The sequence below is a fragment of the Lycium barbarum genome, chromosome 9 (genome assembly GCF_019175385.1).
Source record: "Lycium barbarum isolate Lr01 chromosome 9, ASM1917538v2, whole genome shotgun sequence".
Lineage (NCBI taxonomy): Eukaryota > Viridiplantae > Streptophyta > Magnoliopsida > Solanales > Solanaceae > Lycium > Lycium barbarum.
This window is the reverse complement of record NC_083345.1, coordinates 112,854,661-112,926,749: the sequence shown is the minus strand read 5'-3', so window position 1 is coordinate 112,926,749 and position 72,089 is coordinate 112,854,661. Positions and strand designations below refer to the sequence as shown.

Here is a 72,089-nt window from a genome sequence, read left to right as displayed (position 1 = left end):
GCCTCCAAGTTTAGATGTCTTCTTTCCTTTGCATATCACTTATTCGATAAATGTTCTATTCGAACTTTAAAAGAAAATATTTATGTGTATTTGATCTCTTTAATCTTAGCAAGTTTCTCCAAAAAGAAAAATTATCTTAGCAAGCTAATTAATTTACTTACATCTCCTGAATAGCTACGTCTACATTTGAAGATAATGTACTCATGGCCTGAATAGACTAATAAAGATGAATATGCTGGAGATTTCTTGAATGGATTTAGTTTTTGTTTATCGTGTTCAATTGGTTTGGTGAGTTTTTATGATTTAAGCTTTTGCTGTGAAAGTTTTCTAAAGTAGATTAGCTTTAATCTTCTAGAATTGGAATCACGCGATATTTACATAATTGCTAGATTGACTTCTCGTGTCTTTTCAAATTACTGCTCCTTTTAGTGCGAAGAGATGAAAAACGTGCCCTGATTGGATGAGCTGTCTCAACAATCTACTTCATATTTAGGTAGAATTTATTATTATGGATAGAATTTATGGAACGTGTTTAGTATCTTCCGTTATACTTCTCTGATGTAAAGTTGACTTGAGGGGAATGGCCCGTAACATGAAGGAGATCTCAAGGATATACCTTCAACTCTATTTGCTAAAACTTGAGTATTGTAAAATCAAATAGATTTTTCTGAAATTGATACCAATGTAGCTCATTATCTGAAGCAAGTTATCGCAGTGAAATTTATACCATCTTGAACTGAACTTTATCACTTTTTGATTTGATGCACTCAAATATCCAATGCAAAACTGGAAAAATACAAATATTTCATCATGATAGTTGGCCTCAGCACTAAACCATAACACAATTATCTTCCATCTTCCCATATATCCAGAAGTATTTGCAATGTACGGAGTAGAATCAATAGAGGTGATAAATTAAGCAACAATCTAACCAACAACTTGCAATTGAACAACTATTTAATTATGTTTTGAAGAGATAACGGTGGATGTCTGAAAAAAAAGTATTGCTATTGAACAATTGAGAGGAGGCAACTTCATCTGTAAAAAGCCTTTGAAATTTTACTATTTGAATATATTGCCCTAAGTATTTCACTGATCTACAAAACATTGATGAGACAGGTTATGTTTACCTGTAGCTCAATATCAAGCAATAGACTGAGAGAATCAGAAAAGTCATGTTTCTTGATAATCTAAGCGAGCATATATATAATAATCCTTTGTTCACAACTTTACAACCTCCAGTCCTCTTTGTGGGGAATATTTAAGGAAAGAAAGCTAATGCATAAATAAGTAGAGGTTCCAACTGAGAAATATATAAGAAGTGTATTGGTGCATACTAAAAATGTTCCATAAATACTATCCTTAACAATAAATCGTACCTAGATATAAAGTAGATTGTTGAGGCATCTCATCGACACTATCTAAACAACAATTTATCATAGACCTCATTACTTGCGTAACCATACATACATATTCTCTATGGATTCAAACATTTCCCTTTTTAACTGTTTAGGCTTCTATGATGTACAAAAAAATAGCATCAAAACTGTAATGACCCGTTCGGTCGTTATTGCAATTTTGATCATTTTGCCCCGTTGACCCGTCCCGAGCCTTATTAGTACTTCCTCCGTTTCAATTTATGTGAACCCATTTGACTGGACACGACATTTAAGAAAGAGTGAAGACTTTTGAAACTTGTGGTTCAAAATAAGTCTTGAATATTTGTGTGGATGTCAATAATTTCATAAAGTGAATTTGTTTCCAAATTAGGAAAGAGGTCATTCATTTTGGCACGGACTAAAAAGAAAATAGATTCACATAAATTGAAACAGAGGGAGTATTATTTTGACCTGCGGGAAAGGAGGCACAGTTTCTTAGGCATTGGAGTGAGTTTTGATGTGACTTTTGGAAAATTTAGTTTTTAAGTGAAAACAGTTTGACTCATAGTTGACTTTTGGGTAAACGGACCTTTTTCGGATATCCGTCGATTCCGAGAGGTCCGAATAGTCGTTTAGAACTTGTGTGTATCTTCGGTTCGGTTCTCAATGCACTCGGGTGCATTTTGAGACTTGGGTTGAAAAGTTAGCTTTGAGGTATCGGGGGTTGACTCGGTCAACGAGACCTCCATTGGGAATTTTGAGGTCATGAGTGCGTTCGTAGCGCGTTTTTATGTATATCGACATATTTGGTTTGTGTCCGGGAGATTTCGGAATGGTTCCGAGTGTCGACTCCAAGTTTGGAAGACACTAGAAAAATTGTCTAGTGACCACAAAAGCGGTCGGCTGGCCGCAAAAGTAGCCGTGTGACTGCCAAAGTGGTTGGCCAAAAAAGCGGCCGGGTGGCCGCAAAAGCGGTCGAGCAACCGCCAAAACGACCAGGTGGCTGCCAAAGCGGCCGACGGGCAGTGACTGGGGTATTTAATGATATAAAACCCCAAGTCTTTTCATTAATTTATTATTCCGAGAGTGGTTCATCTTGGGAGCTTTTCTAGAGGTTTCTTAGGGAAAACTCTTAAGAGGTAAACTCATCCACCTCCTCTACCTAATCTTGATTCATTATCTCACCTATTTATCATTAATCCATGCAAGAATCTTCCTAAAGTTATGAGAACTAAGTGGGTTTTGGGTTATCTTCCTCTAATGAACTTGTGAGTATAAAACCTTATATTGTTAATGAATTTAGCATGGGTTAGCATGGAATTGATGGGTATTAGCTATTGTAACTTCGATCTTCCTTTTTCCAAGGCTTAATTGGTGAATTAAAGGCTAGGAACATACCCAAATTTGGGGGTTTTCTAGATAATCCGAATTTTAAGTAATTGTTAGCTAAATTAGTTGATTATTGATGGGAATTGAACATCTATGTTACACCTCAGAAAAATTTCATGTCGTTGCACAGTGAATAGACTAACGCGGGTAAGAAGTGTATGATGTTTCTACGAGTAAGAAAGGTTACTAAATGGTTCTAATTAAGATTCCAAAGACGTTTGAAGTAAGAGAAGAAAGTTCGTTAAGAAAGACGAAGTATACGTTGTGTTTCAGAAAGGATTTGCAAAGTACCGAGTTAATGTTGACTGAAGGATGTCTTAAAGAAGAGTTGTAACGCCCCTTAGATTGTTAATGAAGTGTTAAACAACTGCCAATAAGGTTCCATAAGGATTGGAGACAAAACGAAACGATGAGGACAAGTTTCAGGAAATTGTGGATTGTACGGTACTTTATACGGACCGTATAATTTATACGGCCCGTATATCAGTCCATAGAACTCTCCCAGAGGAGGATGAGATTCTGGAGGAAATGTACGATCCAATAATACGGACCGTATAATTTATATGGACCGTATAATTTATACAGTCCGTATAATAGGTCGTAGGTTTCGGGTCGGGTCAGATTTTCTTTTTCCATATATGCACGACCCTTCTTCTTATTTCTCATTTCCCACTTCTTCCACACTCTCAAAAGTCCTAGAACCTTCCTCCAAGTATACCAAGACAAATCTAAGGTGAAATCAAAGATCAAACACCAAAAAGTAGTAGAATCAAATGCAAAAATGCTAGCTAAAGTTGATGGAAGCAATGAATCTCTTTGGAATGGAAGCTAGGGTTTTCTTCAAGTGAACCATTTCCACCTAAAACTCGTTCCTACATAATCAAAGGTAAGTTTTATGATCATTTCATGTTATTTAGAATATTGAGGGGTTGAAAGACTTGGATTATGGAAGGAAATAGAATATGGAGCTTAAATGTGAAAATAATGGTATTCTCGAACAGTAGTTGACATGAATCATGACTCTTGATGTATTATGAATATAATCTTGTTGCAAATTATATTAAGAGTGTTGAAGAAGCATTGTGTGTTGATGAATACGATGTAGTGTGGTAATTTTAGTTATGGATGATTTGAAATGGAATTGGGAGAATTGAATAATGTATGATTGATGAAGATTGTTGATTATGATATTGTGATGTTGTTATTGATGTTTGGGAACTGTTATATCATATGGGGGATGTTGTAGAAACAGAGGAGATGTTGCCCAATTTTCGTTAGCTTCAGTTTAAGCCTAAGTATACCTCCGATTATCTAATATTAGTACGAATTCCCTTGAAGATAAAATTGCAAGCTTGAGAGGCACGCAATTAGATGATAGAGTTGAAGAGATACAAAGGTATGTAAGGCTAGTCCCTTCTTTTCTAAGGCATGATTCCTATGATATGACTTCCTTTATCTTTCCATGACCTTCTTACATTCCGGAAAATGTGAGTCATGTTTATAAAGAGCTTCTTACGAGATAGAGATAAGAGATATGTTATGAATATGACAATGATGATGATGAGTCTAAGTCTAGAAATTCCAAAGCGTATGATATGACATTTCTCCGAAGTTAATGATCTTTGTACGATTCTTTGATGTTATCCAGTATTGCTAGACCCACCTTATAATGTTAGTTCTTCAAGGTAAGGTGTGATGATTATGATTACTCCATAATGGAAATCGGGGGTTCTCGACCTTACGTCACCCCGATAGAGTTGTAGTATTTAATTGATTTCTTATGCATACTTTATGAGATGTGTATGATGATGAGACTACACCGTGCCTAGATGGCCGGACATGTCACCACGAAGGCGGGTTGCATACGATTCCACCATGCCTAGATGGCCGGACATGTCACCGCGAGGCGGGCTGCATACGATTTCACTGTGCCTATATGGCCGGACATGTCACCGCGAAGGCGGGCTGCATACGATTCAACCGTGCCTAGATGGCCGGACATGTCATCGCTAATGCGGGCTGCTTATGATTACACCGTGCCCAGATGGCTGAACATGACACCACTAGTGGGCGGCGTGCGATGACTACGCGGACGCGGGTTAACGATGATGGTATATTTGATATGTATAACATGTGTTTTCTTTTAAAAGTTAAGCAAGCATAGTATTCGCCCGAAGAGTCAATTGATGTACAGGTTATATCTACGCCTCATGTTTCTTTACTTCTTTATTATGCTAGTATTATTCATGTCTTACATACTCAGTACATTTTTCGTACTGACGTCCTTTTTCTTTTGGACGCTGTGTTCATACCCACAGGTAGACAGAGAGGTGACCCAGATTCCTAAGAGCTGCTCAGCAGATTTACAGGAGCACTTCACTATTCTGAAGATGATATTATCGGAGAAAGCATGTAAACCTTCAGGTATGAAGTTGGGTTGGATGTTGCCTTAGGGTTTGGTATTGCTTGTGACTAGTTTGATCGGGCTAGTGGCTTGTAGACTTCATAAGACCCTGTTTGGTACGTTATGTATAAATTGGTGGATTGTTTGTGAATTGAGAGTAAATTGGAAGGATGACATTACTTGATATTGATATTGGTACTTAGTGTACGCCTCGTTATTAGTATAGCCATTTTGGGATAGTTGGATCTTATTGTTATGAAAATTGGAGATTCATTATGATTACTGTGTGTATCACTTGTTGACGATATGGGTGCGCTGTGTGTGGCACAACTTGAACTTGATATTATTCATTGTTTGTACTTGCATCGTTCCATATTCATTCATGTCGCTTTGTTATGTTGTGTGACTAGCACTATTGATGGAAACGAGAAGGAACGTTGATGATTAAGGAACATGGTAAGCCATCTCTGAGCTGTGTGCAGAGGAACTGATATGGAACACTGATATTGTGATACTTGTGAAAAATTGGGTCCTCTAAGCTGTTTGAGGAGTGACAGTACATGGACTCCGCGGGTCCCCCATGGGTTGTACTACTGAAACGTCGATACTTCCGTCCGGAGTAAATGTGTACACAGCATTGCATTTGCATTCATACATCATCGCATCACATTGCATTATGGCTTATATTGTGATGATCTGGTGATTTACTTGTGTTATTGGATTCAGATTGGATATATTAAGACTTGGCACAGTTGGGTTTAGATGCTTCAACCTAGGTGATGACGTGCACTTAGTTCTAGCTGATGTCTGACTTATACTTGTTGATATATCTCCTTATCTTGCTTTGTTGTCTGATTTATGTTAGCTATACTTGGTCGGCCTATAATTAGACAACACTAATAGCTACACCTTTGTCGCCCACTAAGCTTTGTATTAATTCTTAAAAAAGAAATAAATTAAATTCCAACATCTGTTAATTGGATGAATATAAGTACAACTTAAAAATATGATTTTCTGAAAATGCTCAAACTTACCATCTCTACATTTGGGGAAGCAAACTCATATTGAAGTTATTAAAGATGGATCAATTAGTTGTTTTACGCAGTTTCTAATGCGATAGTCAATATGTAGTTTAGGAGTGTGAACATGGATTCTGCATTGCTGGAATTTTCTAATATCTTGAACAGAGATTAAATACTTAAGTTACAGAAAAACTAATTAAAATATCATATGTCATTATTTTGGAATTATGGATAAATCACCCAAGGCTGAAAAAATGACAGTAAATATCACAAAATTAAAGAAATAAAGCCCTGAAACGAATTGGTGTTGTGGGCCCCAGAGTTACTACAAGTCAACAGTGGTTAGCCTTAGTAGGCGTTTGGCCATCAATTTTCAAACTATGGTTTTAAACCATCATTTAGACATGCGTTTTCAGTCATGGTTTGAAACCTCAAATCATCCAAAAAGACATGATTTGGGGTTTAAAACTATAGTTTCAACTTTTTTAAATATAAAATTTAACCCATAAATTTATATTTTGTAAAAAAACCCATAAGTTGATAAATATTTTTAACAATTACCCCATTAATCATTTACCAATCTCATTAACTTCCACCAAATTTTATTTCTGTCTACCAACCTTCTAATTTATATATGTCTACCAATTTTATTTATTAAACTAAAATTTGATCAATTGATGTTGTATTTTTAAAAAGGTCTTCTAGTATAAGGTGTAAGACTAAAGTTATAAATGAAAACAAGTCTGTTATGAACATGAATATCAATTTAGTTTAAAAATAGTGTTTCCTTATATGTTGGACTGATATTTTGAAATTTTTTTTGAAGATGAGTTTCAAATTTGAAAAAGTGATTTTGACCAATTTTTGAAATTAATTTGTTTAAAGCTAAATGCATGTAAAAGTACAACTTCAACTATCAAATATCCTTTTTCAAATACAACTTTTTCTTTTTCATATACCATATTTTTTAGGTCCAAACGCCTACCAAATTTTCAGTCTAATACCTACTAACCCTGAATAGAGTGAGGAGTGAGTCAAGAGCTAGCTTTTATGAGGAGCTCTTTTTCAATTAATACTCTCACTATCCTAATGTGTGAAACACTTTTTTAGTCTATTTCAAAGAGAATATTATCTTTTTATAATAAATTATTTTTAACTCTAAAAGTTTTATTTACCTTGGTAAGATGATTTACATATAGTCAAACATATTTATGAGTTGTTTTAGATTAATTAAAAGTATAAAAAAGTACTATTTTTTTTTAAACTTTATACTCAATCAAACAATGTCACATAAAATGAGACAAAGAGTGTAATATTCTCCACGCTCAGGTTGTGAGCTAAATTTCACTAACAACCATTTTTTTCAACTATTACTAGCAGTAGTAGATTGTGTTCTTACCTGAAGTAGAAGCTAAGCAAGCATGACCATGAAACACACAGCTCAAGCATCTCAATTGATGCTTCTTATATAAGAGAAAAATAAATTTCACTTGGTCAAAACTTCGAATTCTAACACATTAATTGTTTTGTAGCTTAATTAGGAGTATTTTTTTTTAATGTTGTTTCCACTTAAAAATATGAATGTCTCAATTAAATTTTAATAGTTTTTTTTTTAAAAAAAATTGTCATACGGTGTCTGGTACCCAGCCACTCATACTAGAGTCTGACTAAATTATGATAGTGTGGTGTAGGACTCATTTTTTGAGGCTCCCAAGAGGATTTTTTCCATTCTCAAGATTCGAACCCGACACATATAGTTAAATATTAACAAGTGAGCTAAAAAAGTTTTTTTGGAGTAAATTCCCTAGATGGTCACTCATGTTTTAGGAAGTCCTTTTTAAAATCACTTTAGGACTAGAATATCACTCAAATATTATTATTTTTCGCAGAATATACTAAACACCACACTACCCTCGTTCTCTCTTAGGTGGCATACCATGACACTAAAACTCTATTTTATAATAATAAACTTATTTAACTTATAAAAATCCATTTAACTCAACCCATGTCACATATTTAGACCCCGGTTAAAAAAAGGGAAAATAACATAGACTACCAACTTAAGACTCTTTATTACAAAATATAACGATACTTTTCCTTATTTACGGAACATAACGACAATTTACGAAACATGACGAATTTGGGCTTTAGTACCGTACCACGTTTTGGGCTTTAGTACCGCACCACGATTTTGGGCTTTGGCAGTTCATCTTAGCCCAACTGTGAATGCAATTTTTCTCTTCCTCCTCTGCAATATTCCCTCTCTACTCTTAACTCACCATCTCATACAAATTTTTTCTCTCTCTCTCTCTCTACTGTGTTTGCAATGTTGATGTAAATGTGTGTGATTCTCCATTCCATTTTCCTCTGTTTCGTTCCATTTTACCATTAGTAAAGGTAATCTAGGGTTTACAATTCCTTTAGTTTTGATCATATATTGTTGTGGTAGTTTCAATTATATAGTTTCAATCATCTATTGTTGTGTTAGTTTCGAATATCTATTGATGTGTTTTTGTCTTCATTTCAATCAATTTCATCTTGTTCAGTCAATTTGGACGGTTTATTTAGGGTTTCTACTTTGTATTTCCAGTTTTTTTGTGTGCGCATGTGTGTGATTCTCCATTCCATTTTCCTCTGTTTCGTTCCATTTCATGATTAGTAAAGGTAATCTAGGGTTCACAATTCCTTTAGTTTCGATCATATATTGTTATGTTAGTTTCAATCATATAGTTTCAATCATCTATTGTTGTGTTAGTTTCGAATATATATTGATGTGTTTCTATCTTCATTTCAATCAATTTCATCTCGTTCAGTTAATTTGAACGGTTTATTTAGGTTTTCTACTTCGTATTTTCCAGGTGTTTTGTGTGCGCATCATTCTGTACCAACTTAAATTGTTGTGATTCCAGTCCCTTTTTTGTGAAAATGAGTAAAAACAATTCTATAAATTCTCCTATGCGCAAAAGCCCTAGATTTTTGGGGCCCCCAACAAGCCCGAAAGTAGGGCCAATTCCAAACTTCAATTTACTCACTCAAACCCCGGTAAAAAAAGGAGGAAGGGAAAAGCAAGATTCTGATGATGAAGGATTATTCCAAAACCCATTACAAAATGAAATTAGGATGAAAGTTCTAAACGATCCTTGTAATGTTGGTCCCACTAATGTTGAAATCAAATCAACCCCCCGGAATGATTCCAAAAGGAAGCGAAAAGAAACGTCAACTAGTAAGTCAAAAAAAGTCACTAACGACTCTGATTTCGAAGAAGAAACTGAGCATCCTGAAGCCAAAAAAAGTAAGGTTGAGAAAGGTGGTGCAGTAAAGAAGACGAAAGTCGAGAAAGGTGAAACATCAAAGAAGAAGAAAGTCAAGAAAGGTGAAACATCAAAGAGGAAGAAAGTCGAGAAATGTGAAACATCAAAGAGGAAGAAAGTCGAGAAAAGTGAAACATCAAAGAGGAAGAAAAACAACCCGACAAAGAAGGTATAAAAAAGCATTTGCACTTTAGTGTTTGAATATTTGGTTAATTGCAAGTGTATGATTTGTGGTATAAAAAGAGTTTGATTGGTCTTTTTATATGCTTTTTTGAGTTCCGGAGGTGTATGGAATATGTATGTAAAGTGGTCTGACTGTATGATTTCTCTTAAACAATTGTGTATAACTTTATTTCTGAATTGGTAGTGTATGAAAAATGTAAGGAAAGTGTTCTGAGTTGGTTTTTCAGTATTGAAAAGAAGTGGCTAATGTCTAATTATTTGTTTTGGATTTAATTAAATTGTTGTATGATAAGTGTCTTTTTGTGGTCTTGCATTGAACCTTGGGCCTCATGATCAGCAATTCCCTTTTTATGTTCTTTGTTCCTAAGTTATCAATTTATCTAGAGAACAAACACTGAATTCTAGATTTGGTGGTGTATGAAATATGTATGAAAAGTGGGCTGACTGTAAGATTTTTGAGTAACATGTTTAGTTATAAAGTTGTAATGCATTTTTGTGGATATAATGTGTCTAGATATGTCATTGGATTCTAGAGTTTTTAGGGTGTATAAAATATGTATGGACTTTGGTATATCTCATATTTAGATTATTTGACTCGCTTTATTGTTATGTATGCTTTCTTTTTTGTAACTATCTCTTATTTAATATATTTAGACACAGACTCATTGGTGTTCTTACACCAACGTGGAAGCCCCACTTGAAGTTAAGGACCGCCTTAACAACGCGCAATTGTAGCTATTTAGGGAGTCCCCTTTTGGGTTATTTCTGGATTTGCCAAAGCTGAATGTTCAGCTAATTCGATGTCTGATGTATGCCGAGACAGAGCATGATAGGGATGATATGTTTATCATCAATTTGAATGGGAAAGAGCTTTATTTCGGCATTAGAGAGTTTTCCATCGTGACTGGTTTAAAATGTGGCATGGACAGCGAATTTGTCTCGGACCTCGATTCCCCCAACAGACTGATGGATATGTACTTTAACGAACTAACCAAAGTGCCGAAAAATGATTTGATTGAGCTTTTTCATGACAAAAAAAAAAAGGAAATTGGGGATGCTGATGCTTTTAAGATAGCAATACTTTATTTTATCAACACATTCTTATTCTCAACTGAGAGTAATAAAGCATTTGTTCCCAAGTTACACTTTGACTTGGTTAAAAGCGGAGAATATATGAATTATCCATGGGGAAATGATTGCTTCAAAGTATTGTTGTCTTCAATCAGTCACAAGTTGGCGAATGATCCAACCTACTATAGGTTTGAGGGTTTTCCCCTGGCCATTCAAGTATGGTTTTATGAATGCTGCTCGAAGGTAGATCCTACGTTTGCGACCCGTATTGGAAACCACTTCCCTCGTATTTTTAATTGGCGAACAACTTGGCAAAGAATCTACTTTGCCCATCTGAAGAAGGGGATGTTCAAAAAGTACAGCAATCAGGTAACAATACAAGCTAACTGGTCACATATGTTTTTCATACATTAATCATACACATTTCATACATTCTTTTTTTTATACATGCTAACTGGTCAGCTTATACATTTTTTTAAATGTTGGTAGCTGGTCTTTACCAACATTCTCCCAACAGATGAGGAGAAGGTAGCTATCAACTTTATGGAGTTTCCAGAAGAGACAGCGGTCAAAGATGTGTTAGAACCATAGGATCCCACACAGTCGAGTCCCTCTGTACGTGGTTCTGAATTTGATGCGTTGAAGAAGGAAGTTGCAAATGTAAGCATGTGTTTTCACTAATTGCATTCATATTTGTTTTTATGAAATAGTTGTATTTGTGGTTAAGACATTCATTAATGTTATTCTACATCTTTCAGGTCCGCAAAGATCTTAAATCATTTGAGAAAAAGGTTGACAAGTTTTATATAATTTTCAAAGTTCATAATTTTATTCTCATTGTAGTATATAGATTAGCTTAGGTTTCTTGTCATATTTTCCTTTTTATCCCAGGTCGGTGAACAGTTTGTTGACATGAAAGACTACATGGACAAGTCAATTATGAATTTACTTAAAGATCTAAAGTCCATGTTTGGCAGGCAAACTGAAACTCCTGAAGCTAAGGTTATTTATCAAAATTTGAGTTAATGTCTTTTGTATTATCCCTTTCTATCTAAATGTGTTTATACATATCTTAGTAAACAGAGGTCTGGCAGTGTTAAGGATGTTACAAAAGAACCAAAGACAAGCAACAAGAAGGATAGACTTCAGCACAACCTATATTTTCATTTTGATGAACCGATAGGTGATTTTGACATTGGTGGGCAGGATGTGGGTGAGCAAATATCCAATCACATGGTAGTAGATGCATCTGCTTTAAAGAATGGGATTAATGCTTCTATTCCAGGTATAGTTTCCTCTATTTTTTACACATTTTAGACCCATGTGAATGTATGCAAAATGTAGAAAAATAAGAAAACTTACGCCTTATGTAAAACATGAAGTTGGTGAGCAAGTTGGAGATGGTGAAGCATGTGATAAATATATAGTTGACCCAGAAGAATTGAAAAGTCATCCTATTGATACTCTGATTTCAGGTAATGGGACCACTCAGTTTTCATTTTTACTATATGCATTAAAAAAATATACATTTTACATGATAAGATCTTAAATGATTTGGTTAAAATTTTGATATGAAATTTAAATGTTCAAATTTTACAGAACATAATCTAGATGATGTGGTTGCTGGCATTGATAAGTTGGGTGCTTTGGGCAATTCTGCCACTAAGATCCCTACCCTTGATGATTTTGAAATGCCTCCATTTACTGAGTCTCAAATAGTAACGATTGAAACCAAAGGTGGTGACATCGTTACACCTGAACAACAAGCAAGAAACAGAAATCCTGGACCGTATGGTAAATCACCATACACTGATTTTAGTTCAGGCGGCAACAACACAATCAATTCTCCTACATACTTTCACATTAAACGCCCATTCACAAATTGCATTGGCTTTGATGTTGACAATGCTCTGATCACCGAATTTAAGGATTGGGTGAAATCGAAAATGTCTACAAGACATGGGAGGTTTGTATTGAACACATCAGCTATTTTGCAGAGAATTATTTATTTAACACATGTTATTCTACAATTTTAAAACATCTGTTTTTTTGCAGGGAATCAGTGTTCTCTAAAAAGGCCAATAAGATTATGAATGCTTTTAATATGGGAGTTGATACAGTCGACAAAATGGAGTGGTTCCACACTATACTGACTACTGGAAAGTGTTGGCAAGACTCGGTACGTTGTCTTGAACCTATAAATTGTCTGACTATGATTTTTGACTTCCACAGTGTATGAAATATGTATTGAAACTAGTCTGAATATATGATTTTTTGTCTGAATTTATGATTTTTAAGTGTCATTCTGCTTTAGGTCGTTCATGTGTATATTTTGTTGGTCCTACGAGCTTTGTATTGTGGTTCATCTCTTATGTGTGGGCTGACACTGTTTGAATAATTTAAATGTGATTCGGCTCTCATAGTTGATTGTTGTTTGTTAAATATTGGTTTCTTCTTATTATGTGTCTTGTGTATGGAATATGGTTTTTACTTTTATGTCATCTAAGACAGTAGACAAACATATGTATGGGATATGTATGGAATGTGGTTTTTACTTTTATGTCATCCAAGACAGTAGACAAACATATGTATGGAATATGCATGTAATATGTATGGAATGTGATTTTTTCCTTTATGTCGTCTAAGACAGTAGACATACATATGTATGGAATGTGTATGAAATGTGGGATCCTAAAATCTGATTCATAGTTTAATTGACATGTTTTCAGCAAGTTGATGTGATTATGTATTACCTGAGGAAAAAGGCCAAGTATGGGCCAAATAATCCAGTCAGATACGTAACGACTGATGTTTTTTTTCAAGTCGTGGGTTGAGTTAATTTACAATCAGTTCAAGGATAACCATAATGATCCTAGTCTGATCACTCCAGAACATGATGTCGCGCAAGTTATCCGTGGGTATAAGTTGCTTGCAAATATCGCTTGGGATAAAGGCGACTATGTGCTCATACCGATTAATGTAGGCCAGAAACATCATTGGGTGCTGTCTGTTTTATCTATACAAAGCAGGTGTCTTTATGTCTATGATTCACTCCCGGGAGGTGCAGCGCACACTCGTGCGGTTAGAGAAATTGTTCAAAAACTGGCAAAAATGATACCACTCTTCTTTAACGGTACTGGATTTTATGGCAAAAGGGATGACGTAGACTGGAAGAATAACATAAAATACATTGAGAAGGGTGTTTCTGATCCTTTGGATTATGTCTTCGTGGAGAATTTGCCAGAACAAGATCCGGAATCAAAGTACGTATATTTATTCTAGGAAATATGGTCTTTTGCAATTTTTAACATCTGTTGGTAGTTTTCATACATAAAAAATTCTTTTCTCATACATTCCATCATCATTTTCTTTTCAGTGATTGTGGAGTCTATGTATGTGCATTTGCTGAATATATCAGCCAAGGCATCTTGGAAATCCCAAAGGACGAGTTCGATCATCATCTTCACCGTAGTAGGTATGGTGCCCTACTGTGGGATTATGCAAGGCAAAAGCAGGATGCTGGAGCTATTAGTGAGTGTGAAGCCACTGGGATTGGTTACCGGTAAATTAGGTGGGCCAAGAATTAACAAGGAACCTGTCCCCCAGTGGAAAATTACCGAGACCTAAACGAAAAGTGAAAAATTAGTTTTTAGAGTTACTAGTTTGTAGTGTTTGATGTAAAAACATAGTTTGTTGGTGACTGGGTATGATACATTTTGTCGGGATCTATCTTAAGTTTTTTGGCTTGTTTTGTTATGCAAATATTGTAACTCATCTTGCTATGAATCTTTGAGTGGTTATGATACATTTTGTTGGGATCCATCTTAAGTTTTTGCCTGTTTTGTTACGCAAATATTGTAACTCATCTTACTATGAATCTTTGAGTTTATTAATCATATTTGATACGTCTTTCATACAATTTGGTTTGAGAGGCGTTTTGAATCGTGTAGCTGCTCTTGCTTCAAGTTCTGCAGATTGTAAGAAATGCCAAATTGAAAATAATGTAATGTGAGCTCTGACATATTTACCACAATACATTAGCCTGTTAAATACATTATTCATACAGTAACCATACATATTGCAGACAAACTATAAGATTTTATTATAGCCAACCAAAACCAAACATGTAATGTTGATAACCAAATTCATATCAACTTTTCAACATTATTATTATTATTATTAAAATTGTACTCAGTTTCTGCTCTTACTAAAAAAAAAACAGAGTTTCTACTGTCATTAAAAAAAAATATCACCGCCATAACATTGTCGACTATTTAATTTCCCTTTGGAATATTGCTACAGGTCTTCTTATTGTGGCCTTTTGTACCACATCTGCTGCATGTCACTGTTGATTTCTTAAATTTTCCCTCGTGGAATGGTTTCATTCGTTTGGTAGCTGGTCTTCCTGGTGGTCTTTTACCATCTGGTGGCAACACAATCTCTTCCTTTACATGCCTCGGTATATCCCATGTACTTTCACATGGAAGAGGCACAACTGGTATTGCATATGTATCGAGAAAATTCTTATTGCTGTAGTAGGCAGAGGTATATTCCGCTCCATGTTGGTGCCTATACACTATAGCATCCATAGCATGCCCGCAAGGTATCTCATCCAGTTGAAATCTTCCACAAGTACACGTCCTAGCTCGAAGACACATTGTGAACCTCCTAACACCATCAATCACTGTATGTAGAAATTCAGTGGAAGCTCGTACCTGCAATCAAAATTACATTTGTACAAGTAATTCAGAAATTATACACTAAACATACAACATATATACACATATTATAGAGTTTTCATACATATGACAGTAAAAAAAAAAGATATAAGTTAACAGAAGGATTATCTTACAGTCATACGATGTGATAATACCCCATTCTTGTTGATAATTTCTTGATACTTTTTAGTAAGATCTGTGAATGTATTCTTTGCTTCTTCATTGTGCGTCGCATTCCATCTTTCAACCAATTCCCTCATGAAATCCAATAATTTTGCCATCGGCAATTCCCTAGCATTCACTGTAGCATTGTTTATAGATTCAGCTATGTTTGAAGTCTGTGTCCATGTTCTTTTTACTGTTGCATGTATCCGTGTCCATTTATGATAACCAATCTCAAACAAGTATCTCCTCAGCTTCCTATCTATTTTGGTCACCCTTCCCATGCATTCGTTAAACTCTTGGAGGGTGTATGCCTTAGCCATTGCATAGTATAATTTCCTCATCTACTCTTTGTTTCGGTGGCATGGCTTAATTAAATTGTTCCACAAATGCCAAATACAGGCATAATGAGGCAGCACTGGGTACACTGCTGCACTCGCATTCCATATACTTTCATGCCTGTCCGACACAAAGCACATGTTCTCCCTCTCACCAAAAGCATCCCTGAACCGCTCAAAGAACCATGTCCAAGATGAATCATTTTCGGAATCAACTATACCATATGCAAGCGGCAGTATACTACCTGTTTCCATACACAAATAATACAATCAGTTATAAACTTAAAAAAAAAAAAAAAAAAAAAAAAAGATAAAAAACAAACCTCCTGGATCCAATGTACAAGCAATTAGCATAGTCCCCTTGTAGATGGGTTCCGTCAACCACCACTATAGGTCTGCAATACTCCCATCCTCTAATACAAGCTTCCAGTGCTACAAAGGTATACAAGAAACGGTCTTCCTCTATTTTTTCCAATCTTACAACAGATCTCGGATATGTCTTCTGTAAAATGTATAAGTAGGCTGGAATTTTACTGTACGAGTCGGTGGGATCCCCTCGTAACATAATCATTGCCTTTTCCTTCGCTCTATAAGCTTGCATGTAGGTTAATGTGACACCATGTTGTTTCCTCATGTCCCTAGATATATCCTTGGGTGTGTATATTGTTTTTGGATCTTCATACTTATCCATTATAATAATGCTGACGACATTGGAAGTTGCTTGACGTTGTTCATAAATTCTATCCTTTAACAAGCATGTGTGCATATCACAGAAATTCCTAATCTTGAAAAGCCTTGACTTATTTAGACTTGAGGCCTTAAAACACCATGAACAATTGTCACCAGGGCATACGAGATGATAGCTATTGATGAAGAAGTACACATCAGAAACATTGAAAATATACATTTTTATACATACATCATACAATATTCATACACCCACCTATATTATATATGTGATTTACATACATACATGCTTCATACATTTTTTTATTTATCGACAATAAACAATAATATTTGTTCGTACCTTTTTATACCAGACCTTTTAACCCGAAATTGAAACTGCTTCATAAAGGCATATTGCCTCATAACTGCATTGAGTGTTTCTTTATCCTTGTAAATCTGTTTTTCCACAACAAATTCATGTCGAGGGTCGCTTATTATTTCAGTTTCACAACTATCCAACAACTCAATATGATCACTTGAAGCCATATCAATCTGTTCAATAATATTTCCCATGTATGAAGATTGAATTTCTCGACCCCTATTTATTGAACTGGAACTACTTTCACCATCATGATGGAATTCAATTCCCTCCATTTCACTATCCTCCAATGTGATACATAAAGGAAACCTACTGAAGAAATCTTTGTACTCTTTTTTTTTTATCTAAATATACCCAAACACCCATGTCGTTGTGTATGATCATTGGTGGGCATCGGTCACTAGCAATGTATTTAATCATTATGGTTTAGACTGTGGTATCTATCCCTAGTTGAGCAGCAATTGTAGAAATCAATCCATTATAGTTCGAATTTGAATCGTACTGGATTCCTTCAATTTTGAATTCTACATATCGACCTGTTACACGAACTTCATATAACTTTAAACCAAAATTCATACATACTAAAATAGACAAATTTTGTCTGAACCAAATCAGTTCCACACTACAGACTCTACCTAGTATACAGAGTTCATACAACTTTCAACAAAAATCCATACATACTCCAATAGATAAATTTTTCCTGAACAAAATCAGTTCCACATACAGAATCTACCTAGTATACGGAGTTCATACAACTTTCAACCAAAATCCATACATACTCCAATAGACAAATTTTTCCTGAACAAAATCAGTTCCACACTATAGAATCTACCTATTATATGAAGTTCATACAACTTTCAACCAAAATTCATACATACTCCAATAGACAAACTTTTCCTGAACAAAATCAATTTCATACTACAAAATCTACTTATTATATGAAGTTCATACAACTTTTCATACAAATTCTTTCATGCACGAGATTACATGCTTTTAATTGACTTCAAAACATAATGTATTTGGAGTTCAAATATATTCACCTGATGCATCCCATCTTCCACTGTGTTGTATCATTATTGACTGCATTGTGCTATCCGCCATTGTTACACTAATAAAGCTTTGATCCGTATGATTTTGATTATGACTTCTGAAATTTCAATCGCGTATAACTGATAATTTGTTTAGATAATTGATGCATCAATCGACTTCTATTAAATCAGATTATATTCTTCCACAAAATATCAACAACAAAAAAAGGAAAATACCTGCTCCTTTTTTTTTTTTTTTTGGAACTCGAATATGTATTACTTCTGATACTTCAATAGTTTTTGATTGAGGAATTGATTGTTTATCAACGTTGCAGTTATTTCTTCAATCACATTCGAATCCTCAATGAAAACTGAAGAGATAGGGCGAAAACATTGAGCGAAATTGGGGGAGAAAAATCGCAGGGAGATATTATGGGAAGAGTAGGAATCAACAGTATTTGCGTGATTCCGTGGGTTTGGCCGTCTAATTGGGTTTTGTATAGGTTTGTAAGTATTCTACTGTTATATCTTGTAAACTGAAAACTGTCGTCGCGTTTTGTAAATATTTACTTTAAAGATGTATATATATGTATTTTGCCCAAAAAAAAACATAGTGATTTTATACCCAATAAAAGAACAAAATACTTTCTGAAATATTGATTCCTATCAATAACGATAAAGCATAAATAAAAGGCCTAAGAACCATTGAACTGTATATATATTTGAGAAAAGAATGCCAACGCCCCCTACACACAAAATAATTACCCTTTGACGCCCTCTTGCTTTCATACCCCAAAAACTAACTATTTACCCTTGCTATCCATTATAGCTTTTGTAGTTACTTGTTACTTTTTTATTCTTTTCTTTTTTATTTCTCTACTTCTCATCTTCTTTTCTTTATTTTCTTCTTTTATTTTTTCTCCTTTTTTGTTTATTTTTTTTCCCAATCATACTATTTTTTTATTTTCTTTTTCACCATAACCCGATTCCATATTTAATTCTTATCCTTTCTTTTCATTTTTTTCTATTTTCTATCTATTTTTTATTTCTTTATTTACTATTCCTTTTTAAATTTTATTTATTACTTATCTTTTTATTCTTTTTTATCTTCATAATTTAATTTCATTCACCTTTTATTGTAATTTTATTTATTCTTTTGTAACGACCCGCTTGGTCGTTATAGTGTTTCCGGCACTTTCGCCCCTTTTCAAGTTTTGTTAGCTCACTTTTGACCCGGGGGCACCGTTGTCACGCTTCCCGAGGTGTCTAGATTTGACTCGGGCGACCTTTTTGTGAATTTGGGCATTAAGTGAAAAAGAGTAAGCTCAAAGTTGACTTTTGGGTAAACGGACCTTTTTCAAAAATTCGTCGATTCCGAGAGGTCCGTATGGTCGTTTAGAACTTATGTGTATTTCTGGTTCGGTTCCCAATGCACTCGGATGCATTTTGGGACTTGGATTGGAAAGTTGGAATTGAGGTATCGGGGGTTGACTTGGTCAACAAGACCTCCGTTGGAAATTCCGAGGCCAGGAGTGCGTTCGTATCATGTTTTTATGTGGGTCTGTGTATGTGGTTTGTGAGCAGATGGCTTCGGGAGTTGGTCGGGATTTTGGTTGAGACTTGGAAAATATTTGGGATTTCTAGTGTCCGCCAGGGCGGCACCAGTTCCGTCCCAGCGGCACCGCCATAGTGGTGGGATGGCCGCTGGGGTGGCCAAGCTCATTTTGTCCTGACCGTCCTGACGGTCTGAGTGGACGTCCAGGCAGTGGCGCCGTGGTGGTCCTGGTGGCGTCGTGGCCATCCCGATGCCGTCGTGACAGTATGTATTAAAAGCCCTTAGTCTATCATTCATTACCATTATGAAAATTGAGCTCTTGGGTACTGTTCTGGAAGGTTCTTGGGGATACCTTTTGGTGGTAAGTCCTGCTAATCTCCTTACTAAGTCATTATGCCTAATCATCTTAGAATCCCTCTGTCCTTGTTAGTTCCTTAGTAATGGAAGATAAAAAGTGGATTTAATGGATATTCTACTTAGGTTTTTAAATGATAAAATTGATTGGGTTTATGCTAGATTATGATGTATTTAAGGTTGTTAATCATATATATTCCATGATTAGTGTTGAATCCTTGAATCTAAGAGTTAGGGATCATACCCAAAATTGAGGATTTTGCTTGGATTTAGAAATTGGATGTATCCTTGAGTTAATACAGAAATTAGTTAATAGGTTTTGATCACCCGGTGTTTAATTGGATATTTTACCCCCGAATTTTTCGTTTTGACCTTTTAGGCCCTGTTTCCCCAAATTCTAGGGTTGGTTTTGACCTAAATTGAATGATAGCAATGTAGGTATCGATCTTCATGATTTCTAATCTATATTTCAAATATGCCTAGACTTTCTTGATCTTAAGGCTCAACGGTAGGGCAAGGCTAAGGAGTGACTGTTGATTGTTGTTCGGCCATCTAGGTAGGTTATAGCTAACCCTTAGTGAGACTTCATGTAGCGAAGCATATATTTAGATGATATTATAGAAGACAACATATAAACCTTCGGGTATGAAGTTGGGTTAGATATTGTCTTAGGTTGGGCCCTATTGTGCGATTCGGATTAGCCACCCCGTTGTGTTGTGACTTGATTGTTCTATCGTTGTTGGCTTGATGCCACGTGTTGATAGTAGATATTGGGGACTGTTGTTCCATCGTGATTGTGGTGTTATAGTACCTTACTTGTTGATGTTGATACGAGGATAGAGTTCTATATGACTTGTGTAGTCTTTCATGATATTGTTGGCGTACCCATGTTTGGTATTTGTGATATTGATTTGATTATTGATGTTGACACATACATGACAAGCATTCTCATCCTTCATGATATACTGTTGATACATTGTTGATACTTGATGAAACACTGTGATAAGCTAGGCTCGGTTTGGGTGAGAGTGATGTGATAGTCCGATATCCGATATTTGTCCTGGAATTGTGGATTGAGTGAGTGCATGGACTCCGCGGGTCCCCCAGGGTGGTGCTGATGAAAATCCTCCATAGGAAAAGATCCGGAGTCTCGTCTGTCTGTTGGGCAAAGATCCGGGACGAGAGGCACTTAGACTTCGCGAGTCACCTTGGGTTGTACTACCGAGACGTGGAGGTATTTCGTTCGGAGTGCATGTGTACACAGCATTGCATTTGCATTCATATATTATTGCATTGCATTGCATCATGGCTTATATTGTGATGATCCGGTGGTTTGCTCGTGATGTTGGTTTCGGATTGGACATACTGAGACTTGGCACATTTGGGTTTAGATGCTCAACCTTGGCGATGACGTGTACTTAGTTCCGATTATGTTTGACTTATACTTGTTGGTTTATCTGCCTATCTTGCTTTATTGTCTGAATTGTGTTAGCCATACTTAGTCGGCCTGTTATACCCCATTTTAAACGGGTCAAAGCGAAGTACAACATATTAGTGATTCCTAATTATTTAATTTAAAGGAGTCGCCACCTAATTATTTTAACAGTGAATTAGGACACCTATTTTACCTAAGTAAATGCCCCAAATAAACTCTAATTTTAAAGGTCTTACTAACCTAATAAATTCTAGGTAAGGGTTCTAAATATCCTAATGGGAGGCATCCATTAGAATCCGTTAATTACGGTTACCGATCAAACTTAGATTAATATTGGAAATCAAGATAAAATAATATTTTGCTATTTTATATGTTATTTGAGAAAAGGTATTCGAGCTAATATTTAAGTAATTAGATAGAAAAATGTTTAATTCTGGTAACGGAGTGGATTTATTATCAATCACTTCAAATCTTAAAAAGAATAAAATAAAAAAATTGTAACCAAATTTCAAACGGTGGCAACCAAAATCATAAAAAATTCTTTTGACTCATTTTTTTTTTAAAAGGAACTCATTAGAAATCTCACCGTCTTATACGAAGTTAACGATTTGAATTTAAAGTGATTGATTTTAATAAAAGAAAAGTTGAACAGAATCTGAAATCTGCTTTTAAAAAAATATTATAGAAAAGGATGTAAGCTTAAAACGAAAGATGATCTAGTGAGGCCAAAAGCATAGTATTTCTTTTGATTAGCTTTCTTTCCTCTAAAAGCTCAAATTCGAATCATGATTAAAAAAAAAAAAACTATACCTTCATATTAAACTTCTTAATTGTTTGTTAAAAGGAAAAAAGAGTTCAACCGACACGCATGTTATCGATTAACATTTCAAAACCATGTTCATGTAGAAAATCAATCTTTAATATCTCAAAAGAAGTTGTCCATGTTCGAAAAAAATCAATTTGCAATAAACTTGAGAATAAATCACGTCTTCTTCTTCTATGCAATGCTACCCGTGAAATAAAAAAAAATAAAAAAAAAAAGACTACAAATACATACCTAAATTCTCAGAATGTTTTAAAAAAATATTCTAAGTACGGAAAAGGGGTCAAATATACACCTGTCCTATCGATTTCCCCTTATTTCGACTACCCTTTCAAAATTAATACTAGCGCTGGTCCTATTCCTCTATCAAGATAATCAAAATAAAAAGGCCAACAAGTTACCAAAAAAGCAGAAAGAAGTCAAAGAGAAAGAAAGCTAAAAATAGAAGTAACCCCTTCGCTCTCATTTCAACATTCGGATAGGAGAGAGAGCGAAGGCAATGACTAATGAGAGATAGAAGCGTCATCTCGCCCCTCTTTCTTTTTACTCAAATATATAGCGGAAGGGCGGGATATGCTTGATGGGACGAAATGCAAGTTTCCTTGATCTAATAAAGATATCGAGTCTCGTTTGAGACTCCTTGCAACTCCGGATGTCATGCAAAAGAAGAAAAAGAAAAAAAGAATTAGAGCGGTGACATGATTCTATAATATACAAGATTTTATAATCGACAACCAACATAATAGAGCAATTTCAACATTCAGGACAAACAAGTGATTTATGTATACATTATGTATATTTAAGTATACTTTGTGTATACACATTCATAAGGATGCTTAGAAGGTTAATATTGGAAAGCTTTTGCCCCCGTCTTCCCGACATTGCACAAGTTCCAAGGGATTTCTGTGAATCCCAGGCATGGCTAACATCGGGGAGGGTTCAAGCTTAATCCATAATGACCAACTAATCTCCCCATAAATGTACTAACTAAAGCATACTCTAGATATACACATATAAAAATAATCAAAACACAGTATACTTGCGATGCATAAACATATAACAATTTAAACAGGCACAGAATCGCAACACAACATTCATGAAATTTCCTATAGCATGCTAATGGAGTGAAAATAGATTTTAATTATAGACTTTAGACTATATACTTCAACCAACAGAAACAGTTTGAAATATCTCGCAAATATGTCCAGGCAGCCACTTATTTTTTTAGCAAGAAGTTTTAGATTTAAAGATCAGTCACACAGAATAGAAAACAACAAGAAAACACATCACGGCCTTTAACCTTTGGAGTTCCACTTGGACTCAGTCAAACAGAAGCAAAGAGGAAGGGTAATATACAAGGGAAGACCAGACAGCATGCATGATATACCCAGATTTCTACTTGTTTGTTAACACTTAGGGGGTTCTAGGCAATTCAGCACCTAATTTAAGCTCAACAAGACAAGCAATAGGACCTAAGTGAGATAAACACTCAATGTTAGCATATTTCATATATTCAGAGCTTCAAACACTCATTACAAATTTCAATGGAAACACCAACACAGTATTAAAGGAGCAGAACTGAGTTTAAAGAAAATTTCAATGGTTTAAAAGACCACAAATGTTCATTTGATGTCTGATTGGTCCATTTGATGTGAATGAATATGATATCAAAAACTATCTTATTCCTACTTCAAATCAAGAACACATAACAAGATGAAGACATGTAACTCCATCTTTTCTCAGGTAAAACCAACATTTTAGATGAAGTCAATAATCATAAAGGAAAGCATGTTGAACCATCCAGAGAGCAGTCAAGAGAAAACTGAAAAATCCCATAATTCGAACAGAAAGTTGTTTTCATAAATTTTGTACACCAACTGGTTGAATATGCAAGACAGACAAGCATTGAAATTGAATTATTTCAGGTTTAAATAAAAAGTTGAGAAAAACACATAATGAACTGAAGATACAACCAAAACTACAACAGATCTCAATTCTTCCTAACATGCTTCTAAAATGGCGAACTGTATGAAAATCAGGAAGGATTCTCAATAACTTGGGAAATAGAGGTGACTAATGATTGGTAAACTAATTTATCTCAAGGTCCTTACTAAGTTTTATAAGCAAACAATCCATTGATCATCTCAACTATTCGGCCATCCCAGTTCTTAAATTAGAAACACAAAGAAAGGGAAAGGGAACTGCCACCAGACCAATATCAACTCAAAAAAAGGGACACTTAATCACGACAAGGCTATTCTTAGTAGAAAGAATCAGATTCTAATTTTACTAAAATGCTAAAAGACTATACTAAAACAGAAACTAAAAGAAAGCTTAAAAGAAAACAAGCAAAGGAGGAGAGAGTCTTTGAAAATATGATTCACAGATTCTACAGGTTGTACTTTAAAATCCATTAAGTCCTTCCACACAAATTCTGAGACTTTAGAATGCCAAACCAAATCAGACTGAACTCATATCATGGGCTTTATGATCTGAAACAGAACCATTGGGGAACATACGATAGTCTTGGTCACTTTCAACACAAGCAAATGCCATTTTAGTCTTAGCAAACATCATTTTTAATTTCATGGGCTTACGGGTTATACTTATCATTAATAGAACAATATGAAGGCAGTCTTGAACTCAAACAACACACCATAGAGGAAATAGCCACATTATATCCGGATAGAGATCATAAGTGATTTTAAACTCCGATACTTGAACAAATATATAGGCATGCTTCAAATATCACATAAGTTTGACAAAATCAAACTTAACCAAACTGACACAACATACTTAGTTAAAACGTATTAGGCTAAGCTAACCTATCAGGCATATTCAACTAAAAATTAAACCGAACTAAGACTGATATATGCGCATGTCTTACTACATTGAACTGCTAAACATACTTATTGAAACAAATTAAACCCAACTTAACACAGGAACATGCTTAACTACTTAGATTAATTAAATTAATACATAACGTGCTTAATTAATGCTAAAATTAATATCAACACATAGGCACAGATAATTTAAACCAAAAAAAAAAGATACCAGAAAATGCAAGCGAAATAAAAGGACTGGGAAATTACGGACCTTCTTCGGGTGTGGCGAAGTGGGGCTTTAAGTCTCGGATATACACTCGAACACTACAAACTCCGAGCTTGCATGCGCTCAGATTCGAAATAGTAGCAGGGGCAGAAGAGAATAAAATGATTTAGTATTTCAATTGAATACCCAGAGATATTGAAGATGATTAATATTTTCAAGGGGGATCGAGGCGGCTCAAGAAAGTCTCCCTTTTTAAGGTTCCAAAAGTTTTGTATTTATAGATCCAAATTAGGGTTTGCTAGGATTCGAAGTTTTTTGGGCGGGATTTCCATCGTCTAGCGTTTTTTTCAAAACGAGTCAAAATGGAACCGTTTAAATCTGAGTGTTGAAGGTGTTTTCGAACAAATTTTCACGTGGTATGACTTGGATATTACCTGAAAATGGTTCGACCACTTATGGTCATTGAGGATCATCGCGCGTCTTGAAGCAAGAATGGGAAAACCTTTCCCTTTCAATCGACAGAACACGCAGGTAAGCAGATGTAGAGACAAGTTTTTTTGTATGAAAATGGGATAGACAAACTGTCTATGGCTTAAGAAAGGATAGGGTTTAGCCACAAATGGAGAGAGGAGAGGAAGAGGTGGAGGCGGCTGAAGCGTTTGGGTATCAAGAATTAGGTTAGGGCAACTGAATGTGTATTTGTTTCGTGGGTCGGGTCATTTAACAGGTAATGGGCTAGTTTCATATGATTTAGGTCTTAGCCCAAGTAATTTTAGGACTAATTATGGGCTGAATTAACATAATCATGTGGGGAATGTGATATAATAACTTTGTCAGACTGATGCGATATTTGAAGCATGCCTATATATTTGTTCAAGTATCGGAGTTTAAAATCACTTATGATCTCTATCCGGATATAATGTGGTTATTTCCTCTATGGTGTGTTGTTTGAGTTCAAGACTGCCTTCATATTGTTCTATTAATGATAAGTATAACCCGTAAGCCCATGAAATTAAAAATGATGTTTGCTAAGACTAAAATGGCATTTGCTTGTGTTGAAAGTGACCAAGACTATCGTATGTTCCCCAATGGTTCTGTTTCAGATCATAAAGCCCATGATATGAGTTCAGTCTGATTTGGTTTGGCATTCTAAAGTCTCAGAATTTGTGTGGAAGGACTTAATGGATTTTAAAGTACAACTTGTAGAATCTGTGAATCATATTTTCAAAGACTCTCTCCTCCTTTGCTTGTTTTCTTTTAAGTTTTCTTTTAGTTTCTGTTTTAGTATAGTCTTTTAGCATTTTAGTAAAATTAGAATCTGATTCTTTCTACTAAGAATAGCCTTGTCGTGATTAAGTGTCCCTTTTTTTGAGTTGATATTGGTCTGGTGGCAGTCCCCTTTCCCTTTCTTTGTGTTTCTAATTTAAGAACTGGGATGGCCGGATAGTTGAGATGATCAATGGATTGTTTGCTTATAAAACTTAGTAAGGACCTTGAGATAAATTAGTTTACCAATCATTAGTCACCTCTATTTCCCAAGTTATTGAGAATCCTTCGTGATTTTCATACAGTTCGCCATTTTAGAAGCATGTTAGGAAGAATTGAGATCTGTTGTAGTTTTGGTTGTATCTTCAGTTCATTATGTGTTTTTCTCAACCTTTTGTTTAAACCTGAAATAATTCAATTTCAATGCTTGACTTGCATATTCAACCAGTTGGTGTACAAAATTTATGAAAACAGCTTTCTGTGCGAATTATGGGATTTTCCAATTTTCTCTTGACTGCTCTCTGAATGGTTCAGCATGCTTTCCTTTATGATTATTGACTTCATCTAAAATGTTGGTTTTACCTGAGAAAAGATGGAGTTACATGTCTTCATCTTGTTATGTGTTCTTGATTTGAAGTAGGAATAAGATAGTTTTTGATATCATATTCATTCACATCAAATGGACCAATCAGACATCAAATGAACATTTGTGGTCTTATAAACCATTGAAATTTTCTTTAAACTCAGTTCTGCTCCTTTAATACTGTGTTGGTGTTTCCATTGAAATTTGTAATGAGTGTTTGAAGCTCTGAATATATGAAATATGCTAACATTGAGTGTTTAGCTCACTTAGGTCCTATTGCTTGTCTTGTTGAGCTTAAATTAGGTGCTGAATTGCCTAGAACCCCCTAAGTGTTAACAAACAAGTAGAAATCTGGGTATATCATGCATGCTGTCTGGTCTTCCCTTGTATATTACCCTTCCTCTTTGCTTCTGTTTGACTGAGTCCAAGTGGAACTCCAAAGGTTAAAGGTCGTGATGTGTTTTCTTGTTGTTTTCTATTCTGTGTGACTGATCTTTAAATCTAAAAATTCTTGCTAAAAAAATAAGTGGCTGCCTGGACATATTTGCGAGATATTTCAAACTGTTTCTGTTGGTTGAAGTATATAGTCTAAAGTCTATAACTAAAATCTATTTTCACTCCATTAGCATGCTATAGGAAATTTCATGAATGTTGTGTTGCGATTCTGTGCCTGTTTAAATTGTTATATGTTTATGCATCGCAAGTATACTGTGTTTTGATTATTTTTATATGTGTATATCTAGAGTATGCTTTAGTTAGTACATTTATGGGGAGATTAGTTGGTCATTATGGATTAAGCTTGAACCCTCCCCGATGTTAGCCATGCTTGGGATTCACAAAAATCCCTTGGAACTTGTGCAATGTCGGGAAGACGGGGGCACAAGCTTTCCAATATTAACCTTCTAAGCATCCTTATGAATGTGTATACACAAAGTATACTTAAATATACATAATGTATACATAAATCACTTGTTTGTCCTGAATGTTGAAATTGCTCTATTATGTTGGTTGTCGATTATAAAATCTTGTATATTATAGAATCATGTCACCGCTCTAATTCTTTTTTTTTCTTTTTCTTCTTTTGCATGACATCCAGAGTTGCAAGGAGTCTCAAACGAGACTCGATATCTTTATTAGATCAAGGAAGCTTGCATTTTGTCCCGTCAAGCATATCCCGACCTTCCGCTATATATTTGAGTAAAAAGAAAGAGGGGCAAGATGACGCTTCTATCTCTCATTAGTCATTGCCTTCACTCTCTCTCCTATCCGAATGTTGAAATGAGAGCGAAGGGGTTACTTCTATTTTTAGCTTTCTTTCTCTTTGACTTCTTTCTGCTTTGTTGGTAACTTGTTGACCCTTTTATTTTGATTATCTTGATAGAGGAATAGGACCAGCGCTAGTATTAATTTAGAAAGGGTAGTCGAAATAAGGGGAAGTCGATAGGACATGTGTATATTTGACCCTTTTTCCGTACTTACAATATTTTTTTTAAACATTCTGAGAATTTAGGTATGTATTTGTAGTTTTTTTTTATTTCACGGGTAGCATTGCATAGAAGAAGAAGACGTGATTTATTCTCAAGTTTATTGCAAACTGATTTTTTTCGAACTTGGACAACTTCTTTTGAGATATTAAAGATTGATTTTCTACATGAACATGGTTTTGAAATATTAATCGATAACATGCGTGTCGGTTGAACTCTTTTTTCCTTTTAACAAACAATTAAGAAGTTTAATATGAAGGTATAGCTTTTTTTTTTTTTAATCATGATTCGAATTTGAGCTTTTAGAGGAAAGAAAGCTAATCAAAAGAAATACTCTGCTTTTGGCCTCACTAGATCATCTTTCTTTTTAAGCTTACATCCGTTTCTATAATATTTTTTTAAAAGCAGATTTCAGATTCTGTTCAACTTTTCTTTTATTAAAATCAATCACTTTAAGTTCAAATCGTTAACTTCGAATAAGACGGTGAGATTTCTAATGAGTTCCTTTTAAAAAAAATGAGGCAAAAGAATTTTTTTACGATTTTGGTTGCCACCGTTTGAAATTTGGTTACAGTTTTTTTATTTTATTCCTTTTAAGATTTGAAGTGATTGATAATAAATCCACTCCGTTACCAGAAGTAAACATTTTTCTATCTAATTACTTAAATATTTAGCTATGAATACCTTTTCTCAAATAACATATAAAATAGCAAAATATTATTTTATCTTGATTTCCAATATTAACCTAAGTTTGATCGGTAACCGTAATTAACGGATTCTAATGGATGCCTAATACCTTCCCATTAGGATATTTAGAACTCTTACCTAGAATTTATTAGGTTAGTAAGACCTTTAAAATTAGAGTTTATTTGGGGCATTTACTTAGGTAAAATAGGTGTACTAATTCACCGTTAAAATAATTAGGTGGCGACTCCTTTAAATTAAATAATTAGGAATCACCAATATGTTGTACTCCGCTTTGACCCGTTTAAAATGGGGTATAACACGGCCTATGATACCTACCAGTACAGTGATTTTGTACTGACCTGCACTTGTCGCATTCTTTTATGAGTGCAGAGTTCCAGGTTAGGTCTTTTTTCTTCTCCCGTGGCTGATAGTCGTTATTAGAACCGCTTTGAGTCTACAGGGTGAGCACGAGATGCCCACTGCCTTGAAGACTCCCCCTTATTTATGTCTTACTTTTCCATTCTGAGACATATACAAATTCGATTTATTATTATATTTCCGGACTTGTATATTTCAAATTCTAGATGACCAGACCCTAGGTGTATTTCCTTATTTCCGTAGTTTTTCTATTTATTATCGTAAGACTTACGTTATTTATTCTCTTCCGCTTAATTGATTTATTTACTTGTGCCTTTATTATCGTTGGGTTGAGGGTTCACTTACCGAGGTAGGAAAGGGAAGTGCCTGCACAACCTCGCCAAATTGGGTCGTGACATCTTCTTTTTAATTTCTAATGATTTTCGTTTACTTTTTTTCTCCTTTTCTAATTTCATTTTTGTCATGTTTTTTTTTTTAGTTTCCTTTTTTTTTCCTCATAATGTAATTCTCCAAATGTTTTGGCTCCTTTATTTTTATGTTTTTTTTCCGCTTATATCATTAAAAAGGATAACTGATATATTATCTTCTTTTTAAAAAAATAATAATTTATTCTAGAATATAATATATCAAATCAATAGCAGTTGAAGTATACTATTGCAGTATACTATGGTACCTACATGGTATATATCATATACTGACAGGGTATCATACAGTGATGATTCATTTCTTCAAGAAAACATTTTGTCCTCTATGATACCAACCTGGTGTATATCATATATTTACAGCTTATCATAGAGGACTGATTCATCCCTTCAAGAAAAATATAACTCAATCATCTGTGATACTCACAAGGTATATATGATATACTGATAGGGTATCATAGAAGATTGATCCATTCCTTCAAAAAATAGTACTCATTCTTCTCTGATACCAACATGGTATATCATATATTGTCATAGTATCATAGAGGACTGGCAGTTCATTATTTCAAGAAAAACACCCGTTCCTCTATGATACCATTCTGATATACATATAATATATTGATAGAAAAAGACTCAGTCCTCTATGATACCATTTTGGTATATATCATATACTGAAAGAATATCATAGATGATAGATTCATTACAATATTACTGAGTCCTCTATGATGCCCACATAGTATATATCATATACTGATAGGGTATCATAGAGAACTAGTTCGTTTCTTCAAGAAAAACACCCCTAATCCTCTACGATGCCCACATGGATCATATACTATATACTGACAAAGTATCATAGAAGATTGATTTATTCTTTCAAGAAAAACACAACTCAATCCTATATGATACCCACATGGTATATATCATGTATTGACAGGGTATCATACAGGATTGAGGCTTCATTTCTTGAAGAAAAACATTTAGTCCTCTATGATATCAACTTGGTATATATCATATACTGACAGGGTATCATAGATCACAGATCCAATCCTTAAAAAAAAAAAAACTACTCAGTCTTCTATGATGCTCACATGATATATTTCATATATTAATAGGGGATCATAAAGGATTGGTTCATTCATTCAAGAAAAACACAACTCATCCTCTATGATACCCACATGATATATCATATACTAATAGAGTATCATAGAGGATCGATTCATTCTTTCAAAAGAGTCTAGTCGTCTATGATACCAATCTGGTATATATCATATACTGCCAGATTATCATAGAGGACTGGTTCATTCCTTCAAATAAACACTAGCTAGATCTCTATGATATCCACATGGTATATATCATATACTGACATGGCATCATAGATGATGGTTCATTCCTTCAAAATATATATATATATATATATATATATATATATATATTTAGTCCTTAGTCCTTTATGATACCCATATGACATATATCATATACTGACATGGTATCATAGAGGATGATTCATTCCTTCAAGAAAAATATTCCTCAGTCCTTTATGATACCCACATGGTATATATCACATACTGACAGAGTATCCTAAATGAGTGGTTCATTCCTTAAAAAAGAGCTCAGTCCTCTATGATATCAACCTGGTATATATCATATACTACTAAAGTATCAAGAGGGTTGGTTCATTCCTTCAAGAAATACTCCTCAGTTCTCTATGATACTCAGATGATATATATCATATACTGTTAGATTATCATAAAGGCCTGTTTCATTCATTCAAAGAAAAGTTCAACTCGTTAAAGACCAGCAAGTGAAGGACCTATCCTTTTGTGCCAATATTGCTGCGAGACTGGTACTTGGCGACTCATGAGCAACATATAGACTAAGGTTGCACATCACTCCCTCGCTCTTTTTTTAAGGCCTTTCAATAAAAATTATATTTTAAAAAATAGACTTTAAGCTTTATTTTGATATTTTAGTTTTTTATATCAGTTTAGTAAATTTTACTTCTGAAAAAAGTATTAAAAATAAGGTCATATTTTAGGAATAATTTTTGTTTTCATCTGCAAAAGATTTTTTCTTGATATAAAAATATGTTTCTATTAATTTAAACTTTAATAAATAAACTAGAGATTTTAATAATTTTTCTTAATTACTATATGTTGTAGTCTACTTCTTTATTTTTTTCGTATTTTATTAATCTAAAAATAGTTAGCTATTATATTTTATTTTTATCTTAAAATACAAAATAAAAAAGGAAAAAGACAAAAATAGAATACTACAAAAAAAGTCAAATGAAAAGAAAAAACTAACACTTACACGTCACTCTGTAGTGCCACAACTGAAGTTGCAGGGAAGATGTGCACTCCGGGTAAATATTTAGCATCTTGTGGGTAGTTCATGTTATTTAAATGTATGGGGTAAGTACGGGTAAATATTTTAACACAAATGGCACTTTATGTATTTTTCCCTATATATTTAACATATTTTGGTGTACAATTACACATGTGTATATACCTTCCCCCTCCCCCCCCAAAAAAAAAAATTGAAGGAAAAGAGCTAAACTTTGATATTAGCATCAAATGAAGGCAAATGAGAGTTCAAGCTATAGTAGATAAAATTATTTAATTTGCCCCTTTCATTATTTAATTAAACATAAAGTTCAATAGTACTGAACGATTACAACTCTTATTAGACCAAGTCAATAGAATATTATGCCTTTATATTTTGGAGACTTGAAGTATGGCGGACAACTTTTTTATTTTTATTTTAGTTCAATATTTAGATGTTTAGCTTCTAGGTTTTTGGAAGCTACGATTGTCCTAACAATGTTTTTTTTTGTTTTTTCAAAAGTTGGGCAAATATTAACTATAAATTTGCTATTTGTTCTAGCTAGTTTGGTTGTTGAAGTTTGCCATAATTTTCAGAGAAGTTGCGGAAACCTCTGCTCACTGTCTAAAATTTCCAACCACACCAAAAATAACGGGCACAAGATCGGGTATAAAACCTTTGTGGCTCCTATGGCTCCATCAAGTATAAAAGAGATATGAAATCGCATTTTTAGATATTTTTTAACCGGGTCTAAATTGGATATAAGACACAGATTGAGTTGGATTAAATGAGCTTCTATGAATAAATAAGTTTATTATTAAGAAAAATAGAGTTTTAATGCGACATGACGTGCCACTTAGAAGAGAAGAAGTGTTTTGTATAAATTGGATATAAGACCAACACATTTAAATTTAAAAGCCTCTCAAAATTTCCGCTGCTTAAAGCCCTCCAATTATTAACCCAAATTGATTAAAGTGTCACCTCCCCTCATGTTTTGTCTCGTTTCACTGATGTCCCCTTACGTGTTGCCTCGTTTCACTGACCTCCCCTCACGTTTGCAATATTACAACTATCTCCTTTATTTTAACTTTTTTTGTAACAACTCTTTTATTCTATTTATTACTAATGAAAAAATAAAATTCATGGACTGATTTGCCCTCCCTAAGATCATGCTCTTTGGATTAATTATTATTTTATTAATATCTCATTTCCGAATAAATTGAAAACAAAATATGCCGAAGGTCAATCTTCTTAACAAGGGTTCTCTTTTCCTATTCCTCTTCAATCCTTGTTCTCATTAGATTTTCTGCAAAAAAATAATTATTTTTACTGAGTGTGTCTTCAACAAATAAAGGTAATTTACTTGTAATCTTTTTTTTTTGTAAGTAAGTATGTCGAGTGCTTGTCATGTTTTTGTTTCTAGGAATTAAATAGTATTCTGATTGACTGGATTTGACGAATTGAGTTTAAGAGGTAAAGGTCTCTATACTGCCTCATCATTTTAAAGACGTTTGTTTTTATTAAAAATTTGTCTAGCACATGTTGTTGGATTTTGCTTGCAATAAGACATTTATATTTTTAATATAAAATTTAATTTCAGAATTTTCTATATCTTCTTAATTAATCACAGAATAGTTGGCAAGATACTTTCTCTAAAAAGTTATAACACGAAGAACCAAAAAGCTCAAACGTTGGGAACGTACGGGTGAACAACCCATAAGAACAATTCCTAGGAAATAACTTTTTAAAGGAGAAATCATAAAATAATAATTAATTAGAAAACATGATCTCGGGGAGGAAAAACCAGTCCACATATGTTATTTTTTCATTAATAATAAATAGAATAAACAGGGTTGTTACATAAAAAGCTAAAATAAGGGAGGTAGTCGTGATATTGTAAACGTGAGGGAGGGTAGTGAAACGAAGTAAAACTTGAGAAAGTTAATGAAATAAAGTAAAATGTGATGAGTAGTCTTTGAAATTTTCCCAACAATTAGAATTTTAATATAAGACCAACGCATTTAAATTTATAAGCTTCTCAAAATTTCGGGTGCTTAAAGCCCTCCAATTATTAACCCAAATTGATTAAAGTATCACGATCCCCATACTTGTGACCTCCAAATTTCTCTCCAGCGAACTTCTCCATCGAGTTGTAAGTTCTCCTATTTTTCTCTCCAGTTATTTCCCGAATTAACCTTTTGTATGGTAGACAACTTTATGTTCAATTTCTCTGATTCCCTATTCATTTTTTTCCAATTGCCACCACTTATTAGAGGTTGAATTGTAGATTACAGATTGTTTAGGTTACCCTAATCATCTCTCTCTCTCTCTTTTTATTTTTATTTTTTTTGTATATGAAGCACTAATAGTCCTAATGGTTTGCCAAACTGGTGCATTTGTAATAATATGTGTCACTTTTCGTTTCCGGGGAGGTAATTTGACTAATTTTTCGAAGTTAGATTGAATTAGATTAATTCAATATTTTAGAATTAAACTAAGATTTATATATTCGAAAACCATACGAAAAGTGTTACTCGCTCACTTTCATTTTACTTGGCCCATGTTGACTTTACACTCTCTGATACCCTAATCATTTTTCGAATTTTTATGCCAGTTATTTGAGGATGAACTGTAGATTACAGATTGTTTTGATTTAAGAATAGTCCCAAAGTAGTCACTTATCTTTGGGTTTAAACCTATGTTACTCAGACTCTTCAAAAATGGACACGGGTGCGTGTCGGATCCTCCAAGAGTAGGGCATTTTTGAAGGATCCGACACGGGTCGGGCATCATTTTTGGTGAGTCCGAGCAACATAGGTTTAAAGTCAAAATCTTGCCTCTTTTTTTAGCTAGCGTTTGGCCATAGATTTAGTGAAACTTGAAAAAAAAAAAAAAAAAGGGTTCTTGATGTTGGTGTTGAAAAATAGTTTTTGGAAATTAAGTTGTGTTTGGACATCCATTTTACCCGAAAAAAATTTGAACTTTTGTCAGGGAAAGAAAAATTTCACCCAAAAGCTGGTCCAACCCAGTTTTTGAAACTTGAAATTTTTTCTTCAAATTCAAAAACTGATAAAATTCCATGGACAAACAATGATTTCAATGTTTTTTTGAAAAAAAGTTTTCAAAATCTATGGCCAAACGGGAGCTTAAATGAAGCACTAATTTTATGCCAAACTGGTGCACTTGTAATCCCTCTCCAAGTAACTGTCACTCCCTCAGTTCCAAAATATGTGTCGATATTCGTTTCTCGTGAGTTAATTTGACTAATTTTCGAAGCTAGACTGGAATAGATTAATTGAATATTTTAAAAATAAGATTTATATTTCGAAAGTTGTACTAAAATTACTATAAGTTGTAATTTTTCTCATATTAATATGGTGAAGAAATTACATGTTACAATGTTGGTAAAGTTCGTGTTGTTTGAATCTCGAGAAGCAAAAAGTGACACATATTTTGGTATAGAGGGAGCACCATGATTCGTCACTCTGTTGTCTATATGAACTTAATTCGCTTATGTCATCTCCTAAAGTTTCGATAATGCTGTTTTCTGATAGCCTTTGCAGTTCTACAGTTTCATTTCTTGGGGATTATCCGACTAGGCCGGCCGATATTTGAAATGTTTGCTCTAAGTTGTGCTCAATTTCCAATATATTTTCACTCTACTCATCATTTATGATAATGACTTGGGAGGGTCTAGTGTTTATGCATGATTAGTAAAATCAGTTTTTTTTTTTTTTTTTTGTTGTTGTTGTTGCTATTTTTGGAGTTTCTTTTGATTATAAAAACTGGGATCTCTCTTTACATTATCTGACGTTAGCTGTTCTGCTGTTTGAGTATATGATTCCGAATTTAATGCCCATCGGGTATCATAAAAATCTCATCTTTTTCTGTTCATACTGCCCATCAAATGTCTTTAGCACTTACAGTTACAGGGTAAGACTGGCTGATATTGGAAATTCTTGTTAAGTTATGCGCAATTTGCAATATTATTTCTCTGAACTCATCATTCAGGATTGTCACTTGGGAGGGTCTAGTGTGTATTCCTTTGTTAGTAAAATCAATTGATTTTTGTTATTTTGTTGAGGTTCTTTTGATTTTAAAGACTTGGGGTCTCTCTTTAGATTCTCTTGTGTTAGCTACTGTCAGAGAATACGTACTATGGTTCCCAATTTAATGCCTATCGGTTATCATAAAAATCTCATCTTTTTCTAATCACGCTACACATAAATGTCTTTAGCACTTTCGGGTTAGGTAACAAATGCAAACGAGTAGTCTATTCTAAGTCTTAAGCAAATTGAGGATTCTGGACATACCAGAAACTTCATCTGCTACTTCATATATACCAAATTCAAGTTGGATAATGCAACAGTGCAAGAGACCAGTTGAACTTTGCTGGTCTTGTCTATTGCTCTTTGTTCTTTTAAAGAAAATAAATATTGAACTTTGCTGGTAGTAATTGCATAATACTCCCTCCGTTTCAATTTATGTGAACCTATTTCCTTATGAGTCCGTGCCAAAAAGAATGACTTCTTTCTATAATTGGGAACCATTTACCTTTATGCGATGATTTATTGCCACACAAAATATATGTGAATCATCTAACACCACAAGTTTAAAAGTCTTCTCTACTTTCTTAAACTCCATGCCCAGTCAAATGGATTCAGATAAATTGAAACAGAGGGAGTATTTAATTTCAGCTGAGACTTTTTTTTTTTCCTTCGGAGATGAAATCATGCTCGCTTCATTAAAAACTAACGGTTTGTTTGGAGGAGGGTCAAAAGTGCACTAGTTTGACAAACAATAAGGACTACTAGCGCTCCAAGTCAAAGAAGAGGGATGGGTTTGAGTTTAAGTCCAAAACTATGTTGGAACTTTAATTTGATACTGTTTGCATAGATGTGGATTGTCCTGTCTAAGTTTCTCTCATCTAACTAGAGATTTCATCTTTGAAACGGAAAGGTGTATAGAGAAAACAAAGTATGGCAGAGCGAATCCTCAGCTTGGGAATTCTCATAGATGTTGTGGATGAAGAATGGATGCGAGATACTCTGCCCGCTGATGGTACTATCCTCTTTCAATTATTATTATGTATCTATCAGTCAACTATGCTTCAATCACAAATTAGTTGGAATGGACTACACCAGTCTTATCAAATGCTTACCCTTGGCGTGCTCAAGCTCTGAAACTTGGTGCAAGATAGGATGAGTGTGTTGTCTCAATTAGGCAGCGCTTCAGTTCGCCAGCAAGACGCAAAGTCAGGCATCACACGTGGGCTCTATCTTGAAGAGAGCAGTATAAACAATAAATATTTCACTTAATTATATATATATATATATATATATATATATATAAGATTACCTTGTTCATATAATATTTGACTGTATTTATGGTTATTATTCTTGAATTTCATTTTTTTCTTAATTTGCGCTTTTTTCCATCAAATTCTGCAGAGAGTGAACTCTTTTTTTTTTCCCTTTCTGTTTTGGCTTTTCGCCTTTTAATGTGAATCATCTTTCCGCTCTATTAGGGACCATTCATTCCAATACTAAATAATTCTCGTTGAGGCAAAAGTGAATTTTCTAAAGCTAGAGTTTTCTAAATCACACACTTATCACAGCTCAGGCATATAGTTATTGTTTTTGTACTTTTATAATTTTCTGTCTCATTTGTTTTTCATTTTGCTTTTGTGTATTTCACTGAACTAGTTTAAAATTGAGGTATAGTACGATTTATGTTGCTTTTAATTCACTATTTCTACAGATCTCCCATTACCACCAGTACTACTTCCAAAGACTGATGACAACGAAGACTCAAGTAAGTATTACTTATATTCATACACTTGGAAAATATGAATGTAGGAATGCGTTATCACTTAATAATTGGTTTGGGTATGAAATGCGAGATCAAAATATGAAACCTTACGACTTAAATTATTTGTTGCGACGGACTGTTGGAACAAAATGTTTGTAAACTAGCTATTATATGGATTCTAGCTCTTTGCTCCTTTTTTACAAGGGTTGCACATGCAGTGCCCTAGATAGGAGTACTTTTCAACACATAAGTTCCTTGGTTAAATCCTGTAAGCACTTCATATTATGTTGGTTTTGAATAGGAAGCTGAAATTTAAAGTCATCTTCCAGATTTCTTTAGTAGGCTCTGTAAGCCTGCAATGCCAATCATGCCCTAGCGTTTAATCTAGCCTCTTTCATCCACGATTGATGAGTACTGAAGGGCTTTCCTTACTCGTTTTCTGTGATGTTGAACTCCTTACAGCAGACATCATTTCCAACAGTATCATGTTGCTTTTGCTTATATGCATTTCATGAAATTTTAATTAAGAATAACTTTAAGAGTTGTAGTTGGGTTATTTCTAAAATGGTTTTGGCATAAATGTTTCCTGGTTCGCTCACATTTTGTTAGTTTTGATATCAGTATCCTACATTCAATGAGTTACATGAATAGATCAGTTTGTTGGTTATTTTCATGTTGACTATTTTCCATCAATTCTTATCTTTGGATGATTGAATTGTATACGAGTGCAGATCAAGAGGCTCCGCAAGTTGACGGAGATACATGGCATGACCTTGCTTTGGAAAATCACTGACATTAATGATCAAGCTCATCATTCGATTTTCAACCATTATCATCATTTGTATTGTTGGACATGTGCTTGATTAGTGTACGGAAACTAGTTTCAACTGTTCTTTCTCTTGATATGTTGGTCAGTAGTCTGCTAGTCGCAGCATGTGATGTGTGGATTTGGCACACTTCATGGGGTTTGAACCTTGCCAGTACATATGGTATTTAAGTGGAGTAAGGCTAGAGGGACGGATCCATTATCAACCGAGTTATGAATCTTGGGTCACTGGCTATTGTTGGTCAGTGGTCATCTTAGAAGTGGTCCACTTAGATGTCTTGGCAATATGTTCTCTCTAATGGAACAGATCTAGGGAATATTGGCGGACGTTAAGGTCATTCCTCACAGTTTGTACCAAATTGAGTGTCTTGTTTTATTAGTTGTTTTACTTTATATTTGGTATAAGGTCTACAATTTGAGAATTTATAATTTTGAACTAAAACTCAAATGTACAAGAACTGCATAAATAAAAGATACTATAAAAATATGCATTCTTTTGCTTTTAAGGCGGATCACAACTATCCTAATTTGTGTTTTTGTCAAATATGATGAGATTGACTCTTATTTGCCGAATTCAACAAAACCTCGAATTGTTGTCGATAATTTGATTACTTTTGGGCAATTTGCAGGATTGCCCTTCGCTGGGGGTGGTCTTTAATTTTTACCCCTCAAAATGATGGTCTTTAAATTCTGCCCTTCGGGTAGAATTTGGCCCGCAGAGGCAGAAATTTTGCCTTGTAATTTTTTTTTTTTTACCTTAGCTGGGGTTCAAATCTACAATCTTTGGATGCTAAGCAAGGGGTAAAATTTAAAGATCACCAATTTGAAGGGCAAGAATTAAAGACCACCCCATATAAAGGGCAATCCGCGCAAAAAAAAAATTACTTTTGCCTGTGGACATCAGCCCAATAAACTCGAGTCGTTCTCCATAAAAGCACTAATTATTCTCCATAACTCGAATTTATATCCTTTGTGTCATTACCCTCGTTAACCCTCAAATTAATTTAATTAGCAAGTGGCGAACTTCTTAATGACCTCTAAACATTTCAAAAATCTCTAGAGTGCAGTATATGGGGCCGCTAAAGTCCAATATATGCCCAGTATGAGTTTTGCAGAAATGTGGATGCTACAAATGGATGTGCAGTCATACAAGTTAAAATTAAAAAATGACCATGAGCAGTACACTGTACACATAAAGGATAAATGAGAGGAGGTTGTTTGAGATTGTATAGTCATGTCCCACGTCCACTTACATAATTTGATTGTCTAAAACTATGGTGAGTTAAGGTGTCAAAAGAGAAAGGATAGACCCAAAAGCACATGGAAAAAATTGTCTTCAAAGGCCTACATCTTGGAATATGCAAATTTAGATAAAGATGTGATATAATGGAAGCAAAATATCCATATTTTAGACTTGTTATAGAGCTCTTATAACTTTTTCTTTTTACTTTTACTTCATTTGGTATGATGAAGCTAATATAAGTTGAGCTTAAATGAAAAAGTGAGGATTCATATAGTCGTTCTCAATTTATTTAAGATAGTGGCGCAATTTATTATTATATATTGTGTAATTTATTGTTATATATTGTGTGTACTGAGAAAGCCAAAAAGTCTAAGCATCCACAATTTAAAATTTAGTGACAATCTCTTAATAATCAATCAGACATATTAATTTTAAAAATATAAAACAAACACAACATAGCAGCACTTGCATTGACAGACAACAACTATGGTACATCTATTTTAACAAGCCAAAAAATAAAATAAACCTATTATAAAACCAATAAGGTAATGTTTTTCGAATTTCCCTTATAACCTGAAGTATAATTGGGGAGAAAATGATAAAAACGGGGGTAGGTTCAAACTCCGTTGGATTTGACGAATACAGTGAAAAAGAAAAAGATTTAATCATAAACACTAAAAAAGTCCCAAAAAATTCTAAAATAAGCAACACAAAGAATATATTAAGTTTTAGTTTAGGTAAAGGAAGTATGACTGCCTTATCAATAGTTGAAACTCAATCGGAAGATATTTCGGCTTATATTCCTACTAATGTAACTTCTATTGCTAATGAACAAATCTTTTACCTATTCAATTTTGAAATCAGACCTGCTATTAATGTGAGTATCTCCGTTTCCAGAGTAGGGTCTGCACTAGACACTAAAAAGATACAGAAAAATAACAGAAATTACACCTCATGTCACGCCCCGAACCATGACCTGGGTGTAACACGACACTCAGGCCTTGCTTGCATGTGTCCGAGCGAACCTCCTGTGCCCTGTCTGACTGAAGGGCAATTTCGCTGAACATGGCCCGGCTGGCCACACCCATAGCAAATATTTGATCCAGAGCGGCACTCCCCAGGATGCCTCTTCCCACACTTAGTACAAATCGGATTGGTGAAGTTACTCTGAGTCACACTGGCCTGAGACTGGGAGCCTGACCACCTGAAATTCTGTTGACGGTTATCTTTCCTGAACTTGGAAACTGGAGCACTTGTCGTGGACGGAGTAGGTCCGGCTGACCTGTTCTTAAAGAACTTCCTGTTTTCATTACCGCTGAACTGTCCGGTAGACTTGGCCCTCTTGTTGAACTCCTTGTCTTTCTCTTTCTGCAAGGCTTCCTCCTCCTTCAGCCTTGTCTCATTTCCCCGTACGAAAGCAACCATCTTGGAGAGGTCATTCCCCCATTCTCTGCGGCAATATTGGCCCCATCGTACAAATAGGGATCAAGACCTCCAACAAACCTCCTCACTCTTGCCCTCATATCCGGTACCATATATGAAGCATGCTTAGCCAGACTGATAAATTCTAAGTAGTAGTCCTGAACTGACCTACCATTCTGTTTAAGCTTCAGGAATTGTTCAGCCTTAGCTTCTCTGACTTCTATTGTCATGAAGTGGTCCAGGAAGGCACTTGTGAATTCATCCCATATAGCATCGGGTGCATCCTCACCTCGGGATAATTCCCAAGATTCATACCAGGTGTTAGCAATGCTCTGCAGCTGATGAGCTCCAAAAGAAGCTGCTTCGGTCTTCGTAACTGTCATAATCCTGAAGATTTTCTGAAGAGCATCGATGTAGTCCTGAGGGTCTTCATCTTTCTTTGTCCCCGTAAAGACTGGGGGATTCATCCTGAGAAAGTCCTCATGGCTTGCTTGTCAACATGGGCATCAAAACAATATAATCTATATGATGCAATTTAAATAAATCATGAAAATGTAATTTGCAGAATAAAGTCTTGAAATTTATCTCATAGCATGAAATATCATGGAAACACAATAGTTTGCAAACATAAAAGCATAACTGACTCTATGAACTAACATATGTCTATGAAACCTCTAAAACATGTCTGAATACTAACTACTAGGACATGACCCTGGACTACCATAAACTGAATACTAATGCAGACTCCATGTTGAACCCCGAGAGAAGTGGGGCTCACCAATAAGCTGATATCTGAAGTGATCCTACTGCGCAGATGTATGCTCCTGAAAATCGGTATCTGCACCGTGAAGTGCAGGCCCCGGGCAAAAAGGGACGTTAGTACATGGTGAATAGTACTAGTATGTAAAACCTGCTGAAATGAAGAACATGGCACAACATAGATATAGGATATGAACTGAAACTGAATGTAACTTGAACATGAACATGAAACGTGAGTGAAGTCTTAAAACAGTAATCAATAGAAATACTTGTATGTAAAAATACTTGTAACGTGGGGAATGCTATAGTATAACCGACAACATGGTCTGGTACTTGCGTCCTACCAGCAGAACACTCACAACCTTGCCAGGGATATGAGATTTAAGTAATAATAAGCATGTAAGGATCCAAACTGCAAAATGAAGGTGTTGCCTCCTTGCTGACAACCCTTATCCGACGGTGGTTACGTAGTTTCAGGCTATCTGAGCCTTCTCGGTTAACTAAGAAAATCCCAAAAACATGAACATAATATAGTTGGCTAAGAAGCCCATGATTTTCGTGAAATAACTTGTAAATAACTTGTAATCATGATTTCACGAAATAACTTGTAATCATGATTTCACGAAATAACTTGTAAACATGGTTTCATGAAATATCTTGTAATATGGTTTCATGAGATAACTTGTCATAGTCTTGCAAACATGTTCTTGATTCATGAGTAATAACAATAGTTCATAATTATATATATATAATTGACTTGAAAACATGCTTGTAACTTGCTACATAAAATCATAAAGTTTCATATAAACATAATGAGAATACATGAGGAAGAATTCATGATTCATGGATTAAGCTAGGGTTCCTAATAACCGAAATGGAAGATTAGGAATACAATAACAAATATAGATACAAAATTCATGTACATAAATACATAAATACGGGCTACCAATATGTTGGGTTTAATGCCCTAGGGTTTGAACTTCATGGATATCAAGAAACGGAGCATGGGGAAGAACGTAGAGATTCCCACATGTGGATGGAAGTTCTACATACCTTAATTGCTCCAAAATTTGAATTAAAGACTTGAGCTTTAAAGAAGATTTCCAAAATCTTGAATTCTTGAACCTTGAGATGGGTTTTCTTGAAAACCCTAGTTTTAGAATGATAATTTCTTGTTTAGATTACAAGGATAGGTGTTAGAATTGAGTTGGAATAATTAGAGTAGGCTTACCTTGGTGTTCTTGATGATGAGAGAGGGTAGGAAGTCGTTCTAGGGCTTGAAGGAATGAAAAATAATGATTTGAACTGGTATGGACGAATATATACTGTCCTGGGAAAATGCAGTTTACGTCCAGCACTGTGCTGGCCGTATTTTCAGTTTACGGGTCGTAAACTGCAATACGGGTCGTATTTTGCAATATGGGCTGCACTGCGTCTCTTCAGTAAAATGACCATAACTCTTTGCACAGATGTCCGTTTGACACCCATAATATACCGTTGGAAAGGTATTTCAAAGCTCTACAACTTTCATCAAGGAAGTTTTCTCAAATTCCAAATAAGTTTTGAAATACAGGCCGTAAACTGAAATACGGTCCGTATTTAACCATGTGACATCAAAATGCCAAATTCTAGAATGTTCAGAAATTCTTGGTTTCAGTTTACGATTTGAAATATGGGTCGTATAGTGAAATACGGTCCGTATTTAACCATATAACATTCAACTGCCAAATTCCAGAATGCTCAGAAATCCTTGGTACCAGTTTACGACTTGGTTTACGGCCCGTAAACTGAAATACGTCCACTGTTCATAGGCGTAAACCACTATCTCACAACTGAACAGGAAAATTCCAATTCCCACATTCTTTATCTGATTTTTCAAGTCTAGGATCATGGTTAAAGCTTACGTTAAAGGTACGAGGTGTTACACCTCAAAAGCCTACATCAAACTTAAAAAATAAATCAAAATAGCATAAACTACAAAAATTGTACGTCTAAATGTAAATTCCCACTAACTTTCCTTTTTATAGTTCCGTTCAAACCTAACATTTGGTCGAGACTAAAAGTGTTCAACTTTGAAAAACATAAAGGGTCAAAACTATTCAATGCATAATTATGCGACTATTTTGAACGTACCCTCAAACGTAAGGGACCATTTATGTCATTTCTCTATAATTAGCAAATCAGTTTAACTTCTTAAATATCTTCTTCAACATAATAAAAAAAAAACAAAACAAAAAAAAACTTAGAAGTAGATTAAAACCTTGTGATCTCTTCTCAAAAAATACAAAATCTTGAAAATAGCGATTCAACAGGAAGAATTGAGCAGGCCATGGATTCTCGAAGCATTACCTCTTCTAGTGGTCATACTAATCGCTGCTCATGCCCTCTCTTTGGTACTTCCGAAGTAACTTTCTCCCTACTCTCTCTTAATGTCTTCAAATTCACCATATAACTTGAAGTATAATTAGCAAGAAAATGACAAAAATAGTCCCTTAAGTTTGAAAGTAGGTTAAAAATAGTCCCTAAAGTATGCTCTAAACAGTTTGACAAAAGTTAACACTATTGGTCTCCATCAAATATTTAACTAACTCCATCTACTAGATTTGGCAGCAACTGTAGAAACAAAAGATGTAATAAAAATATTAGAAAAGTTCCATAAACAACTATACTACACCAAACACGAAAAATTGATTTAAAACAACAGATATTACACATAGAAAACTACACCAAACTTTAAAAAGAGACACAAAAAGAGTAGTAACTGCCAGAAATGTACCTCCAAATGTGAGTTTTGTCTAAATCCTTTTCCTTCCAAATTTTCCGTCAAATCTAACATATGGAATTTGTTAACTATTTTGCAAAGACTAAAGTTATTCATAAGATACTTTAAGGACTATTTTGAACCTACTCCCAAACATAAAGGACCATTTTTGGCATTTCCTCTATAATTAGCAAATCAGTTAGTAACTTTTTAAATATCTTAAAGACATAAAAAAAAAAAAAGCATAGAAGTAGAAATCTTGTGCATAAACCATAATGATCTATTTTCAAGATTTTTTTTTTTTTGGAAATGGTGAATCAACAACATAATCTTTCATAAACCCTGTGATCTCTGTTTGCCCTTGTCTCTTTATTAATCAGAATCGTTCATATTGTTGGGCAAGTTGATGACTTGAATATTATTGAAACTCTTGAAGAGTTACCAAAAGCAATAGATTATTTGCTAAAAGAAGTTGAAATGAGAATTTAGAGTGGTCCTGAAGTACCATATAATTGTGTAATTGATGCATTTATTTATCTTGCTATAACTATAAGCATCATAAAATGTCTCTCTTATATAGATGTTGACACCCAATTTTGGCCCTCCTTTTTCATTTAATTAATTTCACTATGCTTCTTAGTCCTGAAAAATTCCCCAAAATAAGTTTTGAATATTTTCGCTAATTACCAGACTAATTTTTGAGATATTATTAAGATTATTTTTATCATTCCTAAAAAAAATTACCAAACATGATATTTTGTAATTAAAAGTCACTCGAGAATAATGTTGATATTCCGATATCAATATTAGTGTTGGCATTTTTCCTTTGATCCTACTTATTGTTGCATCAATAATATCTTACTCTATTTTAAAACTAAATACATATATCAAATTACTTGTATTGTAATTTTTATAGGTATACATTTTCTTGGAATTAATTAGGACAAAAAAACATATTTTAATTAATCGATTGAAGTAAAAAAGGATAGAAAATTAAATCATATGCCAACAATTTGGGCCAATTCTTACCAAAGTCATCAGCCCAAATCAATTAGCTCCCTCAAATAAAACCAGCCCAACTCCATCTTCGACCCGACCCGACCCAACACCAACAAACTAAAGACCCCAATAGCTTGTTCCTCCAGCTCATTTTCAATAACAAACTAAATCTAACCAGTAGCTCTAGTGAACCAGAATCAAGTGACCCTTATCTCTTCCATGTAAACATAGCAATATCCCACCAAATCCGCCTGCTGCTCACCTCTCACATCCGCTTACAGCCCTCTTCCCCTTTCTCACACTCCATCTCTGAAGCTTGCAGGCTCCATGTGCCATTTCAGTAGATTTCAGGGTGAGTCCCATCCCCATTTTCATCATCTCATCTGTTGAAAACATCTCCCAAAATCCCCCCCCCCCCCCCCCCCCCCCCCCCCTTCCTTATTTTTGAACTTCGAATTCAAGTTGTTGAAGCCCTCAGTTGTTAGCTATAAATAGAAGCCCTTAGTGAGCTATCTGAGACAGGTTCAAGTGTTGGAAATTCCACTTGAATAACCCAACAAATCTCATCTGTTTTCATCAAGCTTTTCATAAAATTTTTTTTTTTTTTTTTTTACTCGAAGTTGGTGGTCTCAAAAATTCTCTTTTAACTCTAAGTTTGTTTTGTCGAATTCTTGGTGGTTCTCGGCTAAACAAGCTCTTCAAGAGGATTCAGAGACTCGAGACGACAACAAGCCTCAGTTCATTGTCACGGAGAAGGTAGTCACACTCGTCTTCTCTTCGTCTTTAATTTTTGTAAAAGTAGAAATGTAATCGTTCAAGCATTTTCTCTTTGTTTGTTTGGTTTAGCTGGCTGAAAAGTGATCGTTCGATGGTTATGGTTGTTCTGTTTGATTCTGTGGACTTGAACCCAATTACTGCCTTGTTTGTTCTAAATTTGTTGCATAAAAAATGGTATCGGACTGGGGTAAAACCCTGAATTACCCGTGGTGCACTTGCGGGAAACTCCTTGCCGAGGGCCTGTGCACCCCCGGGATTAGTCGGGGCTCAAAGAGACCCGAACACCCGGTGCTTAATAAAAAAAAATTAAAAAATGGTCAAGGAAGATTTACTACACTTAGGAATTGTTAAATCAACTATGTCAAAATGCTGTATACTTTATTCATGAGATTCTGTTTTCATTAGAGAATTAATATGTGACAAGAAAAATGGTAGATTATGAATTTTAAAAAGCGAATATGCCCGATGTAACTACTCGTCCTTTCTCTGTGTCTTTATATGTTTAAAGAGGTGTTTAGAGAATCCTTATCATGCGAAGATGGTAGCTTTTGGTTTTGGTTGTGGTTATGTTGTGTTAATCTCTTTTGCTGGTGGTAGTGTAAGAAGGAGTATCTTTTGTTGGTCGTCGAATCGTGTAAGAAATGTAACTGATGGAAGTGATTTGTTGAATTTAAATTCTGTTTTGGTGTTAATGAATCCGCCTTTTTTCACTTTAATATAGAGTAAGTTAATATAAGAGTGAGTAGTTGGAAATATTTGTCAAGGATAGTTGTCCTGTTTTGGTGATGAAATCTAATCTAAACTTGCCTCCCTTGAACTATTTATGAAGCAAGCAAAAATGCTAAAGCTTTGTGATACGAAGAATAGGAACTTGATATGCTTCACTTAGTATTTGTAAGTGTAAAATTAATTTTTTTGTACAACATGTTTAAATAAAACTTGTGTGGCTCCGTACATGTTTCAGCCATTCTTGTTTTCCATTGGATGAATGTTGGTAACGGGCTTGTATGTTTGCTGTCGAGTATGAATCCCACTGCTATGTGTGAGAATAGTGAAGCATCATATTTGAATACTATGCACTGACTATATAGGCTTCTTTATCTTAAAATTATGGTGAAGTTTAAATATGATAGGATCAAAAGGATTGATTTAGTAGAACATATTGTTGACCTTTAAGGAGTATTGATTAGCTATGTTGGTAGAATTTTCTTTACTTGTTGAAAAGGAAAGGTTACAGATCTGAAGATTTAGCACGTCGAATATGTGATTACTCGAATATGTTTGTCACTCGCTAAAATTCTGTGATCGAGACTCGTTAGGATGTGCACTGTCCAGTTTTTGCTTCAGGATCATGTGAAAGTCAAAGCATGTGAACTACGACGTTTAGGAAGGAAACCATGATTTAGCATATTGTTTTACCATGTTTGTAGCTGAGGTCATATGTTTAGTTAATAAGATAATAGATTACTGCAAGTCCATAACGAGAAGAATATGATGTCCTTCAAGATTTTAGTCCAAAATCTCTTTTTCTTTACCATGTCCATGAGACTTTCTTAACGTAAGGTGACTTTTGTTTATGGATTTTCTGGGAGTTTTCCATAGTTAACAAATAGGCTCTATATGTTAGAAAGCTACATTTGTTCCGAAAAAAAAAAGTTGCTGTTTTGATATAAAAAAGCTGTTTTTTTTTAATTAAAAATGTTACTGTTTTCTGATTAAAAAGTTACTGTTTTGATTAGAGAAAGCTACTGGTTTTTTTTAAAAAAAAAGAAGTTACTGTTCCGATTAAGAAAAAAGGTTATTGATTTTTGTTTTGGGGATTACATCTGCTGAACGTGTAGTTCGAATAACTCCGTCGCTCGTCTAAATCTTTGTTTGAAGTACTTATGTGGATCTACTTTTGCCGCATTTAGTTAAAAACCAGCATATAAAATAGTATGCAATATTGCTATAACTTAAGATAAGAGTTGTACTCGTTTCCTATGTATGATGCACATGATATAAGGTTTCTTGTCTTGACCATAAGTCGCCAAGGATTCTCTTTAGGTTTGTCTGAAGTTTTGCTGAACTTTTAGTACCTTTTTTACCCTGGTTAAAGTTTGAGGTTACTAGTTTGGGCATTAAGATATTAAGATATTTAAATATCCCAAGACCTATTTGTTTTAACTAGGTCAGTAGTCTTCCATTCCTTGTTTTAATTCCATGAGTAAATGTGTGAACATATAAATGTTTGTGTCGTTCGACTAAATATCTATTTTATGTACTCATCATAATCTGTATGTGTACCATTCCGTTCTGAAAATCAGCATGTAAAAGGTTAGTGTAAATAATTAACATTTAGGGAGAAAGCCACTGACTCACATGGATTTGAACTGGTTAAAGTTTGTGAATTAAATAGAATTGCTTCGTCATCTGTCTAATTCTCTATTCTAGATGCGTATTAGAATTCATGGTTTTGTCTTATGCCTCAGTCTCTTTCCTGATAAAAAATTGGTACGCATAAATGAGCTCAATAGAGAAGAATAGACTAAGTTGCTAGGGTACTAGCTCATACGCAGGTTTATGGCTTTTTGCTTCTGTTTCCTATATGCTAAAATTGACTCATCAGATCGCGGCCTTTTGTTAAAAAAAAAAACAATAAATAAGGATGCTAGTTTACAACAGGATAATCACGGTTTTGTCTTGAAACTGGAATGCAAAGTTTACCAAATTACTAGGACATAAATGTGGATCCATACGCTGTAGTTGCTCTTCTTTTCATCTTGTGGTCTGTGCTGTTTTTTTTAATGACCAGGAAACTGTTTTTCTTTCCTTCTTATAGAATATATGAGTAATCACACTCGCTCTCATGTCATTTTAATTCGTAGAATAAAACGTAGTCGCTGAATGTTCTTGCCCTTCATATATATTTTAGTTTGACTGCGTGTATCATTGCTCTTTTGGTTGAATTAGCAAGTCTTTGATCTCTCCTTTGATATTGTTTCCTGCTTAAATCATAACTCTAGAATCTTATACCACTTGGATAGAACTAAATAGTCAAGACAATGTGCTGAGATGATCATAATGCTCTCTCATTTGAGTTGAGAACACATAAAGGCTGTTATGGACAATGTTTTTGTTTGTTGTCTTTCATTGGGAAAGTATGGATGTAAAAATCTTTCTTAAATGAGGCATGAGCTTTGTAAAAGGAGCCGTTGAAATATTTCTGTAGGGTGTATTATTTTTCTGGTTTTGCTCCTAAGAAAATGTTGGTATAGCTTGTATGAAGGGGATGCAAAATCTCCAGAGCTTGATTTGATGGTTTGTGCATATACAAAAAAGAAGAAGTGTACTTTCATTTGGTTTAGTCTAGAGTCACCGGATTCATACATGTACGGTCTGTTAAAGTGTTTGACTCTCTTCTTCATCCATTCATGAACTTAAAACATGTATGAATCCAGTGACTTGTCTCTAAGATGTTGATAGCGTATACTTATAAAGTATGTGGAGGTTTCTTTTTCATCACTATTTCCGGTTTGTTACTGCTCCCGATCTACTCTTAAATGCTAAAAACAAATCAAGATTCTGGTGAACGACAACTTCGCGCAAATTTTGAGTTCAGACAGCTATCATCTTTTTCTTAGTATCCATATGGTTTCTCCCTGATGCAAACTGTGGGTATTTTTAGTTATTGAGTATGCTCTGTTTATTTCTTAACTTGTAATTCTTCTCATAAATTAACTGAACATCGTGTTAAGATTTCTGGAAATCTGTTAGCCTTAGTGTATAATTGTGCCTGTCTTGCTATTTAAGTTGAGCTTTTATATATTTGTCATAAGCTGCTAATCCTTTTCCTTTTTTTTTTTTTACATGAAATACTCGGAGCACCTTGGGAGTTTATCAGCAAAACCCCAAAACTCCACGAGCTGTCCAATTGGACTGAGCTACAAGCTGCGTCTGCCCCATTTTATTCCTCATCGAGTCACTATTTCTTATTTCTTTCAATGGAGTCTCCTAGTTCGGTGTTGGGATTCTTGAAAGAGATGTCCAGCCACTTCTCTCTTCTTATTGGCCTCGCATTTACTTATTACCGTATTCGTTGTATTACTTGAACTAACACTTGCCCTTTTGTTTTTGTGGTGTTGATATGCTCTTGTTTGTGACCCAATTTTGTATAGAACTTTCAGGCGGGAATAGCAAAACTTAGTCGTTACTTCACTTCTCCCTTTAATTCTTTTCAGGAGATTTCAACGAGATGAAAGGCTCAAAAATATGTATTTTTCGTGAAGGATAAAATTGTGAGCTTTTAAAAGAGTCCAAATGTAGATATTGAAGGAATAAGAGCAAGGCTTTTTTTTTTAAAACCTCTAAATGTAGGTGCTTTAGAGTTAAAAAGTGCAGATTTTTTATGGGACAAAGCGGCTGAATTTTAAGTTTGTTTTTAAACAGGAACTGGACCAATTTTTATTTTTTTCAGAAATTCGTCTACTTCGATAACTAACGTCAAGCAGGCTTTAATTTTCAAGTTGAAAACAAGAAAAAAAATATTAGGGCTCGAGTATAGTGGCTCAAGCTATTTTACGAGAGCTGTAAGGTAAATATTCCATTTTATATACATGCATGCATATATATACTATCTTATTTTTAATAATTCCTTTAATCATCTTTTCATCGCGTGTACACATATATATTATTTCCTTATCACAAAATAGCTATTTTTGAATCATTATATATCATATTCCATAGGATATAAATGTCGCACATATACATTATTTTTTCTAAAAAAATATGCATTCCTAATCCTCTCATTTTATACTATTGTATACAAAAAAACATCATGAATATATACGTATATATTTACATCTCATGTATACTAACTACTCCTCTACAATAAACATACACATGTACCATTTTCATATACATATATATCACATATACTATCTAATTCTTTTACATATCACATGTATACATTATTTTCTTATAAAATATACCCTCTCTTTATTCTGTATTATACATACTATTCTTATATAAAATAAATGTCATACATATTCGTCACACATATATTAGCATTAACTACTTCCTTTATAAATATGCATTTACTCACATAGTTATAATTACTTTAAAACTCTCTTTTTTATACAAATAGTTTTGAGAGAGTAGTTTCTTTTTCGCAATTTTTTAAATAGATAGTAATAAATAAGAAATAGATAAATAATCCCCCTCTAGTGTCAGTTAAACTAAGTTTAAAGACTGTCTTCGAATAGACTCTGAGGGATGTTTAATACTTTCCCCTCGGGGTAAATAAAAACCCTCCTTACCTAGAATCTCACAGGTTTCAAAGACTAAAAATGGAGTTTACATTTTTTTACAAATAGTTTCCTAATATTTCCTAAAATTAGGTGGCGACTCTGAAAATTTGCAAAACCAGAAGAAACTTAGTCATAAGTTGTGAATTAGTTTTAATCCATTAAAAATAGGGCATAACAATAGAGATATTGAAAGAAGGTCAATTGCATGTTGCAAATGAAACTTCTGACATGAATGTGTTTTGTCAAGTGTTTTGGATATATTGTCAAGTGTTTTGGATATACATGACATTCATCTGATCAACTTAAGAGTTCGATCCAGATATGTTATCTATTTTCAAAAAGGATTACTGTCATACCATGTCGTTTTACATGACAGTCAAATAGTAGAAAGACAACAACAAATTATGAAGCAAGTCAAGAATGTACTTATCGTGATTGCAACAATATTATATGGCGATGATGCAACTCTATCTAAGGAAGAAAGATGTAGATCATCAACCAGTTCGTCAAATGATCATTTGACAGATCTGATCACAAATGCTCTGCCAATCTCAAGATATGATAGATTGGTATACAAGATCGGAGTACATCATGTTCAAGAGTTATGTGATGCTTTAATTAGGGGGAGTAAATACGCGTTACTCTTTTTTCCTTAACTAAGGTTTTATCCAGTTTGGGTTTTCTTGGTAAGGTTTTTAATGAGGCAACTAACAATGTGTATTACTAGATACATGCATTCTTTTTTCCTTCACTAGAATTTTTTCCACTGAGTTTTTCCTAATAAGGTTTTAACGAGACACAATCGATTGATGAACATCCAAGGGGGAGTCTTATAAATACATCGTATTGTGGATGTCCATTGAAATACATAGTCAACTGGATAAGCTTGCAATCAAGCAGACAACTTGCAAATAGCTCAAGCAGGCAGCTTGCCAGCAGCTTCCTGAACAACCTTGCAGCAGCTTCCTCAGGCTTGCAATTAAGCAGACAGCTTGCGAGTAGCTCAAGCAGGTAGCTTCCAAGTAGCTCAAGCAGGCAACTTGCCAGCAGCTTCTGAAAAGCCTCACAATAACTACTTGAAAAACCTCGCAACAGCTTCCTTTCTTCTATAAATAGGAAGTCAATTCAATTCAATTGGACACATTAATTAAAAAAAGGCTGAAGTGGTGAAAATACCCCTAAACTTGACACGAATTATTACTTTAGTCCCTAAGCTATTGCCACACTTAAAAACACTTCTAATATTGGCAAACTAAATTTAAATTCACCCAATGTTGCCACAAGGTACAACAAGAAAATGCCAAGTGGATAGTGCGTGGATTCACGTTGCTGAGGTGTCCTAACACGGGGGTGAATTTAAATTGAGTTGGCCAAGATTAGGGGTGTTTTTTAAGAGGGTCAATAGTTCAGGGACTAAAGTATGAAAACGTGCCAAGTTTAGGGGTGTTTTCACCACTTCAGCCTTAAAAAAAGCAATAAAATCTCTCTCTCTCTCCCCTAGCTTCTTTGGTTGTATTTCTTGTTATCGTGTACTTTTAATATTATTTCATAAAAATTATAAAACCAATAAGGTAAATGTTTTCAAAATTTTCCATATAATTTGAAATATAATTAGTAAGAAATGATTAAAATGGTCCCTTATGTTTGAGGGTAGGTTCAAAATAGTCCTTTAAATATGCATTGGATAGTTTTGGCCCTTTAAGTTTGTCAAAAGTTAACAACTTTAGTCTCTGTCAAATATTTAAACAATTTATATTCGTTAGATTTGACGAAAGTTGTGAAAAGAAAAATTCATCAATAAACACTAAGAAAGTCCCATCAAATCCTAAATATGCAACACAAAAAACTGAACCAGACACAAAAAAATATAGAAAAATAACATAAATTACACCTCAAAAAGCTACACCAAACTTTTTAAAAAAGTCAATAGTAACAAAAACTACTTAAGTATACCTCTAAATATGAGTTCCTAGTAATTTCCTTTATTTCATAATTTCATTAAAATCTTACAGACAAAGTTCGGCATATATTTAATTGAGACTAAAATAGTTAACTTTTGACAAACATAAATGACCAAACTTTTGACAAACATAAATGACCAAAACTATTTAATAAATAATTAAGTGACTATTTGAACTTACCCTCAAACATAAGGGATCATTTTTGTCATTTTCTCTATAATTAAGCAATCAATTTACCTTTTTAAATATCTTAAAGATAAAAAAGCGTGCATAATCAAATTCTCTCTAGTGTTTTATAGCTTTGGCAGTGATCGTCTTTTCAAAGAATTACAAAATCCTTGAAAATGGCGAATCAACAGCACGAATCGAGTATGCCATGGATTCTTGAAGCATTAGCTCTCCTAGTAGTCATACTAATCGCTGCTCATGTCCTCACTTTGGTATTCTCAAAATTACTTTCTTCCTACTCTCTTAATGTGTGTTTTTTTTCCGAACTAGTAACACGAGTAATTTACTGAATTTTGTTGTTGGTGTACTAAACAGTTTTGGTCCTTTAAATTTGCCAAAAGTTAATAGTTTTAATCTCCGTCTAGTTTTTAACAATTTATATTCGTTAGATTTGATGAAAATTGTGAAAAAATAAAACACCAAGGAAGTCTCAACAAGGCCAAAATTATGCAACACAAAAAACTACAATAGACACTAAAAAGATATAGAAAATAGCCGAAATTACATCTGAAAAAGCTGCAACAAACTTTAGAAATAAATAAAAAATTGTACCTCTAAATATGAGTTCCTGCTAATTTTTCTTTTTTTCATAGTTCCATTCAAATCTTACGGATAAAGTTCGGCATATATTTAATTGAGACTAAAACAGTTAACTTTTGACAACATAAATTACCAAAACTATTTAATACATAATTTAAGTGACTATTTGAACTTACCCTCAAACATTAGAGACCATTTTTGTCATTTTTTTCTATAATTTAGCAATTAATTTAACTTTTTAAATATCTTAAACATAAAAAAAGCGTGCATAAACAGATTCTTTCTAGTGCTGTATAATTTTAGCAGTGATCGTCTTTCAAAAAATTACAAAATCCATGGAAATGGCTAATCAGAAACAAAAATCAAGTAGGCCGTGGATCTTAGAAGCTTTACTGTGTCAATAGTCATACTAATCGTTGTTCATGTCCTCGCTTTGGTAGTTCCAAAATTACTTTCTTCTTACTCTCTCTTAATGTCTTCGAATTTGTCATACAACTTGAAGTATAATTAGCGAGAAAATGACAAGATGGTCCCTTAAGATTGGAAGTAGGTTCAAAAAGAGTCCCTAAATATGTTCTAAAATAGTTATGATCCTTTAAATTTGTCAAAATTTGACGTTTTAGTCTCTGTCAAATACAAACTCTGTCTGCTAGATCTGACAGCAATTGTGGAAACAAAAATATTAGAAAAGTTCGATCAAATCCTAGAAACTATGCTAGACACGAAAATATAGATAAAGACAAGCAGAAATACACAAAAAGCTACACCACACTTTAGAAAGAGAAAAACAAATAGCAGCAAAAAATGTACCTCCAAATGTGGGTTCCTGCTAAATCCTTTTTTTTCCTGCATTTTTTGTCAAATCTAACTGATGAAATCCATATAAATATATAAAGCAGGGACATAGGCCGGTGATGTGGCAGCACCAAAAACCAGCATTTGTATTTATCTTTATTCTCACGTTTTTGCCTCTTTTGTATTAATTAACTAGTTAACCTTAAGTCCTTTAATGCAGTATTTTACTACGCTAAAAGATATCCCTTCTCTCCTTTAGCGCAGTAAAATACTGCGTTATAGGACCTTTCTGTTTTGGTTAAACTCTCTTTCTTTTACATTTTCACACTTTTTTACGTACTTTAACCATAGATTAATCATGCTTCGAGACTTCGGAACTCCAATATTTTATATAGAACCCCACTTATTTTTATGCGATTAATAAGGTAGGCTCAATACATTAAGGATACACAAAACTTCGGATTGTCGTTTCAGTAGTTGAAAAGTGCTCGAAGTAAGTTTTTGTTTGAAGACGTGTTGTCATTAGCTTTAAGTTATTTATGTTTTAGGATTTCATGTTATTTTTAAATTAATGCGTAACTTTATTTCGAATATGTCGCTATTTTTTATTATCAATTTAGGATGTGACATTATAAACGATAATAAAGACTAAAATAATATTTATAAATATAAATAGATACGCAAAAAATATATAATATTTACTTAAACTGTATGACTTAATTGTATATACATTATCGTGGATGGGTCCCACATGTAGTATGCCTGAGACTATCCTTAGGCCTAAGGCTCATACTATCCCCACCGCCCTCACCATCATCTCCATTCCCTTTTTTTCTCTTAATAAGAGGGCGCTCTAAGCCATGATCATCCATCGCCTTTGCGGCCTTTTGCATAATGTGCTTCTTCTTGGGATCTAGTCTCGCTGGTACGATCGGAAGCTGGAGTGGTGTGCTGTTCGAGGTCCAAATAAAGTTTAAATAAATTAAAGTAATATTCACCTTATATTGAATACAATTAAATTTTACTAAAAATCTTACCTGTGGCTCAACAACCTCATGAGAGGACATCTGTGGCTCGGCAGGCCCATGCGAAAACGCTTGAGTGAGTCACTCTGGTGGACCCACTGGTGCCGAATCCTAAAAATGAAAAATTACGAAATAATAAGTAACATATATATATTTAAAATAAGTACTTTAATGTGTTAAATAAGTATTTTAAATACTAACTGAGATTAAAAAGTTATAGAAGTCAAGAATCCGGGGACCGTCTAAATTTCTCTCCAGTGGCTCATCATCTAATGATGCACGAAACGCTGCCAATCGATGCCATCACGTTCCTCGATGTACGTATTCTGACTCGATTGAGATGAAGACCCAAGTATCTCCGCAAGTACGCGTCGGCATAAACATAGGTGATGGTACAGTTGAGCTGCCACTGGCCAGGAACGGCTGCAGACGGACTGGAATGGGAGCGGCCTCTGGAATGGGAGTGGCCTCATCTTCCTTATCTAATAGATTGTGTCCTCCACCACCATGTCCTCTAGCAGCACCACGTCCTCTAGTAACACGACGTTCACTAACAGCACCACGTCCTCCTCTTCGCGTCGCCTGATGCTGATCATCCATGCGCCTAATCTCTCTTGCCTGCTGGATACCGTCCTCGGATATCTGTACCATCTCCGCAGAATGCCCAGCAACCCCGGGGTTAGACATATGCTCTAACCCTAATATGCGGACTCATTGTGCGGTCACCATCTGCATTTATGTTCAACAGAAAAAAATAGTTCTTTTTAAAACATAATAATTAATACAATTAAATAAATCTAAATGCAATAAACTTACCAACGGCTCGTACTGCCCCGCAAGTGCTGCGAATCCTACATCCCTTGTGGGACGTAAAACTGGGTTTGCCAATCAATTGACGTGTAATCCCATTATACCAGTGCATGCGATCCATGATAGGAGTCGCATGATCGACCTCCGCTAAAGTCCCCAACCTGTCCTGCCAACGCTGGAGCTGGACACCCATTAAAGTCAGAAATGCATCATCGATGGTCGCTTGATCGTTCCGCTGGTAGTGTCGGAGCTCATGACGAACGTAGGGGGACATATTTTGTGTATGCCTAAACTGTCGTAAGACGTGCTAGGGCATGTGGTCCTCAACAATGTCTAGGTATATCAATGGACACCGCGACCACCACACGGCCTGACCAGCCCTGTAAAAGGCCGGCAACTCATCCAAAATAGCAGCATATGACATCCATATAAATAGCTGCATAAAGTATAGATACAAATTAAAGATCACTAAGTAGAAAAGATGATTAATTAAATTAATAGTGTAAAGTTAAATGGTTTTACCGCATCGTCCATCATCTGATATAGCTGGTCCTGGAATGGAAGAATACTGTGGTGCATATCCACATTCGGTCAAACCCTGCTGTCCACCTCCTCGCGTAGGACATGTTATTACCGAGGTGATGCCTAGGTACGGGCTGAAAAGGTAGCATCCTCTCCCACGCCCATAACTAAAAGAGATATTAGAAAATACGATTTTTTAGTCATCGTTTCAAGAGGTTTGTTTACATTAAAGGAACACACACTTAAAAATATTACCTGGAGAAGAGTAAAAAATTCACACACATCGCTGATATGTCCAATAGATGCTCGGCATAGGCATCAGTAGATTTACGCCAAAACAGCTCTGCCCCAGCTGTAGTCTCCCAAACGGTCCAATATGCTCCAAGAAGATCAAATATCGTAAGCTGACATAGGCACCCAATGTGTTCAGTAACAAGATGTCCCCGAATATAATGAGCACATATAAACGGGCATGACGATCAACAACGTCCTGAGGAGTGCCGTCATTAATAGGAGACTCTACCAGCAAATAAGTGCCGAGTGCACTAATCTGCATCTGACTCTATCCTGAGATATGGGCCGTGACACCAGGTACGAAGTGAGTGAGCCGAGTCAACTCCGACCCCCATGTCCTACCAGGAGGAGGCTCATACTGACTATATAATGGCTCTCCATCTGCCTACAATCCAAACAAGACCTCCACATCCTGAAGTGTAATCGTAGCCTCACCAGTGTGTAGATGGAAGGTATGTGTCCCTATCCTCCAACGCTTAATCATGGACACAATGAGCACCCAATTATGTTGTACCCGACCAACGGACACAGAACGATAAATACCGCCTCTAATCAATATTTATAAGACGTGAGGGTAGGGGCGCTCACGTAAAAGAGTCTATGCTCTCTGCCGCCTACGGGGACGGAGCCTAGTCCCTATCCCTATAACACTAGTCCATAATAACTCAGACCTATGATTGTCTTACAAAGAAAGTACTGATCTATCATCGGTACCTGGGTGAACAACGAGCCTCGGATGAACACTCGGATCCATGAAAGTGTCGTGTTTGTAGAAACTAAATTATTTATTATTCTTGAAATTAAAGTGAAATTATATCAAATATATTAACTAATTAATCATTTATAGGGAATATGTGAATTATGATGATTATGTTGTATTATCTTTTGTGAATTATTATATCTAATTATAATTATTCTCCCAGCTACAATTAAAGAAATAACGAACTAATTTATTTAACGATTAACATGGGATAAATAAATAATTAACACGGGATAAAAAAATTCACAAATAAATAAATTAACAATGCCACAATTAACAAATAATAGGAGATTACTATATTTTCTCTAATTAAACAATTAATAAATAATTAACAAATCAATAATTCATAAACAACTAACAAAATAACAATTAATAATCAACAATTAACAACTAATAAATTAACAATGGCATAATTAATAAATAATAGTAGATTACTAGTATATATGTTTTTTAATTAAACAAGACATAAATAATTAAAAAATTAACAAATTATAAATTAACTAAAAAAAACAGTGGCAAAACGGGCAGGCCCAACTAGGGCTGTGCATGTTAACGGTTAAACCGATAACCCGAACTTATTATTGGGTTATTGGGTTAATGGTTCGGGTTAATGGATTACCGGTTCGGGTACCGGGTGGTATTTTTAGGTTATTGGCTTATTGGGTCGGGTCGCGGGTTGATCATTTTTGTTAACGGGTTACCCGATAACCCGATAACAATTTAATTAATTACACTTTTACCCTTTCATATATATTAAGTCACTTACTAGGGTTACTTCATTTCATTCAAAGCAGTCAAATGCTCTGAAACCAGCCCTCTTTTTCTTGCCTCTTCTTACTTCATTTCATTTCAGATTTTTGCACAATTCCAAAGCAGCAAATGATCTGAAACCAGCCCCTCTTTTTCTTGCCTCTTCTTTGACGATTTTTGCCTCTTTCACGAACAGGTACGTTTTCAATTCTCACTCTTCTATTATGGGGTTTTTGTTGGGGTTGGGAAATTAGGGAAATCACTTCCTTAGAATTGTAAATTTAATGTCTTTTCTTAGTTGGGTTGAGAAATAGTGGGAATTTCTTCTTGTATTGCTTGCAAATTGAGTTTTTGGTTATGGGTTTTTTTTTTGCTGTTAATGTTGCAAGGTAATAATTTGTGCAATTTCTGTTTTTGGTTGAAGCATTGCTTGCAAAAAGGGTTCTCTACTTAATTTTTATGTTCTTTCTTTACAATGTAAGATGAATTGTTACACAAAATCCAAATGGAATCTGAACACTTAAGCTCCATTTCATCTTATTCTTTTGGTAGTTTGTTTTATTTTTCTCGTAAGAATGCTTCTATATATGTCTACCTTTTCAAGAATGTGCAATAAAAGTATGTAAGCCTTTCCTTCTATTTTATCACAAAAAAACTAATGATTATTTTGTATCTCGTGCAGCTCTATATTCTGCTCTATATAATCGTCATTCTCAGTTTCGACAATTCAATCAGTTTCCGGTAAGTTTCTGATTCTCCTCTTCTTTTCCTTTGGATTTCATTCGAGATAACGAACGTTTGTTTTGTTTTGTGCTATTTGGATTTTTATGTTTTGTTTGCTCGCTGTCATCTGTTTGATTATTTTTTTTTTGAAAAATCACAATTCACAGTGATACAAACACATGGCTGAAAATATGATAATTGATAAAGTAGTTGGTGAAAGTGGAGCTTCTAACTCAAAAGCAAGTCAAACTCAAACAGTTCAGTCCAAAAAAAGGAAAGAAAGGAGAAAAAGGTCTGTTGCGTGGACTTATTTTGATCGAGTTATTGATCCTGATGGAAATGAGAAGGGTGTATGTAAATTCTGTAAAAAAGAATATTTTGCTGACACAAAAGACCATGGTACAGGGGGAATGCTTGGTCATATACCCAAATGTAAAAATATTCCTCGTAATGTTGATACTAATCAAGCACAATTAGTGTTTAAACCTGTTAAGGTGGGTGACAAGGGTGATGTAGTTGTTGCAGCATGGAAATTTGATCAAGAAACCTGTAGAAAAGCTTTGTGTCGTATGGTAATTATCGATGAACTTCCTTTTAGATTTGTCGAAAAAGAAGGTTTCAAAATTTTTATGAAAGTGGCACAACCTTTTTTCCAGATTCCTTCCCGTACTACTGTCACTCGTGATTGTTTTAATTTTTTTGATGAAGAGAAACAAAAATTGATGATTGAGTTTAAGGAAACACAACAGAGAGTGTGTCTTACTACTGATACTTGGACTTCCTTGCAAAGAATTAATTATATGGCTATTACAGCTCACTGGATTGATAGTAAGTGGAAATTGCATAAAAGGATTATCAATTTTTGTCCAATTTCTAGTCATAGAGGTGAAGACATGGCAAAGGCTATTAGTAAGTGTTTGCAGGAGTGGGGGTTACAAAAGATTTTCACTGTTACAGTTGACAATGCTAGTTCAAATGATGTGACAGTGAAAGAGTTGTCTAAGCAATTAACTAAATGGGGGACCAATCTTATGACTGGTACTCACCTTCATGTGAGGTGTATGGCTCATATTATAAATCTTGTTGTTCAAGATGGTATAAAAGAATCAATTGAGTCTATTGAAAGAGTTAGGCAAACAGTGAGATACATTAGGCAGTCTTCTGCTAGGTGGGGGAAGTTTCATGAATGTTGTGAAGATGTAAATCTTGTTAAGAAATCTTTATGCTTAGATGTTCCCACAAGGTGGAATTCCACCTACTTGATGTTGAATAGGGCTATTGAATATGAGGGTGCAATTTCAGATTATGCCGATCGTGATATTGGCTTGTCACATCATCTTGAGTTTATTGATACTATCGATGGAAGTCCTGCAGGTACACTTTTGAATAGTGATTGGGAGAGTGTAAAAAGAATTGCAAAATTTCTTGAAATGTTTTTCAAGCTTACTGAGAAGGTTTCTGGATCACTTTATGTTACATCAAATTTTCATTTTCTTGAAATTTGCCAAGTTGCTGTTTACTTGACAAAATTGACATCACATGAAGATATTGTTTTGGGTGAAATGGCAAAGACGATGAAGCTGAAATTTGATAAATATTGGGGTGCTCCAGAAAAAATGAATAAGATGATTTTTATATCATGTGTTTTGGATCCTCGCTATAAATTTAATTCTCTTAGTTTTGGACTTAAAAAGATGTTTGGGGACAAAGGGCAAGGTATAGAAAAAGATGTGCTAAAGTACATGACTTCATTGTTTAATGAGTATGTGAAGAACGATTCAAAAGATAAAGCTAGTCAACTTTCTTCAATAGAAGTGGCAACTTCTAGTTCAAGGCTCGAACCTATAGGAGAATTTGGTGACTTCTATGAGGAATTATTTAGACATACATCTGGAAGTGGAGGTGCAGATTCTAAGTCAGAGTTAGAAAAATATCTTGCAGAAGATATTGAAATTGGAAGACAAGATTTTAAAATATTGCTTTGGTGGGAAGTTAACTCACCTAGATTCCCCATCCTTTCTGAGATGGCTCGAGATGTGTTAGCTATTCCTATTTCAAGTGTGGCATCCGAATGTGCTTTTAGTACTGGAGGGCGTGTTCTTGATTCGTTTAGGAGTTCATTAACTCCTAAATTGGTACAAGCTCTAGTGTGCCTTCAAGATTGGATTCGGAGTGAACCAACGCCCGTAAGTATTGAGGAAGATTTAGATTCCCTCGAGCAACTTGAAAAAGGTAAGACAAGAACCTTGTATTGATGTAAAATTATAAATAATTTATTTAATATTATTGTTGCTTGACTTGTTAATATAATTCTCTTTAGATATGGCCAATCTTGGAAAAGAACCTTCTGCTGATGACATGTAGAAGTGTAGATTGTTAAGACATGAAACTTTGGTAAGTTAATTATTCAACTCCTATCTTGGATATTACATTTGCTGATTCCAAATATTTTCTCTTCCTTTCTATATTCACTTTGTGATATTGTTTGTAGTTCCTTTTCTCTTTAGGAAGAGAATATGTTACTTTTTTCTTAATCTTTCCAGTGTTGTAGACATTAAGCCATCAACTGATACTTTTTCTGTTTCTATGTTAATTAGGTTTAACCATGCCTCAACTTTGTGGTCCTAAAGCTCGATCACCTGTTTGGGATCACTATGGAAAGCTTGAAGAAAATGATGATGGATGGTGCACCATGCAGTGCATTAATTGTGGTTTTTGTTTTGTTGACTTGACTAGAACTATTAGGACTATGTTTGGATTAATTTTCAGGTTCTTTGGCAGTTTAACTGTTGTTTTTGGTTTTCTGAAATTCTGATGGTGCTAGACAAATTATTGCTAACTACAACACCACTTGCATTAGCTACTTTCAGTTTTGAAGTTATTAATATGGAATGGTAACTTATATTTTATCTGGTGCTAATATGTTTTCAAATGTTGATGGCAGCCTAGCCTTATTAGACTGTATACTTGTGCATTGCTAGATTTTTGGTGTTGTGGTGCTGCATTTTTATGAGATTAAATGGAAGGAGAAATTTACTACATGTTTCCTTTTAGAATTTCATAAGCTTGTTTATTCATGGAGTTGAAGAGAACTGGAAAGCAGAGTAGAAATATTCATACAATTACTGAGAAGCAAATGTCATAGTAAAGAAGGATGCTCCAGGACTGCCTGAAGGTGTTTTGAATATCATATCTGGTTTTGGTTCCATAGCTGGTGCTGCTCTCTGTAGTCATATGGATGTGGATAAGGTACACTTTTTAGTTTTTTTTTTCATTCCTTTCTGTGTGAAGATCTCAAATTCGTGACTTTTCAGCTTTTACTTCTTCATATGGTGGAAATCGTTTTGGTTTGAAAGATCCCTCAATTTGATATTATTAGTTTTTCATTCCTTTCTGTCTCATTGGCTGATATGACTGAAGATATCAATTTGAGATATAGCATGACTGTCGCCTTTTTCTTTTAATTAGAATCCAATAAGCTTTGTTTCATTGATGTAAATTGTAGATCCAAATATGATATTAGTTTGTTGATGCCAGCTTGTAGTGTGTTTAATTTATAATTCCAATTTTATAGCCTAATGATGGTGACAAGTCTCAAAACATGTTTATTGAATTGATATATGTGAACTGATCTAATATTATGCTCTTTGTAGGGATATTAATATAATATTCAGAATCTAGAGCTTTTACTTTAGAATCATGTCCTGTATTTGAATTCATTTTTCAGGTGAAGAATAGGTGGGCTGGGAAGACAGTTGTTGATCTCTTTTCTGATGAATTTAAAGGGAGACCTCGTGATTACTATGTATGTTGCTTCTTGTTGTATTTCACGTTTCAGTTTTTCCTTTTAGGCCTAATACATAAATATTAGATAGACATCTCTAACTTGGCCTCAATTGGCAACTAAACACTCCAACTTTGAGATTGCACATCTAGACATCTCAACTCGTTCCCTCGTGGACACCTCAAAATTTTTGGAGGTGTCTAGGTGATCATTTTATAAGTTGTAGTGTTCAACTCTCACAAGGGAGACGAGTTCAGGTGACTAGATGTGCATTCTCAAAGTTGGAGTGTTTAGTTGCCAATGGAGGCCAAGTTAGAGATGTTTCTATGTATCATGCCTTCCTTTTATTTTGTTTGTTCGTTTGTCTGTTTTCTGATTTACTTTATATGCTGTCGAATATGCATGTGTTTGTCGTACTTGAATGGTTGCAATTGCGCTGACGTAATGGTTTAATACATGCTTACATTTCTAACAGACTTAACTGCGATTTTCGTTTTTTGAATAAGAAATTATATGAAGTCGAATTATGTGAGTGATGATAGCTTATGTTTACAGTTTACCCTGCTCGTCGAGCACATTTTTAGTCATTTATGTAGCTAATGCATCTTCGAATCCTGTGTATAACTGATTTAGATGGACAAAACGTGCCTGTAAAATCTGGACGTATACAAGTTGATGGACAAAACGTGCCTGTTTCATATGTAGTTCAGTCATCACAAAATATTAGTCATTTCTTGCACAGGTTCGTACCATTCAAGTTTTGGAATCAGACAATTGGTTTATTGACTCTATCCTCCTGCTTGGGTTCTTCTGTGTCAATCCTTTCATAGATTTTGGTTTTCTTGATTTAACACATGTTAATGATAGATCTTAGACTCAGCATCTGCTTTGATATTTTATAATCATGTTTTGTTATGTAATTATGAGAGCATGACTTACAAAAGGCTGTAGGCATGAACCACCAGTGATGTCGTGGGATGTTGAAATACTATGTGAAGAACCAGATGTGCTGACAGTTTGCAAGCCTGCTTCTGTTCCTGTAAGCTAATCATGGTTTTATCTTTATATCTTTGCTTCTTGAGGATATAATCCTGTAAGCCTCCTTCTCTTTTTTGTTGTGTGAAATCTTAACGGTTAAACCGATAACCGAACCGATAACATACAAAAACCGATTAACCGATAACCCATTAACCGATATTTTAACGGTTCTTTAACGGTTTAATATGTCTACAAACCGATAACCAATAAGTTAAACCGATAATTTTGAAACCCGAACCGAACCGACCGATATGCAGGCCTAGTTGATACTGTGAATGTGACACGTAATGAAACAAGCAAGCCCATCGTAAATGCTGAACAAGACTCTGAATAATATGAAGAGGACATGCAACCTGAAGAGTTAACTAAAGATTTTGAACATTTTGAGGATAAGCCAAAACCAAATTTGGGTGAAACAGAGGCCTTAAACTTGGGAGATTCAGAAACTATGAGGGAAACAATAATTAGCGTCCATTTAACTCCGTCACAAAGGGAAGAATTGATCAACCTTTTGAGACAATATATAGACGTGTTCGCTTGGTCCTATGATGATATGCCGGGTCTAACCACGTACATTGTTTCTCATAAGTTGCCTATTGATCCATCTTGCCCTATGGTGAAACAAAAGAAAAGAAATATTAAACCGGATTTGAGTTTAAATGTCAAGGAAAAAGTCTCCAAGCAATTTAATGCAAAGGTCATTCGAGCTATAAGGTATCCCACTTGGCTAGCCAATATCGTGTCTGTACCAAAGAAGGATGGAAAACTCAGGGTATGCGTGGATTATCGGGATCTTAACAAGGCTAGCTCGAAAGATAATTTTTCCCTCCTAAATATTCACATACTTATTGATAATTGTGCGAAGCATGAGTTTCAATCATTCGTTGATTGCTTCGCAGGATATCACCAAATTCTGATGGATGAAGAAGATGCTGAGAAAACGACATTCATCATACCGTGGGGAGTATACTATTATAGAGTGATGTCTTTTGGGCTCAAGAACGCAGGTGCCACCTATATGAGAGCCATGACTACCATTTTTCATAACATGATCCATAAGGAGATTGAAATCTATGTGGACGATATCATCATCAAGTCACGAAAGAGTTCAGGTCACTTGACAGATTTGAAGAAGTTCTTTCACAGGTTGAGGCGATACAATTTGAAATTAAATCCCGTAAAGTGTGCATTTGGTGTTCCTGCTGGGAAGCTGTTAGGTTTTATTGTGAGCAGGAGGGGCATAGAATTGGATCCTTCGAAGATAAAGGCTATTCAAGACTTGCCTACCCTAAAGAGTCAAAAGGACGTGATGAGTTTCCTCGGTCGTCTCAACTACATTAGTCGGTTCATAGCACAATCGACAGTAATATGTGAGCCAATAATCAAGCTATTGAAGAAAGATGTTGCTACCAAATGGACGGAAGATTGCCAACGAGCTTTTGATAGAATCAAAGAGTATTTGTCTAATCGCCTGTTTTGGTGCCTCTAGAAGCCGGAAGACATTTGTTATTATATTTGTCTATGTCAGCGAATGCATTTAGATGCGTGTTGGGACAATATGATATGATCGAAAAGAAGGAGCAAGCAATCTATTATTTGAGCAAGAAGTTCACGCCTTAAAAGGCCCGATATACTTTGTTGGAACGCACCTGTTGTGCCTTGACTTGGGTTGCACAAAAGTTGAGACATTACTTGTCTGTATATACTACTTATCTCATCTCAGGGATGGATCCACTCAAGTATATCTTTCAGAAGCCTATGCCTACTGGGAAGTTAGCCAAATGGCAAATTTTGCTAAGTGAGTTTGATATTGTATATGTTACCCAAAAGGCTGTCAAAGGGCAGACAATAGCCGATCATCTTGCTGAAAATCCCATAGATAAAGAATACATGCCCCTTAAGACTTATTTCCTGGATGAAGAGGTATTGTTTATCGGAGAATATATCTCAGAGGAATATCCAGGATGGATAATGTTCCTTGATGGGGCTGCAAACTCCAAAGGAGTTGGCGTTGGAGCAGTCTTAGTTTCGGAGTCAAGCTTGCATTATCCAATTTCAGCAAAGCTCAGGTTTCCGTGCACTAACAATATGGCAAAATATGAGGCTTGTATTCTTGGACTCAGAATGGCCATTGATATGAACATACAAGAATTATTGGTTATAGGTGATTCCGACTTATTGGTTCATCAAGTACAAGGCGAATGGACCACTAAGAACGTGAAGATACTTCCGTACTTGCATTGTGTGAAATATTTGTGCAAGAGATTTATCAAGGTAGAATTCAAACATGTCCAAGGGCTCAAAATGAGTTCGCTGATGCTTTGACAACCTTGTCCTCTATGATTCGGCACCCAGACAAGAATTACATAGATCCTATCAAGGTGAATGTGCAAGATCAGCAAGCTTATTGTTTCCATGTAGATGAAGAACCTGATGGAGAACCTTGGTACTATGACATTAAGAAGTATCTCGAGGCAGAAGACTATCGAGAAGGCATAACCAGTGTTCAGAAGAGAACACTTCGAAGAATAGCAAACCACTTTTTCCTAAATGGAGAAGTCCTTTATAGGAGGACTCTAGATTTAGGATTGTTAAGGTGTGTTGATGCCAAAGAAGCGGTCAAGTTGATTGAAGAAGTGCATGGCGGTACATGTGGGCCTCATATGAATGGTTTTACTCTAGCTAAGAAAATTCTACGAGCTGGCTATTTCTGGATGACTATGGAATCAGACTGCGTTCGTTTTGTGCAAAAGTGTCACCAATGTCATATTCATGGCGATTTGATTCGAGTCCCACCAAATGAGTTAAATGTGACGAGTTCTCCTTGACCATTCGCAACTTGGGGCATGGATGTCATTGGTCCTATCGAGTCGGCCGCATCAAATGGACATAGGTTCATTTTGGTAGCCATCGACTACTTCACAAAATGGGTAGAAGCATCTTCTCACAAGTCAGTAACGAAGAAGGTGGTGGTAGATTTTGCTCGCAATAACATCATCTGTCGATTTGGAATCCCTGAGTCAATCATAACAGATAATGGAGCTAATCTTAATAGTGGTCTGATGCGTGAGATTTTCGAAACATTTAAGATTACTCACCGCAATTCCACCCCATACAGACCTCAGATGAATGGAGCAGTCGAAGCAGCCAACAAAAACATCAAAAGAATATTGCGGAAAATGATTGATAATTACAGACATTAGCACGAAAATTTGCCATTGGCCCTTCTCGGTTATCGCACCACTATAAGGACTTCAACTGGGGCAATGCCTTATCTTTTGGTCTATGGGACAGAGGTTGTTTTACCTGCAGAGGTAGAGATACTATCTTTGAGAATTATCCAAGAAGCTGAGTTGAGTGATGCCAAGTGGATACAAAATCGATATGAACAATTGATGCTCATTGATGAAAAAAGGATGAATGCAGTTTGTCATGGACAACTTTATCAAAACAGAATGGCCAAAGCTTTCAATAAGAAGGTAAGACCGAGACAATTCAAACCGGGGCAATTGGTGTTGAAACGCATATTCACACACCAAAATAAAGCTACGGGAAAATTTGTACCTAATTGGTAAGGGCCTTACATGGTTCATCGAGTACTGACTTGAGGAGCACTAATTCTAGCAGAAATGGATGGCGAAGTGTGACCGAAAGCTATCAATGCAGATGCCGTCAAAAACTATATTTAGGAGATTTTCGTTTATTTTATATGTAATATCCTGTAATGTCTTTCTATGTAATGAAAACTACGTTCCCTCGATGGGATACGTAAGAAACCTATATCGGGTTTGGTCTTTTAAGATAGAAATTTCTAAAAAAAATCCATTTGTTTGTATTTTAAACTACGCCTGACCTGATTCCCGCGGTAGGATACGTAGACGGCCTACATAGGCTTCGGTCACATTATTAGAAAACCTCAATTTTATTTTGCCTTGTACGTTTTGAACTACGCTTGACCTGATTCCCTTGGTGGGATATGTAGGCAGCCTATATAAGGCTCGGTCTCGTCATGTTAAAAGTTCAATATCCTCTTATGCTAGAAACTGGGACAATTTTTAAGGGTATTATTGCAAAACAACATCGAGAGACATGAAAGAGTATGTGGTCAACATAGTCATCAGACAAAGGAAGGACTTTAGAGAAAGGATGTTCGCTTTGTTTCACGACGTGTCACGGTTCAAAGTTCCGCAGAAATTATTTATTACTATATACATATTTACCATAAACGTATGCATATTTCCTTTTGAAATAATATGATTTTTAATCAAATAATTTTATTAGTTGGCCAAGACTTAGAAATAGGCGAAGGTTACAAGTCCAGACAAAGCTGGAAGCACGAAGCATCAAGAACTGGATCTTCAAAGTCAACGCGAATCAACCTCCCCCAAAACTTACAAATTTTCTTTGAGTGCAGGTTTTCAAATTGCGGGAGCTGAAAATATGTAATGTTTACAGCCTTGCAAGGACTATGTGTCGAACGGTTTGAGTTTTCTTATAACATTTAGGAAACATTATGCCTCTCAAATGTCAATAATTCTCGAAATTAACGATAAATTAATGCTTAAGTCTCACAAAAGATTTTCAAATGTATCGATACACAAATATTTTCTACTACTTTCAAATGCTCTGCATAAATGCTTTCAAATGCACTGCACGTGCACTATTGCTTTCAAATGCTCTACATAAATGCTTTCAAACGCATTGCACATGCATCGCACTACTGCTTTCAAATGCTCTGCATAAATGCTTTCAAACGCACTGCACATGAATCGCACTGCTTATTTCAAATGCACTGCACACGCATAGCACTACCGCTTTCAAATGCTCTGCATAAATGCTTTCAAATGCACTGCACATGCATTGCACCACTGCTTTCAAATGCTCTGCATAAATGCTTTCAAATGCACTGCACATGTACTGCAATACTGCTTTCAAATGCACTGCATAACTGCTTTAAAAAATGCTTTGCATGCCTGGTTTAAGAAATACTGCACACGCACTGCACAAATGCTTTCAATCGCTTCGCGTAAATGCTTTCAAACGCACATGCACCGCACAAATGCTTTAAAATTCACTGCATAAATGCTTTACACCATGAATCATGTTGGTTTGAAAAACCTAATTTTCATCAATCATTGGGTTTTAAAGAAAAACCTCATTATGTCGGCTTAGAAAGTGTCATTTTCATAAATCATTCGGCTTAAATAGCCTCATCTTCATATCCGGTTTGAGGCCTCATTTTCATTTAATCATCGCCAAAGGCATCACTCTCATGAATCATCGGCCTAAAACCTCATTTGCATTAGCCTTAGCTAAGGCTATTTTACGCCGCTTTACTTTCGATATTTATTTTTTACTAACTATTTTATCTAGTTTAAGTTTCGCAGGAGCTTTAGCGCAACGTGGAACTATTTCTTCGGCAGTGAACTGGGGCAATTTGTTGGGAAGGGTAATCAGACTTCCTGACAAAGGTCAAAGGTCTACCTCGAACGCTCGTCTCTACCCCCCCCCCCCCCCCCCCCCAAAGCTTCCGCTTACATCCACAATCAGATCATTGAGTTACCACGTATTCATATTTTAGAATTCTCAAGTTCAATATATTTCCCTAATCACAATACCCAGTGTCATCATAATTCGACATTGGGGCAATATGTGTAGGAGATTTGCAACAATCATGTTTACTTATTCGCAGGTGTTGTAGCTTCCAGAACTACACACAGCCTAATTCTCGTACAACCCGAGATATGTAGGCAACTCGGAGACCGGAGTCCGGCCACAATTCTCACAACTTTCTTTATCCTTATAGTCTCCCAAATTCTTCAGTCGGGACAAAATAGGTTATTAAGTCAATGTATTTGCCCGAAACTCTTTCATCATTACCGGCTAAAGAGGGACAAGTTGTTGACACCCAATTTTGTCCCGCCTTTCTTTCAAAATATTTATTGGCGCTTCTAATATTTGGATAACCTAAGAACAGTTATTTATATTTATTACAATTATTATCTTTCTATTAATATCGTCGTTGTCCATTATCCAACTATAGTCATTCCCTATTATCATTATTATTACTGTTTTTATTATTATCATTATTGTTATATTTCCATCACTTAACTTTTTCTATTTATTATCTTACGCAAAAACGCATCGCAATTTCTATTTATACAATTGAACGACAGCATTTACTAATTTAAAAAAAAAAACTTTATAAATATTATCGCGACGATTTCAATATCATACAATTTTATTTTATTTGAGCACTAATAAATATATTTTTATACTTAAGTAATATTTTAGCACGTGTTAATATATGATTATCTATAGAGCGTCTTTCATCTTAATTTTAAATAAATATGAGGAAGAAAGCATCTTAAGTCCAAAATAAAAGACTTCATACTAGCCCAATTCATATAAAATCTGATATTTGATTTGGCCAATAATATCCCAATGAAGAGCCCAATCCACACAGCCCATTTCCATACCCTCCTTGCCATATCGACGCCACGCGAGTGCCCTGTCAGCGCCACATAAGTGCCAAACGGTCACCAACACACAACCAGCACACG

At 34.9% G+C, this 72,089-nt stretch overlaps 3 protein-coding genes and 3 long non-coding RNA genes across 6 annotated transcripts; 3 read left to right on the top strand and 3 right to left on the bottom strand.

Moving 5' to 3' along the window:
- The first annotated feature begins 11,361 nt into the window (after nucleotides 1-11,361).
- Nucleotides 11,362-11,761, top strand: LOC132610487 (uncharacterized). The gene is made up of 3 exons (XR_009571162.1): nucleotides 11,362-11,419; nucleotides 11,518-11,550; nucleotides 11,651-11,761. It is a non-coding gene; the product is annotated as an uncharacterized LOC132610487 (long non-coding RNA).
- A 3,272-nt stretch (nucleotides 11,762-15,033) lies between these two features.
- On the bottom strand, nucleotides 15,034-15,962 carry LOC132612189 (uncharacterized). Its single transcript, XM_060326512.1, has 2 exons — nucleotides 15,612-15,962; nucleotides 15,034-15,474 (listed from the first exon to the last, which is right to left on the bottom strand). The coding sequence occupies exons 1-2, from the start codon at nucleotides 15,960-15,962 to the stop codon at nucleotides 15,034-15,036; spliced, it is 792 nt and encodes a 263-aa protein (XP_060182495.1).
- A 21-nt stretch (nucleotides 15,963-15,983) lies between these two features.
- On the bottom strand, nucleotides 15,984-17,297 carry LOC132612188 (uncharacterized). Its single transcript, XM_060326511.1, has 3 exons — nucleotides 17,005-17,297; nucleotides 16,301-16,840; nucleotides 15,984-16,218 (listed from the first exon to the last, which is right to left on the bottom strand). Exons 1-3 carry the CDS (start codon nucleotides 17,295-17,297, stop codon nucleotides 15,984-15,986), a joined length of 1,068 nt encoding a protein of 355 aa, XP_060182494.1.
- Nucleotides 17,298-34,406: 17,109 nt separating this feature from the next.
- Nucleotides 34,407-39,440, top strand: LOC132609465 (anaphase-promoting complex subunit 13). The gene is made up of 4 exons (XM_060323445.1): nucleotides 34,407-34,562; nucleotides 37,370-37,471; nucleotides 38,171-38,224; nucleotides 38,953-39,440. Exons 2-4 carry the CDS (start codon nucleotides 37,390-37,392, stop codon nucleotides 39,012-39,014), a joined length of 198 nt encoding a protein of 65 aa, XP_060179428.1. The 5' UTR covers nucleotides 34,407-34,562; nucleotides 37,370-37,389; the 3' UTR covers nucleotides 39,015-39,440.
- A 6,959-nt stretch (nucleotides 39,441-46,399) lies between these two features.
- LOC132609464 (uncharacterized) lies at nucleotides 46,400-51,205 on the top strand. Its single transcript, XR_009570850.1, has 2 exons — nucleotides 46,400-46,583; nucleotides 46,926-51,205. It is a non-coding gene; the product is annotated as an uncharacterized LOC132609464 (long non-coding RNA).
- Nucleotides 51,206-56,541: 5,336 nt separating this feature from the next.
- Nucleotides 56,542-59,330, bottom strand: LOC132611470 (uncharacterized). The gene is made up of 6 exons (XR_009571688.1): nucleotides 58,433-59,330; nucleotides 58,178-58,344; nucleotides 57,662-58,091; nucleotides 57,047-57,574; nucleotides 56,858-56,956; nucleotides 56,542-56,771 (listed from the first exon to the last, which is right to left on the bottom strand). It is a non-coding gene; the product is annotated as an uncharacterized LOC132611470 (long non-coding RNA).
- Between the last annotated feature and the right edge of the window lie 12,759 nt (nucleotides 59,331-72,089).

Coding starts and splice junctions, on each gene's coding strand:
- LOC132612189 (XM_060326512.1), bottom strand. CDS start 15,962: ATGGCTAAGGCATACACCCTCCAAGAGTTTAACGAATGCATGGGAAGG. Junction 15,475..15,611: donor TATTATCACATCGTATGACT/GTAAGATAATCC, acceptor TTTTGATTGCAG/GTACGAGCTTCCACTGAATT.
- LOC132612188 (XM_060326511.1), bottom strand. CDS start 17,297: ATGGAGGGAATTGAATTCCATCATGATGGTGAAAGTAGTTCCAGTTCA. Junction 16,841..17,004: donor AAAAGGTCTGGTATAAAAAG/GTACGAACAAAT, acceptor CTTCATCAATAG/CTATCATCTCGTATGCCCTG. Junction 16,219..16,300: donor TTGTACATTGGATCCAGGAG/GTTTGTTTTTTA, acceptor GGAAACAGGTAG/TATACTGCCGCTTGCATATG.
- LOC132609465 (XM_060323445.1), top strand. CDS start 37,390: ATGGCAGAGCGAATCCTCAGCTTGGGAATTCTCATAGATGTTGTGGAT. Junction 37,472..38,170: donor AGATACTCTGCCCGCTGATG/GTACTATCCTCT, acceptor CTATTTCTACAG/ATCTCCCATTACCACCAGTA. Junction 38,225..38,952: donor TGATGACAACGAAGACTCAA/GTAAGTATTACT, acceptor ATACGAGTGCAG/ATCAAGAGGCTCCGCAAGTT.